The sequence below is a fragment of the Marmota flaviventris genome, chromosome 9 (genome assembly GCF_047511675.1).
Source record: "Marmota flaviventris isolate mMarFla1 chromosome 9, mMarFla1.hap1, whole genome shotgun sequence".
In the NCBI taxonomy this organism is placed as follows: Eukaryota; Metazoa; Chordata; class Mammalia; order Rodentia; family Sciuridae; genus Marmota; species Marmota flaviventris.
Genome location: NC_092506.1, coordinates 29,917,155 through 29,989,243, shown reverse-complemented (window position 1 = coordinate 29,989,243; position 72,089 = coordinate 29,917,155).

Here is a 72,089-nt window from a genome sequence, read left to right as displayed (position 1 = left end):
GGGGACAGGAGATAGATATATCTTTCTGTTCAATTTTGCTGTGAACCTAAAACTACTCTAAAAAAAAAATAAAGACCCACTATTTTGTGTGATTATTATGTACCAATAAAAAATTCAAAACCAAAAAGAGTTTACTAAACAAATTAAAAAAAAAAAAAAGCCCCATCCCCATTCAGCATGTCTGGGTGGAGCTTAATGAGTAGAGACCATTTGTTGGCTTTGTGTTATGTACCATGATGTGCAGAATAATGGTTCCTTTCAACAAATGTCCACAACTGAATCCCTAGGACCTGTAGACATGTCACTTACATGGCAAAAGGGGAACAAGTTTGCAAGTGGCACCAAGGTTACTAGGCAGCTGACCTTGAGATGGGCAGAGTATCCAGGTGGGCCCAAAGTCATCACAAGGTTCTTCTAAGTAGACGAGGGAAGCCAGAGAGAGAGGGAAGCCAGAAATACAGCAGCATGAGAAACACTCAGCTCTCTATTGCTGGCTCTAAAGATAAAGGAGCCACGAGCCAGAGAGTGTGGGAAGCTTCTAGAAGCTGGCAAAGGCAAGAACACTGATTCCTCCTTAAAGCCTCCAGAAAAGAATACATCCCTGCTGACACCCAGTGAGAACCTGGTCAGATCTCTGACCTCCAGAACTGTAAGATAGTTGAATAATCCTCTCCCAGGCCACTGTAAGATAAATTGGTCTTAAGTTAAGCCTCTGCATTTATGGCAATTTGTCACAGGAACAACATAAAACTGATGTGGTACCAGACCCTGTGCTAAGTGTTCCGTACGTTATCTTGACGTTTGCAATAAGCCTGTGAGTTGAGGTGGGAGACGGCTTCCTGTCAAAACCCACTCATCGCTCCTTCTAGGAATCTGTTCAGAGAGGCAGTATGCACCAGACACCGGCTTCCCAGCCCCCTGAGATGCCAGCAGGCGTCTTCTAGATCTGCCCTTCTTCTCTCCTTCCTGCTTTGAGGAAGGCCCTAGCTAAACACAGAATAAAGATACATCTTTCTCTCCTTAGCCAATAACCTGTTTAAAAGGCTTGAAAACCCCAAGCCCCAAATGGCTTCTAGTGCAGACGGGAGCATTCCAAGGCCTCCCAAAGGGTTTGTGCCTTTGCTTACTTTGGTTTTCTTCTAATGAACCATTAAATTTGTGGCTATTGATCAGTCACTAAATATTCAGTCCCTGCTGATTCCACCAGTCAATTCAGCTTACTGACTACCCACGGGGCTTAACTAGTCTGATATGCTAATTTTACAAGTGATAGACTGTGCCATCCAGAAGGGGAATCGTCACCCCAGACAGGCACCTCTGACAGAGAACATGTGTCTCCCACATTGGTAGCTTATCGAGAGGCTGGCTCACAGAGCTCTGCACCGGTCCAACGGCATCGTCCACAAGTGGGCTGTGTCCTCTTCCGTTATTCATTCATGGTGTCTGGGGACTATATGACTTCACCCATGAGAACCGAAATCTCAGTGGATTCTTCAGTGTTCTTAGTTTGAATAATCCTCTCCCGGGCCACCAATCTATTTTTCATGCCTCTGTGATCTCAGGTTGCATGGTTCATTCCCTTCATAGGGTTGACTTCTGGTCTGAATGCCTGTCCCACTAGACCTGGAATCAAGGACAATGTATCTACCCTGAGCCAATGCACACAACTGATCTTGGCATGCATGAGAGGTTGGTTCCAGGACCCCTGAGGATGCAAAAGTCCCTTATATAAAATGGCATGTCATTTTTGCATGACAATCTGTACACACCCTCCTGATGTTTAAATCATCTCTAAATCACTTACCATACTTAACACCATAAGAATGCCATGTAAACAGTTGCTACACTGTGTTTAGAAATGACAAGGCAAAAGGAGTCTGGCTGTTCAATACAGATGCAATTTGTTTTCCAAATAATTTTTTGTCTGCGGCTGGTTGAATCCAGATCCTTGGGTCTGGAGGGCCAGCAAGGTGCCTAATATCTTTTAAGTCAGGATTCCTTTTTTTTTTTTTTTCCTTTCTAAGCTTAATAAGCAGTAATGTTAACAATGTTAATGATAAAGCGTTTGGAATGAATTCTAAAACCTTTTCATTTACAATGGTAAATTCTAGCAAATTCTAGCAAATAACCCTGTAATTGAAAGAAACTAAAGGTGTCTGTCTACTTTCCTTCTTTGATAAATGGAGTTTAAGGACAGGATAAAACTTGAGGGCTGGGGATGTGGCTCAGCAGTGGAGCGCTTGCCTAGCACATGCAAGGCCCTGGGTTCGATCCTCAAATAAATAAATAAAATAAAGGTATTGTGTCAACTACAACTAAAAAATATATTTTAAAAAAAACTTGAATAAATAGGCAAGCTGCTTCTGTGGAGAGTCTTTTGCAGTAAATGCCACCTACAATTTGAAGAGCACTCGCCTACACTACCATTCCCCACACGACTTTCCCATGCTATCATTAAGAGTGCTTATAAACTCAAGAGTAGTCCAGGGCTGCCCATGTTGTTGCTTTTTAAATCGAATTTTAATAGCATTTAAAAGCTGGTTAATTTAGCATCAAAATCCAGATTTCACTCTTCTCTTATAAAGTACTAGAAAATATAGCTGCTCTGGAATCTACATTCCTGAGTAGCAAACATCAGCTAGAACTGAGAAGTGACTGTCCTTTAGTCAGGCATGAGTTTTCCAGCATGCTACAGTCCCCACAAGTCCCTATCATATCCTTGACACCAACACCAAGTGTCAATTATTTATCATCAAGCTTCCACTGCTCTTTATCTAAAAGAAGTGTTAAGAGGAAAGTAAACTATCCTGATTCCCTGTACACACCTGCCTGGCCTCTGTTATGTGAACAGCCCCCTCCCCACTGTACCTCATATTGTACAGATGGGAGCTTTCTCCATATGCTCAAACAAAATCCCCAACAAGGAATGCATATTTCTTCACTCAGCTACAAAGTAGGTATGGTGTGGTTTAACAGAGTGAATCATGTTGTCACCACTAAATCTGTCACATAATTTACAACTTGGAGCAGTTTCCCTGGGGACAAGTGTGAGCACAGAAGTAAATGAACTGTGATCTCACCTTCCTAAAAGCAGGCAGAGGCCGAGCAGGAAGAGAAATCAACGACTGACTCTGATTCTTACAGATTACGGGGACTGAGTAGGTTTCATCGGGGATGGAGTAGGTTTCATCCTCCTCTCTGCCTGTCTCCTTATCAATGGTCCCAAGATTAGAACCCTCTGGAATAATGACTCAATATGTGCTAAGGCATTAAGACATGACTTCAGCGTCTTCTTTACAAGTTTATAGAGTGTGCAGATGGCGGAGTTGGACTCAGCCCGTAAAGGCTGGCCAGACAGGAGCATTTTGTAGCCTCTTTTAAGACAAACAGTTTGCACACCGTAAGAAATGATTCTTAGTCATTATACAGATGAGGAAGCAGGGTTAGGTAACTTGCCCATTGTCAAGTAGCTAGGAAAGCACAGAACTGGGAATCATACTCTCTTGTGTCTGTCTTCATTTAAGCACAGTTGCTTTTTATACGACAGGGTGGCAACACGGGCCTGGGACTTTAATATGAATGACTTTCAATTGTCCCAATTAGTGTGTGTGTGTGTGTGTGTGTGTGTGTGTGTGTGTGTGTGTTGTAGAAAGGGGGACTGGTGCTTTGTATTTTTTTTATTTGTTTATTCAAGCGAACTTCTCATTCTACAGTCTTACCAACATACCCATCCTCAACCTCAAAGCTGCTAATTCTTCACAAATATCCACAAAGCTTACTTACGGAAAGCAACATATGTCAGACATGTAGGTGGCTTTAGACCAAGTCCTTTCAGACTCCAGTGGTAGCCATAGTAGCCACGAAGGCATCAAGATGAGGTCACTAGGAACTAATTAGCTGAAGTATCCAGCTCCTCTGGCCTGTAATCGCTCCTCACCATGGTTTCCGACCATCCTGACAATCCTGACCCCACGCATGCTATTTAGCTTAACTCGGTGGCTGAAGGGAATGTTCTGGAAAGGATGTTTATTTAATGTAAAAATTTTCCTCTGAATACTGCAAAGCATCATTTTTTTTTTTTTTGAGACACAACTACATTTTGTCACAAGTTAGCACCAGGATATAGCAACAATGATAAGCAAAATCCCATCAATCCCTTCAGACTTTCCCCAAAGACAATGCTGGGGAAAGGTTTATTGATGTTCTCCACCCAAATCCCTTTGAAGGGATTTTTTTAACTGGTACATAAAAACATAAAAGTTGTACGTTTTTATGGGGTTCCATGTGATATTTTGATATACATTGTTTAATGTTTAAAACAGGTTAAACATATCTATCTCCACCAACATTTATCATTTCTTTATGGCTAAAACATTTGAAATCTTTTCACCTATTTTTTTTTTTTAATATATAGTGCATTATCTTATCTATGCTCTTGGAAATGTTGCTTTCGCCCCATGAGCTTGGTTAGCAGTATCGATTCTACTATTGTTGTTTACAGAGCATCCCAGCTCTGGGGTAGGTGACTGACTGTGCTTGATCATTTTGACAACAGCTCTGTGGGCAGCTTGGGGAGGGGGTGAGTTCAGTACTGCCATTATTTTCAATTTATAAAAAAAAGCAATTAAATTGGGAGTGGTGGCACACGCCTGTAATCCAAGCAGCTCTAGAGGCTGAGACAGAAGGATAGCAAGTTCAAAGCCAGACTTAGCAAAAGCAAGACTCTAAGCAACTCAGTGAGACCCTGTCTCTAAATAAAATACAAAATAGGGCTGGGGATGTAGCTCAGTGGTAGTTGGGTGCCCCTGAGCTCAATTTTACAAAAATAAAATAAGCAACTAAGGAACCAAAGTGCCTAAAATCACTTAGTAGGTAGTTGGACTGAAAGCCAAACCTACATCCACCCAATTCCAAAGCCCTAGTTTTCAGAGACTACTCAAGTGTCTGGGAAACTAATTCAAACACTCCATCTTTTGGTCTTATGTTTAAACTTACCAACACTCGCGGCAGGGATTGTGAATCACGGCCCATCGTAAAATATTTACTATCTGGATTTTTACAGAAAAACTTGGCTAATCCTCAGCTAAGAGGGACAGTAAACCAAATCCCCAATTTCCCATTCCATCCCCACTGAGATCTCTGTAGTATTGCACCAGAAGATTTTACGGCTTTTTTTTTTTTTGACTCATGAAAACCTTTCTTTGCATTGGTTCATGTAAATGGCTCTGAGTGATGACAGTTGGAAATAAATTTGGGAAAAAGGAAAAACAAGAGCTAAGGAGTTGTGGTCCTAAAATATCCGCCACCTGGATTGTGGTGGAGCTGCTGGTTAACCAAAATCCAGGGAGGGTTCTTCCAGAGTCAAGAAGAATTTGGCGAATGGATCTACACTGAGTGCAGACTAAAATGCCCACAGATCTTTCTCTGTCCACAGTGATGGGGGATTTGAGGGGAATCCTCTCACCGGCACATGGCCAAACTCAAGTCTAGCCGGGTAGCTGCCAGCATGCTAAGCCAGCAGAGATAGTGACAAAGAGGGTAGTCATGGAGGAGTGAGGAGCGGCCCATCTTACTCATTGTCTTCAATGTAGTGGGGGGTGTTGGGTAATCTTTGTGGAACACAGACATGAGTCATCTTACCAGCAGGGGGTTCTCATGAGTCACATAACACCTGCTGGTCCCAAATCAGATCTTTCTACCAGCGCAATGACATACCAAGAATCTGACCAATACCATTATTACCCTACCCAGTTTGGATTCAAGCATGAATATTTATCTGATTATAACTATGTGCTCAAAAGTATGAGGCATACCAGATGCAGTAAGGAAGAGTCCTTCAAGGCTACATAAAGACAGGAGGACAGAGCTCTAGATTCCAAAACTGCCCCAACTTACTGTGTGAACTTGGGCCTGTGCCTCTTAGCTGAACCTATAAAAGAGCTGCCATCTCTTTTATAGGTTCACCTATAAAAGAGGGTGAGTTGGATACTTCTGCTGTGCCTTCCAGCTCAATGAGCATGTGGAGAGAAAGCTCCAACAACAGTGTGAAAACGATCCTGAAATACATTGCTGACATCTGACTCATAATTCATTAAGGCTCCTTATTCAATTAGTGTTCTTGTAATTTCCACCAATATTATCACTGTCATTACTCTTACTTATGGCAAAGATGATAATAATAATAACTGCCAACACGTGCTGAATTCTTTGTATGTGAGAGATCTTATTGGTTGAAATCTCTAGAATATATGGGAAGAAGACTCTGTTCTACATAAGCTAAACCCAGTCCAGGCCTGTTCTGGCAAAGTCTTATTAGGACACAGCCAAGTCTGTTGCTTTACCTACTCTCTGAGGTTGCTCTTTCACTCTAAGAGCAGAGCTGAAGAGTTGTAACAGAAACTCTAAAGTATTTATTTGGTCCTTTACAGAAAAACAGCTGACCCCCTCACTGAGACCCTGCATTGCAACCTGAAGCCCTCGCCTACCTAGTATCTGCTCACTGCTCCTTTGGTTCCAGTCTCCTGACTTTCCCTCTTCCACTCTGGTTCCCGTGGTTTGGGTGGAGCTGAATTGCTGCCCATCTCAGGCCTGGAGAGAATCAGAATACTCCATCCCATGACCACAATCATGACTGGGTACTTAGAACACATTGATCTAATAAGAAATTCTAAGATATTTTCTAGAAATAGATAAGAAGGAGAAGCTCTCTTTTGCTGATGTTTCTGAGCTACTAGAAGTCCAGAGCTCCCTGGAGCCTGCATGGAAATAACCTGCCTATGTTTGAAGACAAAGAGACCTGGAGAGAGAATAAGTCCTGATGATAAGACCTTAGCCTCTAGATCCAGTTACACCTACACTTTTCAGTTAATAAACTAATACATTTTTTATTTAAGCCAGATTAAGTTAGGCATCTGTCACTTGCAAGCAACTAAAACATAATAACCCTTTGAAATATACATAATTATTTTCCCTACTAAGACTTGCCTGCTCAAAGTCACATAGCTAGTGAGTGATAGAATCTGAGACCCATGGCGCTCTATGAGATGAAAGGGCCAGCATTGAGACCTGGCTAGGACCAGGAACAGAGCCAGCAGGTTATTTTTCTGCCTTTGAAGAAGAAGCCTTCCAAATCACATCACTCCTCTCCAGAGGGCAGTTCTTTGGGGATCATCCTGTTTTCTACTTGTGACTGTCCCATGACAAGGCCCAGTAGAGTACTGGCTTCTCATATGGTAATTCAGGAGGAGTTATAATAAAGAGTGGTGCCCAATACTTCCCAGCCCTTTACTCTTGCCATGTAACTGCCAAAATAAAAAAGTGCTTTGGAGAAAAGTGACTTCTTCTGTTGGGACGTTTGGTCACCCAGCGAGTAACATATATAACCAGGCAGCCTCAATGTGGGGACAAAGGCTGTGGGTTGAGATCTTTCTGTAGCAAGGACTGAGTTAGGGTGGACCTTGCTCAAGCACGATTTCTATGAAATCACTTCTAACTGGAACCACACATCTCCCAGAGCATCTTCTTATATTCTGTTTTGAAGAGAAAGACAGAATCTAAGAGGAGACCTCACAAAGAGATCTTTGATTGATATGCAGCTAACCTTAATCCATTGAAGGACTCTCTAATGAGGTCTGGGGCCAGCCAGACATCTTAGAGACACAAAGACTCTCTATCATGGGTATACTGATCTCAGCACACCAAGTCAAGACCAGAGAAAGAATTCAAGCTCAGGAGAATGAATTCAACCATGAGAGTTAAGTGTAAGTTGGTTAGATGGATGAGTGATTAGATAGATTAGAGAGAGAGAGATGGAAAATTGAGAGTAAAGATAAAAATTACACACTTGTTATATACACAAGGATTGCAAGCAATATGTCTGGAAGGACTGCAGAACAGAGTTAATGACAGTGGCCTCCAGGGAGATTGTGGACCTGGGTTTCTCAAATAACAGGGTGACTCACTAATCATTACATACTTTTTAGCATTTGTTTGAACATTTTCCCACACAAGCTCAATACTTTTCAAAGTCAGGATTAAAAATAAAAAGAAATTAGCAAAAAAATGTATCTAATGACACAACCCTGTTGGGGTTTGATCATGTCTCAATGACCCTAAAAATTCAACAACCAGAACCCCGTGTCCTCAGGCCTTCTGGTTGGGCTTTCTCCTCAGAGGCTTGGTGACAGCAGCCATTGCAGACACTCAATGTGGACATGAGCTCTCTGCTCCATGTGTCACTTCCCTAAGGACAGAGAAGACGCCAGCTTGTGCTAGGCACACATGTTACACAGGGCCTGTTGCTTTGGGGGAATGCCCTAGCTCAATGGCAGACCAGACAGGAAGAGAAGGGGGGTCATAAGGGAGTCCAAAGTTCCAGCTCCAAAGGCCCCACTATCCATCTGGGCACAGACAGGACAGGGCAGGCATCTTGGCACAGAGATCAAAGAGTTGATCACAACTGGTCTCCAGGGAGCTCGAAGTCCTTGGAATGGCCTGAGCTCCCTGTCTGCTTTGCTACAGCCAATGGATCAAGTTTAAGACTTCAAGAGAGTGGAACATAACACAGAACTGGTCAGCATGATTCTGGATTTCTCGGCACTCCACAGTCCTGGAAACACAGACACACACACACACACACACACACACACACACACACACACTATAGGAAGACTTCAGTCTTGCTTTAAAGCCAAGTTCTACCACTCCTTAGCTATACGATCCTTGGCCACTCACTTGAATCCTTGAGAGTCTCAGTTTCCTTATCTGTACTTGGGAAGAAGACCTAGAGAGGAGTAAAATAGATGCAATAACTTTTATTAAGTGTCTACTTCTTAGTAGCAGTCAGTACTACCCTCTCTTCATTCCTTCTTCCCTTTGGCCATCTCAGAATGAAGGAATGTTTTTTAAAGACTTCACTGAAGAAAAGAGATCACACAAAACTCGGTCAAAATGAACTTTCAGACTTCCTAGAAAACCCCGCCAACCCTCAAGTGACCCTGGGCATCTCTGGACTCTTACGTAACGAGTTACATAAGGGTCATCTTAGTCCCCCCACTTGCCCTCTTGGATTACGGTGTGGAGGCTAAGATCAAAGGGAAATTATGTAAGCATAATCCTAAGAAATTGGCAGACAAAGCAGGGACCCATTCAAGAAGCGAACCAGCAGTATGTTACCGTGGATTTCTCAGAGGCCAGAAGTTTATGTGAAGAAGGAGCTGAGTATGTTTTGTTGGGAGGGCACTGCAGAAATACCTTTGAAATGGTACGTCGGGATGCCAAATTATCTGAATAGAGGCTGGCCTGCTCTTGAGCAGGCCTGAAGCGCTGCATTTTAACCTCTTCCTCACTGCCTCCTCGGCAGGTGTGGGACTGAAGCCAGAGGGCAGAGCAGAGGACAGAGGGCACTGACTTGACCTTGGCAAAGACTGAGCTGGGGTACTGTACCAACAAGCATCAATCATTTGTTAACTGTCAATACCAATAAATGAAAACATTTCTACTACTAGCTGCACATCAGTCCTGGAAGAAAAGTCCTTCTGAAATAGTTTTATCAACAAAAATGTTTGAAACTATGTTAAAAACTCACACGTAGAGAACACCACTAGCAACCAACAAAAACCCGCTCAACCATCTCAGAAATCAAGGGAAATTTTTTTTTTTTTTTTTTTTTTTTTGCAGCACTGAGGATAAAACCCAAGGCCTCATGCCCGATAGATGAGTGCCCTACCCCTGAACTACATCCCCCCAACCACTGAAAACATCAATTTTTGCACATCAAATTGACAAAGTATTTTTTTAAAGTTGATAACACCTATGATGGGTAAAAATATAAAGTTTTTAAATAAGGAGTCCAAACTGGTACTGGGAGTGGGGGGAATCTGGTAGTTTCTATCAAAATGTAAAGTATATGATATGCTTTGATGCTCAAAACCAGTTTTCTTAATATTTATTCTAGAGAAATTATTACTGTTACAAACAATTCTTTAAAGAATTCTGCTTATTATGAGTAATTATACTTTTATTCAGCCACCCCTATATCATCAATAGGGGTGGTTAAATAAATCCTGACATATTTTGATGCCATGAAAGACTATGGACTTGTTTGAATGATTGAAGTTACACTGTATGAGCTGTCACAGAAAAATATCCAAGACACATCTTCAAGTGTATGGTGAAAAACGGTGTGCATGTGAACATTATACTGCAAGGAAAGAGAAGTAAAAAAATTTGTCAGGGTTACCTCTGAGACTGGAAGAAGATTTTGAAGGCAGATGTATAAAGGGAGCTTTTTATTTATTTTATAGGTGTTTTTTTATTTTGGTATGTTTTACTTTTAAAACAATGCTGTTCACATATTACAATGCCTAGTTAAAACTTCTTATGAGAAATGGTAAATCAGCCATCTAAAATGGAAGAGAATGGTATTTTGTTTTTTACTACAGGAAAATATTAATATTTTAAAATATGATTCTAAGAAGCTATCATTTACAAAGGATGTTTCCAGCAATGTGATAAGCTCTGAGTGATGAATTTACCTCCAAGCTTACCTGCTACAGATATTGACAAAAGATAACCTTTTGTCCCTAATGATTCTGAGGTTTATGCCTGACAATCAAAGCAAACAATTTGTCCAGAAGAGAAGAGGTTTCTCTGCCTTAGAGGGAATGCTCCCCTCAATGGAGTAGCTACTATTTTTTCTTTCTTCCTTTCTTTTTTTTTTTTTTAACGAAGTACAACATATTGATTTCTAGAATGGCACTTTTTATTATCTCCTTTAAAGTTAGAGAAAATCCATCTCTTACTCAATAAGAGGCAGTCACACCTCATTCACACTGGAGTTCATACATTGGAAAATTCTGGCCTCGGGCTGATTCTGGTCACTGATGTTCAATCCCTGGGATGTCCTTTCTGGAATGGAATAATCATGACTCCATAGTGAGGTTACAAATAGGACTTCCACCATTGTCCTGCTCTCATACACACAGTCCCAGACAAGGTGCGAGAGCTATGTAGTGTGTCAATAATGGTGGTATCCCATCTTCAAATGGGGACAGCCATTATTCTGCACTAGGACCCGGCCTCTGTATTTACACACACACACACACACACACACACACACAGGGTATATTTGGAGGACTGATGAAATTCACAAACATTGTGAAATCTCTCGGCAACTTCTGCCTTAAACATCTGTTGCAGTGCCCAGATGACCAGGTGATCATTTCATGGGGTATGAAATATTTAGGGGACTAAAAGCATGTAGCCGAGCCCCACTGAGAACTCAGGTCTCTTTTTCCATCAGTAAAAAAACACAATTATTATTATTATTATTTTACATCTGAAGCCCAGATATGAAGAAAGTTATTAATACGTTCATTCACTGGCCCATTAACAGATATTTTCTGAGCATCTGCTCTGGGCTTGGCTCTGTTTACATGCTGCAGGTCCCGCTGCGAACACCACAGAGGCGTCCATATCAAGGGAGGAGATCATAAACAAACAAGTGGTTACAGCCCTTTGGGAATAAGTACTGCAAAGAACCATGAATCCATGTCACAGTGAGTAGGATAGTAACAGGGTATGTTTAATGTAAGGTAGCCAGGAGGGGACGTTTAGTCAGTGACTTAGAGAAAGTGAGAGTGGGCTCATAGGGAAAATATTCAGAGAGGAAACTGAAAGAAATTTGGGCAAATTCTAGAAATAGAAAGGAGGATTTCATCACCATGAGGTACACAGGCAAAATTCTGTGAACACAGGCTAATGGGGATAAGGGACTCTCCCCAAACTCACATTCAGGCAAACTGTTCTTACAACTTCAGATCCCTGCAGACCCTCACCCACAGCTCCTGGTTAAGATCCTCTCTTGTTCTACTCTAACCACTTTTTGCATGTGACATGATCCCATGGCTCAAAAAGACCAAATCCTGCCGGGCACGGGGTCACCACACTTGTAATCCCAGCAGCTCAAGGGGCTGAGGCAGGAGGATCTCAAGTTCAAAGTCGGCCTCAGCAACTCAGGCCCTGAGCAACTCAGCAAGACCCTATCTCTAAATAAAATATAAAAAAGGGCTGGGGATATGGCTCAGTGGTTAAGCACCCCTGCATTCAATCTCTGATATGAAAAAAAAAAAAAAGGTGTAATCCTGGCTGCCATCCCTCATGGGGCAAAAGCAAGACCAAAAGAGAAATCAAACCTCTTTTTGGAATTTCTGAAAGAATGGGAGATCTTTTTTGCTACCTGGGCTTGAGAAATTAACCTGGGGTGATGAAGAGCACAGACCTCGCCCACTCACAGGGACATGGAAGAGGCATCTGGAGTCCTGAGCACCCTGAAGGATCAGAATCTACTGCACTCTGGGTTGGAAGTGACCTCGAGGCGCTTTTGGTCCCCAGAGGTACTAAGAGAACTGGGCCTTTTAGATCAGGCTTGGCAGCTCTGCTTCTCACAGGGAGTGAATAACTGACATGTATTTTTGGTTTGCCTCTAAGTTGAGCTTTGAATGTCCCAAGAGTGAAATAATCATAATAATAGTAGTTATTTTAAGCACCATGCACAGGCTGATTTAAGGAGCATACTGGGTCCAAGCAACCCACCCCCCGACCTCGGCCTGCTTCTCATGCCAGCGTCGCGCACACCACCACGGGGCTCTCAGTGTTAAGACCATCACACCTAATAACTCTTGCTAAGTACCAGCCTTCCCATTACAGCTGCCCCATAAAACACTTCATAAAACGTGTGGACCTTGCTCCTGCTTTTGCAAACCGGGCCACGCCTCCCTCCTTTCTCCCCTTGGCTCTGGGAAGCACTTCCCAGCTCTTAGCACCCTCTGTTCTAAGAGTCCTGAGAAAGCTTGGGCCCCCTGGCCTGCCCCTGTACTCTCTGCAGAGGAACCGCCAGGTGACTTCATCCCTAGTTCTACAGGCACCAACGTGACACCATCCAGGCCGGCTGGAGTCTCTGCTAACTGGCAGGGGGACCAGGATAGCGGCAGGCAGGGGCAAAGGGGAGCTGAAGGCTACCTCACCCTGTGCACCATGAAATTCCCCACACTGGGCAAGGGGCCACTGCCACCAAGGTCAATTAGACCCTCCTCACCCTCCAGATTCTGTCCTTATCTCTTAAAAGAGAGAGAGAATGAGAGATCGTTGTAGCATATGTTTTCCAGATTACATAGATAATGTGCATTTTGTTTGCAAAAAGAATAAATTTTAAAAAATGAAAAGCACCAGTCAATCTCATAGCTGGGAAAGTTGAAGTAATAGCCAGCGTTTGGACCAAGGATTGTTTTCAATGTTCATACTTATTTAAACTCATTTATTCACTTAAACCTCCCAACCATTCGATAGGGTGGACCATTATTTTAAGACCCATTTTGTAGCTGAGAATACACAGAGAAAGTAAGTACTTTGCAATTATTAAGGTCTCACAATTGTTACGCAAAGGAGCTAGAACTCAGACAGCCCTGTGTTCTTGACGTGTCTTCACCATAATCACTTTCCACTCAACACATCCACTTCCATCCCTGTCCAGCCGCTCGAGCACACAGCAATGACGTCTCCATTCTTTGGTTCCTTGGGTTTTTCCTTCTCCTGACAGCTTTCCAGGAGAAGGGGGCTTCCCTGAGCGCCATACACTCATAGGTTGACCGCTCACCTGGCAGAGAAGAACACCAATTTTCACACAACTCGGGCTGTGATGAGCATCTAGCATGTGCACAGGGCTGAGGGGACACAATGATTGACAGCAAGGGGTTTAATCTAGAGGCAGAGATGTGACATATAAACAATGGCAGGAGACAGGACCAGACCAGACTCTAGGCCCCTTGAGGGAAGGGTCTCACTGCATTCCCTGGATTCATAGGAGACATGCAGTGAATGTTGAGTGAATGAAAGTGTGAGATCAGCCATGGCCCCTCTTCTCTGTCATAAAGAAGTGAGGAATAACTTTCTTGGTGAAGTAACAGCAAAGCTGAGACTCTGGGCTGGCTGTGACTGGACACAGCAGAGAAGAGGGGTGATGTTCAAGCCAAGACACGGGACAGGTCTCCCCACTGCCAGTGACCCAGGATGGAGGGAGACTGTGTGGTCACAGAAGAATCTCTGAAGGCAGGGGCCAGGCTGGAAAGATACTTAGTGTCAGATGGAAGAACTGCCCGTGCACCAAAGGAAGGAGTTGAAACTTGGAAAAAGATATAGACTTAGGAGTTAGCTACTTCAAGGCTTTAGTAAAGGCTGAGAAGAGAGATTAGCTCTCCAACTGAGAGTACAGACAAGAGGGATGAAGTCTAAATCTTACAGAAACAGCCACTTCTAAGGGAAAGAAGAATCCACAAAGTCAGACAGGAAGGAGCCACGAGACAGAGCAGCCGCATGAAGGCGTCTTACAGAACAATTTTCCAGGGCTTTTGAACACACCAGTAAGTGACTCTCCTGGTCTGCCCTAGCCAGACTTACTGACAAGTACACTGATGGCTATTTTGAGCCCCCTTTCCTCTATCTCCAGGCCTTTAGACCACTTTAAAGACAAAAAGGGATTACAAGCAGATTTCTTTTCATGTACAAAGTCCAATTCACTATTAGTGGCTGCTTGGAGCAATGTGTTGAGAAGGATTCTGAGGCTTAATCCAAATTCAAAGAGAATGAAGCTCAACATGAGACCCTAAGCAACTTAAAAATGAGAGGCAGGGTATGTAGCTCAGTGGTAAAGCACCCCAGGTTCAATCCCCATCACCCTTCCCCCCTCAAAATAGAGAATGAGATCTGTGATTGATTAGCAATATCTGCCTCGAACACAAAATAGAGACATGGTCACATAGGTGCCCCTCTTTGCCATGCTTGCTTTAGATCACTTGCATTCCCTTTAGTTCTTAGCTAGGGGCTCATTTAGAGCAGAGATAGTCATGTTTACCTTTGTGCCAGGCCCTGTGCCAGGTAAGCACTGTGCAAACTGCTCAGCCAATGTTTGTTAAGTGAATGATCAAACTCATTTGTCCCTAAGAAAAACAAAGGCAAAGAAGCTGGTTGCTGCGAGCTTTCGGAATGCACAGGTGGCAGGAAAGACCTCTTGCTTTGAAGTCGCCTTTCATGCTGACCTTGCCTAGGGTCAAATCCCTGTGAAGGTCCGTGCTCCACCTTGGATGAACTCAGGCAGCTCTTTTTCTGTGGACTGAACCCAAACAGATCCCACCAAGCCTTGGCCCTGCAGGAGTTGTTACTAACACAGCTAACGAATCCTGGAACTGATGGGCAGAGCCTCCCTCGGATCAAGCCTGGCAACTGGAGATATCCCCAAAGTGTTTTTTGAGCGTCTGGTTTTTATATAAGAGAGATGAGGTACAAAGGCATATGGAGTGCATTTGGCCTCTCCTGTTGATGGTGAGAGAACTGTCTAGAATTGGGCTGGGTTGACGGACACACATTTCTGGAGGTCTCCCCTCAAGGATGTATTGATGAGCAAACCCTGTATTTCCTCTTTCTTGTCTCTCAAGCCTCCATAGGCACTTACATGTAGAAGATGTCCAATGAACAAGTCAGGAATGTTAAATTTAAGTAATTCCCAGCATAGGTAGAAAAGAAGACAAACAGGTGAGAAATTCTGCTCTAAGAAGCAAGTGAATCTCAAAGAGGGTCAGGAGGAAGCACATGATCAAGTACCAAACGGACCAACAGAGACACATGTCAGTGCTTCTGGAATTAAGAAGACACAGACTGCCAGGTGCAGTGGCACACGCCTGTAATTCCAGTGGCTCAAGAGGCTGAGGCAGGAGGATCATCGTGAGTTCAAAGCCAGCCTCAACAATTTAGAGAGGCCCTGAGCAATTTAGCAAGACCCTGTCTCTAAATAAATAATTTTCTTTTTAAAAAAGGGCTGGGGATGTGGCTCATTGGTTAAGCGTCCCTGGGTGAAATCCCTGGGAAGGAAGGAAGGAAGGAAGGAAGGAAGGAAGGAAGGAAGGAAGGAAGGAAGGAAGGAAGGAAGGAAGGAAGGAAAGGGGAGGGGAGGGGAGGGGAGGGGAGGGGAAGAAGAGGGAGAGAGAGAGGGAGAGAGAGAGGGAGGGAGGGAGGGAGGAAAAAGGCAGAGACTGAAGGAATCAATTGAAACATTCACAAAGAGAAGGATTTGAAGGCCATGGACAGACTTTGGGTAGGGAGGCAGAAAGGGAGAGACAGATCAGGCAGGGGAAACCCGGAGCAAACACTCCAAGGCAGGAAAAGCAAGATGGGACACAGGCAGGACCCAGGGGTGAAGCTGGAGCAGCCATGGCAAGGCCAGAAGCAGGGACACCAATCTATGAATGGAGAGGCAGGTACTGCAGGAATGTAGGCAGTGAGGTTTGCATTCCAAATTAAGGTATGCACTCTACAGATTGAAATAAAGATAAAAACTAGGGCCAAATCCAAAGGGAGGATCGGGCAGGAGGGCAGGACTCAAAGTTGCAAAAAAAAAAAAATCAAAGGCCAACAGATTTCGGGGAACAAAAAATAAAAGGAGATTACAGATGGGTGGCAATTCTCTACGAATCCAACAGACCTGGATTCTTGATGTAGTCTACAGACCCCCCCAAGCCTCATCCAGCAAACATTCAGGGCCTGGAAACCAGTAATTCAGATGCCCTCTCTCATGAAACCCGAGGAGCTGTCTTGCTCTTCTCAGCTCCCCTTCCTGGGTCATTTACTCCCTTCACTTGGAGATGCGATAACCAGAGAGAAGGGCCTTCCCCTCCAGGTTCTCTTCACTCTGGGCAGCCATCCAGGATCTGAGAAATCCTGGTCTCCCCCCAAGCAATGCTAAGCATCTGCTGAACTCAGGATATAGGAAATCAGGTGCTTGCCCCTCTGGGGACATCTGGCCCAGATCTTCTATTTCCAGCATGTGCCTCCATGGTTCCTTAGTGGCTGCAAGCCTGGGAGAGGATAGAGAAGGTAGCTCACAGTTCTGGGCTCAGGGGGCTTAAGATAAACCAGCTGAAAGGTCATCTTAGTCTGCATTGCACTTACTTTTCCAGCAGGGGGCAGAAGACTTACATAGTGTGAGATCCATGCATTCAGAGTAGTTGTGAACCTGAGCTCTAGAGAGACCTAGGTACAAATTCTAGCTTCACCTTTCAACGGTTAAAAAAATTGGGGATGAGTTTCTTAATGTCCCTGAGTCTCAGTTTTTCCCATCTGGGAAAGAAGAGCACTGAAGGGGGAGATCACCCATCCAAAGGGCTCGGTACAGCGCCAGGCACCTCAATGACTATCATCTGAGATGTACCAGGAGGGAGTGGGGGGCCCACTACTGTTTTTTAGGTAAAGTGCACTGATGATCAAATCACAAGACATCGTCTCCCTGACCCTGGAGGTCGTATGAGCCTCTGCCTTTAGTTCTTCTTGTTCCAGTTCCTTATTTATAGAGGAAGAAACAAAGAGACTCTCATATTCTCCTTTGTTTTCTCTTACAGGATGTGGGAAGCTGAAGATGGTATCGACACTTAGTGAAAAAGTGTGGTGCATTTTATTGCTGTGACCAAAATCCCTCATATCAACAACTTAAAGAAAGACTTATTTTGGCTCATGGTTTCCGAGGTTTCCGACCATGGTCAGCAGCCTCCACGGCTCTGGGCCTGAGGCAAGGCAGACCACCATGGTCAAAGGGCATGGTAGAGGAAAGGTACTCATTTCATGTCAGCCTGGGAACAGAGACAGGAAGGGGCCAGGGACAGAAATAGTCCCCGAGGCCACGTCCCTGGTGACTTGCTTCCTCTAGCCATGCCCCACCTGCCTAATTTTTACCAGTAGCTCATTGAAATTATTAATCCACCAAATGGATGAATCCACTATTAGGTCAGAGCCCTTATGAGCCAATCATGTCACCTCTGAACATGGCAGCACTGCCTCACAAATGAGCTCTTGGGGGAGAGTCCAGACCCAAATCCTAGCAGCATGTCATAGACCGTGTCTCCTCTAATCCCCCTGACAACCCAAGAGGTACAAATGTTTGCCTCACATTAACTGAGAAAATAATAGAAGCTGAGGTATAAAACGTCCCCAAAGTCACACAGCAGCTGATAAACAGCAAAGATGAGATCCAAACCCAGGTTTCTCCAACCACCTCATGCTCCTTCTTGGCTCCTGACTGGAGCCAGGCCTGAACCCCAGACCCTGGGGATCCTTCCAGAACACTCACTGAGATAAGATTTTATCTGAGCTTTTCAATTTAGGCCTCAAGAAAGCCTGGATGAGGTAATGAATCCTTTGATGAGTTACTCAAGCTTGATGGAGACAGGCAGATGCCTAGGCTGAGACTTGGCTTCTTCTCCAGGCACCGACGCCCCCTGGACTCACGGCCAGCATGTCAGGGAGGGAGTCTGAAGATTCCATTCTTTTGAGCACCCTAAACCTTAAACCCACCACCTCTCCAAGAGAATACACTAGAGCCTGCCAATATTTTCACTTCTTTAGAGAGAATAACTTAAAGATGGAACCCACCTATACACTATCCTTGTCCCATGAAATCAGTTGATCAGGTCTTCAACTAAGAGACAGTAATAACAGTAATAAATAATGATGGTTGACAGGTATTGAGTGCTGGGTTACTATCCTTCAGTAACCCAGAGAAACGGATGATCATTAGTTTCACTTCATAGACAAGAAAACAGAGGTTTGGTGAGGGGGAGGTGGTTAGCTGGTTAATCAAGATCCAGTAACCAGGAAGTAGTGGAGGCAGAATCCCAAACTGGAAGGCTTTCCTGGGAGCCTATGCTCTGTCCTCTGAGTGAGACTCTCTCCAGGGAGGTTGGGAGCTCGCATTCCTGCTCACCTCCCGAATGACTGACCACACACCTCTGCTCTCCCAGAAGGCACCTGGATTTCTCCTGCAACTATGGACTCTGCCTGAAGATCACTCGAGAGCAGAGGGTTCTCCTACCAACATGAGTTCACCCAGCCTGTCCACAACTCAATGGGCAGCCTACGGAGGTCTGAAGCTAAAAACAGTCTGATTTCCAAGTAATATTTAATGACCCAAGATACAAAATATCATTGGGAGTATGTTAAGGTCTATTCAAAGACAAGACAGAAAAATCATAATCTAAACATTTTTAAAAACCATATATTGCACTGAGGGAAAAAAAAAAAGACATAAAAGATCCCAGAGGCTATTTGTGAAGGTTGGGAAGGTATTGCTTTGTTTTTCCTTATTGAGTCTCGCCTTTATGTTCAAACTTTCTACAATAAATATGAATTCAGCTCTATAAACAAAAACAAAAACAAAAAAAACCCCCCAAAGTTTCTACAATAAGTTGACTGAGCACACGCACACACAGAGTCTAGGTGACCTGGAGTAACGACAAAGAACAACCTAATCTGGAAGTGACCTCACTGTCACATGTTCCCCTCTCACAGTGCACACGTGGAGCCCTGGCCGTGAACGTCCACCTCCACCTGCACTTGTGGGTTTTCAAGCCAACTTCTGAGAGTAGCAGGAGGCTGTCAGAGTTGGGAATGAGGCCCCTCCACACACCCACGGCCCTTTCCAGCCCAGGCCACAGCCTTCCACAGAGGGAAGGCTTCATTAGCGAAAGCTCTGGGAGCAGCCCACACTATTCCTGGCTGGCAGGCAGGGCCGGTCAACTCTTCTGCCTTGGCCAAGCCTCAAAGGTCATGGAGATCACGGAGAGAAGGCATTTTCATCCTGTCATAGAGCCAAGCCAAGCTTTCTAAAAGCCATTCCAAAGCTGTGTCCCCAGGAGCCAGCCCAGGCACAGCTCCCTTCTCCAGAGGACACACAATTCCCCTCCTAACATTCTCACCCCCTCTGGGATTGCAGCTGTCTCAGGTGCTGCCTGCAAGCAGAGAGGGCTGCACTTATCCTGTAACTCACCTTGTGGGCACGTTTCACTACGTGGTGTAGACTGAGATGGCTGCAACTGAGATCCTGCATGGCTAAACTACCCTGCATGAGAAATAAATGAGAACTTGGGGCCTGGGATGAGTGACATGGGGAGGAGAGAGGAGGGAAATGACCAGGGAGCAAGAGGTCCTGTCAACATTGTGGGGAGGTAGGTGGCTTCCTGATGGCAAAGATGCCCAGTGGAAACTATCCCAGCTGGTGGCATGACCAAGGGATGTCAATAATAATAATAACAACAAACAACAATAACCATTTTGAGACTGACCCTAAATTTATTTATTTATTTGTAGTGCTGGGGATTGAACCCAGGGCCTTGTGCTTGCAAGGCAAGCACTCTACCAACTGAGCTATATCCCCAGCCCCTGTTCTTTAAATTTTAATATCTTATCTCCTTGATTTCAAGGCAGTTTGTTTTTTGTTTGGGGGTTTCTTTTCTTGTTTTTTGTTTTTTTGGGGTTTTTTGCTTTTAACATTGCTGAGATTGTGATGTATATTATGTTCAATATACATCCAATAAACTGTTTCTTTTTTTAATTCCAAAAAACTATTATTGAAATTCAAGCACAACTTACAATCAAGGGTGATTTAGTATGGAGCAAATGCATTGAAGAATCTCCTGAGAGAAACAGATGAGGCTGCCCTGATTTCCTCCTTCCTGTGTCTCCCAGATGGTAAAGCTGCCACTGTCCCAGCTGTTCATGGAAATGCACAGAAGCAATGTGCCCACCTGCACATCCTCCAGGGTGACCAAACACTGCCTCTCCCAGGAAGGCTTTCTGGCTTACCTGAACTTAACTTAACTCCCCTGTTACTCTGTGTGATATCATCTCTGCCCCCCAGTAGACTGTACCCACCATGAGGCCAGAATGGGACCATTTTTCCCTCACTGCTACATTACTGTCTAAGAACACAATAGAAACTTCAATAAATTCTTGCTACATGAATAAATGTAAGTCTCTAATAGACAGAAGATAAATGTTTGATTTCCACTCCAATGATCATAAGTTTTTCAATCATCCTTAACAAACATAGCCAAGTGCAATGGTGGGCATGAACTAGACCTTCAGAAAAGGAGAAAGTCTTGTCATCTGCCTACCATCACTGAGCCATGTTGACACTTAACTGCATGTTAAATAATATTTAGGCATTTACTATTATTTGTGCTTTTTGCCCTGTGAGCTCCTGATGACTCTTTCTTGCTCCTTTTTGAATTACAAACCAAAGCCTCATGTAAAAGGATATTAAGTAGATAAAGAACATGACCACAGCATTTAGGGCAAAACTAAAATACCTTTTAAACTTTAGGGAAGGAAGAGTTCGACAGGGGTATTAGCAGAATGCTACTTATTATTAGTGTTCTCTAAAACCCCATGATCCTATCAACCACTGAGAACAACTTCACAACTAGAAACCCTTGGAAATAACTGGAGGCATTTTTAGTTGTTACAACTGGGGGAAGAAATTATACTGGTGGGTATTAACCAGGATGCTGCTAATCATTCCCCACAACAAATGTCAACAGTGCCAACAGAGAGAAATCCTGCCCTAACAGATGTCAGAGGAGGCAGAAAGACCATGAACAGACCCTGGGCAATTCCTCCCACCTCTCCCCTGACTACCTCACACTTGCCACTCAGCCTCACATCTGAGACTGTGTGCCACCTACCGAGGTGTTTGTCCAATCCCACCTGTAAACAAATACCTGCCAGAAGACAGGCCTCACCAGAAACACCACACATCTTCTGAGGACTATTTTAGCCTAAGATATATATTCTTCTCATATTTTAACATTTCTGAAATTGTAGGATGTCTTATAATTAATGTAGTTTCCTAAAAAAAAGTGGGGGGAAGAATGCTGTCCTGAAGTCAATGGAACCTCTTAGAGGTGATTACATGTTATATAGTATGAAACATAATGGTTACCTAGGAATAAACACACAAAGATGATGGAGAATGATACAAAATCTGTTTGATTCCCAAGGATAACACAGGCCTTCAAAGAATTCCTCCCTTTCGCAGGCTCCTTCAGCCAATTGAGTTCTTATTTTTCGGCCTTGTTGATAGAAAGGCTTTAAGCATAGACTTTACCCTCAGGATAAGACTTTACCCTCGGAATGAAGCCATGGGGGCTTACTTTTAAAACCTCAGCATCATGGGCCCTGGTCTCCTTCCTCTGACCCTTCTCCCCACATTTACACTCCCTATCCCTTTTTTTGCTTTAACTGACACCAATTCAGGTGGGCAGCACTTGGGGCAGACTGAGGCTCACCGGGGAAGATGCACCATGGATCCTGCTTGCACACGGGCTTTGGAGGCAAGCCGGTCACAGGTCCAGGCTAACACCCTCTCTAATTGTCTGCTTGGACAAATTAGGCCACTGTGGGCCTGGGTTCTCTGTATGAAAGGTGGTGACGCTTTCCACCAAGTGCTGTTTTTTATCTTTAAATATAAACAAAATAATCATGCAGCATACACAGTGCATGGTCCACTGCCCTTAACCGTTGGCTTGGTCTCCAGAGCAGACTCTGTAAGATACCCGGCCACCATGATTCCAAAGACCCTGTAGCACTGTCCTCAGCCACGCTGCAGGAGTTCCTGAGCAGATGAAATGCCACTGAATACACCTGGATGGGGACCTCCATGATTTTTTTTTCTCCAACTTTATCCTCATGAGCCTATCATCAATGCACATAATATCACTAAAAATTGACTTTTAACAGAAATATTGTGGAAATGTGCTGCTTTGGTCTATCAGATTTCAGGCGATAAGGTTATTCTTAAACCACTGGTGTCCCTGGATTACAGAAAGGCTTAACTGGAGAAAATTCACTCACGTTTCTGTGCTTTTCTGGCCAAGCACTGTGGCCGTGCAGTACCTAAGACTGCTGAGACTCAGGGCACCCCAGGGCTCACCTAGAGCCCTGCCCGAATGCCTTTGGTGGGGATGGGAGGGGTGCATTCAAAGACAGTACTTTGGGTTAGGAACATAATGTGTCTTTTCTCTCTGGAGAAGAAAATCCAAGGACCCTTCTCAATCACTTCAGGAACTATGATGTCACTTTATTCTTATGGCTTAGGCTGGTCTTAAAACATGTAGGGTAAGTAACTAGCACTGAGAAGATGCAAGTTTTCTGACAATTTGGAGAGGAGATGAAAACTGAGGAGAAATGAGGATAAAACAGCTTTTGTTCTTTCAAAACTTTCCCCAGGAAAACCACTGTTCACTTTATTACATAAAAATGTAGAAATTATTCTTCAAATATATATATATATATATATATATATATATATATATATATATATATATATATATATATAGTATTGTTTACTCAGGCAAAATTAACTTTTTATTCATTCAATTGCACATTTTATTGTAATATTATCTTTTTATAAAAAAGGTATGAGTTTTAAAAACTAAATTCAACCTATATTTAAGTTAATTTTATATCCCTACTAAAGCAGAAAATCTAAATTATTTAAACCCGAAAGAAGTGTTTTTTGTACAAAAAAGTGCATTTGGCCATCAGGGTAGCAGTATTAACCAGATTTTGTCTTTGGGGAAATGGATAGGAAGTATTATAAATCTGTTTGCGCACCCAGGCCTGATGACCCCATTTTGGGAATATGGTACGTGGAACAATCTCCAAGAAAAATAAATGCAATAGAGACAAAGATAGTCATTGCAGCCCTATCTCATAAAAATGAGAAAACTCAAAGCAGTCCAGTTCAACCACTGCCAAAAAGTTAAATAAATGACAGCAATTGTGCAGGAGATAGATCCATTAAAAGATGTCATTTGTCATCCATATTCTCATGTCATATTCCTGTGTGGCAACTGAGTGTCCACAGAGCTGAGCACAGAGCAGATTCTAGACCTGGTCCACACACAATTTATCTACAGACAGAAAAACAATACTCAGATTAGAAGGATTTTAGAACAGGATTGCACAGTAAACAGTTAAAGTTCTTTTTCTTAAAAAAAAAAAAAAAAAGAGAGAGAGAGAGAGAGAGAGACGTAGCCTAAAAAACAGATATGGGACTAAAGCCACATAAGATGATCCTAAATACCTGTTGTATAATATAATGAGAAAGCGATGCATCTATATTTTGACCATGTTTATCTCTGGTTGAAGAAGTTGCAAATGATTTTCCCCCTGATTTACACTTCTGCATATGTTAACAATTCACTGAAATGAACATATAGAATTTTTATAATCATGGTATCAGTATCTTTTTTTAAATGAAACTGAACAAATCAACATTAAGGAATCTGTTTTAAATAGACAAAATAGAAGCTAAACAAGTCATTTATATTGTTATAAAAAATATTAGATTTCTCACAATTTTGCATCACCCAGGGCCAAGCTACTACAGAAAGCCCTCTTTCGGAGTCCAGCTTTTCCATACTCTCTGTGCTTTTTGGTTTCCTGAGTCATTGCTATCAGCAGATTCTTCCTCACTGATGACATTTTTGTGTGTCATCTTATTGGACTTCTGAAAATGGAAGCCAATGTGTAAAAGGATAGAACACTTGAACATTGCTCCAATTCTGGTGAATCCTCAGAGTGTGCCTAGAACCTCGCATACATTCAATAGATTTTGTTGAGGGACTAAATGATCAAGGCCATTTTTTTTTTCTAACCATGGAGGAGAAGGAATAGGAATCTGAAGAGTAACTTAAAGTCAAGAGGGAGCTGGTGGACTTTTTATACCCACACTCTGAGAAATATTTTATAGGGTCCTGAGGATATCATTTGACCTCATGGATGTAGTAATACTAGAAACTACTTTTTCCACCATCAAAACCAAACCTGCTGGTTTTCCCACCACACCAACTACAGGAAGAGTATGATATCACTCACACTTTTGCTTTGAATTTTTGGCCTGCAGAGCTTTGCAACAGGATAACCAGTTGACAAAATATTAAGTCATTCACTTCACCTTGTCTTTATAAATGGAAACAACAGGCAGATCTGGAAATCATGGATTTTTATCTAGACCCATTTCCTCAGCAGCAATTGATGAAGATGCTAACCTTTCAATCTCTAGAAAGAACTTGTAACTCAGTGCAGAAAATGTTCTCATTAAGGATGATGTCACGTACCTCTGGGTGCTTAAGTTTTATGAGATATGACCCTGGGTGATGGTTTTGTAACATATACAACTTTTTTCTAATCCACCATTAGATGTATTATTAATGCATCATTTAAGCAGTCACTTAAAGAGGAAAAATCCCAGGTGGGAAGACATAAACATCACTGATCCTTTCAACATACATTCACTCCAAAGGTACCATGTGCCTGGCTCATGGTCAGGCACCGGGGTCCAGGGACCTATGCATTTTGTACACCATCCTGAGATCAGAGGCCTATTGTCTACAGAAGCATAAACAGATGGTGCTTCCAAACCTCCATGCCTTCTTTCTCTGATTCTCTATGTTCCTAAGGAAGATCTTCTATGTTGATGGAAGCTCAAGTCACTCAGCCCCTGGGCAAACCAAGTGATTTGCCACATGCCACAGGCACTTTCATGGTTGCCTTATAGTAACCTCAGCTGGTCCTTCCTCCCTGGTCATGTCTCCTCTTTCTCCTGAATGTAAAGTGCTTCCTCCCTTCTCCTCACCCCTCACAGCCCATCCCTGCCCACCCAAGACTCCTGACCTCATTCTTGCAGCTCCAGGGATGTGGGGACCGTGGAGTGCTGGAATGAATGCCATCTTCCATCATGGCCCCCTGTACCCCGGGGGAAACGTGTCAGGTGCTCTAAGTTTACCCAATCAGTGTTTTGATGTCAAAGAAGTCACAAACTGTCCTATTGATGGTTGATATTTGGCTTCAGATCCCAAGGTTGCCCAGCGTTTGTTTGGACATTGTGAAATTATGGGAGAAAAAGACCTCATCAGGATTATTTCTGGGCTTTGATGTCCCTCTCCTCTCCTTGAGCAAGAAACAGGGCTGTTTCCTTCCCAGGTTTTGTGAATTTCCACTTGCTATCCAAACAGCTCAGTGCTAAGCCCCGGATTCAGCTGCTCTGTTCCCAGAAGATCTTCCATGGCACCTGCTACCATTTCTCTAACCCTGTCCCTCCAACCACCATGATCATTAACCATGCAATCCGGAGAAGCCTTGCTCTTGACATTCAGCCCTACTGTAGGGAGTCTTTCATTTATAATCCCCAGTGTAAATAAAAGAAACTGACTCCTGTTAAGACCCAGAAATGATCCAGCTTCTGATCTTCTGTGCTAAAATTCTAGCTTTAATTTATCCATGGATTTGGTTGAAGGACCCCTGTTTAAATGTAAAATTTAAGGACCTCTAATTAAATGTAAAATGCAAATCCCACTTGTTCAAGACAGGTCTGGACACCAGGCCTTCCTGTGTCACCTTCAAAGTCTTCCCTGTGGAAGCACATATCATCTCTCAGAAATGTGTCCCTCAGATTATTAATCCCACAAAGGGCTCCTGGACCCCAAACTGAAGGGTGTCAAATAAGATTGGAAAGCACCCCTCACCCTTGGAGTAATGTGCATTAATGCATGAAAGGTTCTAAGAAGCCCCACCGTGAAGAAACTCACCAACTTCATTTAACCAAGCCAGACCCAAGGTTATTGGGACCCACAACCTGTTTCCTTTTGTTTTATTTTCATACATAAGCACTGTGTGCATGTTATGGGTTCAATGATCCAGGGTCACACTCTGAAGCAGTATCTGCCATATAAAGACCGAGCTCCTTAACGTGGCAAGGGTCCGGCCTCCTCAGCGTCTGCCTTGTCATTATCTCCTGGTCCCTGTTTCCCCCATCCCTTGCCAGCCATCAGAAACCCCATAATTGGACAACCTTTCAGGTTGAGAGAAGGGTAAGTGGGGTGAAGGACCTAGTTGGATCTACATCTAACTAAAGGCTTTTGTCAAAAATTGCTAAGATTCAGATTGCCCTGTAGAATGATTAATCCGACCAAAGTTAGCACAGAGAATGGAGCTCAGTGCTCAACCAGGACGGGTGTTGATAAGAAAGAGGCCAGGAAATATGGGAACCATCATCCACCCTAGACGGCAGGTGTCGGAGATATTTTGCAGGTGACCTGAAGGGGAACCCTCAAAGTGGAGGCTTTGCCTGATCCTCCAACCCAGAGGATCTGATCCACTAGAGTTCTTGCCATTTGGGTGGCTCTTTGTACAAGTTGTCTCAGGCCCCATGGGTGGCCCATTTCAGTCCCAATCAGAAATTTTCATAGGAGAACCTGCCCTGAGAAAGGATCGTATAGAAGTTGGTTCCTAGTTGCAGCTTTAAGTAAATATACCAGAATGAGGAGTACTGGAGCCTGCAGTGGACATCTTTAGGACTCCACCTGAGATTTCCATCCTACTTCCACCACTGCTGAGCTGCGTGACCTTGGGCCTGACAACTATGAACTTAAATACCTCATTATAAAAGGGATGCTTATAATAGTAGTAACAATGATAATAATAGCAGTGCATGGGACTGTTGTGAAAATTACATCAGTCAATATGTATAAAAGTGCCTGGAACAAATGTAACACAGGCTAATTTTTATTCTCATCATCAGGATTTATTCATTACATTAATATTTCTTAGGCAAAAATAACCATTGCCTCATGAATCCTTAAATTCTTACGAGCAATTTTGCTATTGAAATTGCCGTTGGAATTATAGCAGATCCACAGGAAACTAGATTTTCTGGTCTCATATCTCCTTGGCAGCTTTGACTGCGTTTGAATTCTAATTATGATATCTACTTCCTGTTTTGCTGACATGGGTCACTTCAGGATATTGATACTAGCTAATCTTCACAGGAGGCCTTCTATGTGCCACGCATATTCTAAGTGCTTTACATGTTTTTGGCTTGTTGAAATCTTTCAGTAATGTTATAAGGCAGGCATACTGTTATCCCTATTTGTAGACAAGGAGAAGGCACAGAGAAGTCAAGTAACTTGCCCAAGTTCACACAGTAGACCCTTCAAGTCTGATTCCTGACCCTGTGCACGAAACCATTACACACTCTGCCTCTCTCTCACTGGAGGTGTTTGCCGTCTCTCCAGTAGGAATGCATAAGAAAAAATAGGATGTTGGAGACACAGGCAAGGCACAGAAAGTCAGACCATCTTTGGGTGTTGTGTAGAGAAAACAGTCCGTTAATCAATTAGTCAGGCTCAGCAGAGCCCAGGCTGACATTCAGCCCCAGCAGACAGTGCCGGGTTGCTCCAGACCTTGGACATCTGAATAGGAGGCCACAGCAAGCTGCTGTCTGGCAGCAACGAAGGATGGGGGCCAGGGGACAGCCTGAAGCCTAGGACACAGCAAAGGAGTGAAGCCGCTACACATGCCTCTTCTGGGTTGCCAGAGGATTCTGTATCTGTGAAACAGGGAGCTCATCAGAGGGCCACAAATGCATTTGGGATTCAGAACCAGAGGTGCCTAAGAGCCCATCAGGCTGTGGACTTGCAGGAGGCAGGTTCTCCGGGGACATCTCCAACTCATCTGACTCTATCTGGAAATGACAAAGAGAAGAACTAAGGCCAGGGCACTTCCTGTCTGGCAGGTGCTTCCCTGAGTCCTTCCTGCAACCCTCTGCCCAAAATAAGGTAGAGAGAGAAAGCCACTTGCCTCAGAGACATGTGACTGACAAGAATTGTGAAAAAGAATGAGACAAAGAAGGGAAAGAATTGCCCCCCCCCACGGTCCGCCCCCTACACGGCAGGTGCAGTTCGAGCAGGAGTGGGCGTTTCCACCTGTCATCCACTGACTCCTTCTCTCTGGAGGCCCAGCCAGGGGCAGGGTCGCCCAGCTGCACCAGAGAGACCAGGACCGTGGCGCGCTCAGCTGTACTTTCTGTTCCTAGCTAGGCGAGGTTGTCCAAGGTGAGAGCTTAGCAAGTATCAGAGGACAGACAAGAATAGGTGTCCCCGCACAGGCAGGAAAATGGGCAGGACGAGGTGCCCCTTGGCCAGAGGGCCCTGCTCGGCTTTTTATTGCTGCCACTCTGAGTACAGAGGCAACATTTAAGGCAGCTCTTGGAACAGAATCTGTCCCCTGTAGCCCAAAAAACACCATATGGGTCCCTGCCACAAAGGCAGAGAAGACAAACTCCCCACTGTTCCGGAGGTGGTGTCCAGACACTGGCGAACAATCTCTCCAGTTTTATTTCAATAGCGGGGTGCAGGGTGGGGGTGGGGGTGGGGGTGCAGGGAGAGGTAAGCCACTCGAGGTTTCCCTTTGTGTTGCTCTCACAGACATTTCTGGAAAGGGTCAGTTTTGGGCCAGCTCAGATACTGTAGTTAATAATATATCCCTGCTCATTAATATTCTGTGAATGTATTAAGGGCCTTCAGTCCATGACAAGGAAACCTCATTTACCCAGAAGTGGCCACAGTGGCTTTAGGACTCTCTAAGCCCTTGATTGTTTTCCCCCAGAGTTTTGGGGAAACACTGGGTACTACACAATCCAGCAAAGTGATGACTCACTGGGACAGTCAGCTGGAGTCTGAGTACCACCCACTAGCCGTGCACAGCAGGCAGGCAATCAGACGCCTCCGCGCCTCAGTTTCTTCATCTGTAAAATGCAGAGAACTATAATGACTCCGGCAGACATAGATTGATACAGGCAGAGCCTCATGACCGTGCCCAGAATACCATACGCACTCAAGAGAACTCAGCTACCACTGTGCTCACAACCTATGTTGTCATGGTAACAATACACAGGCATCTATTCCTCTGTGTGTGTGTTGGTGCAGGGCTCAGAGCTCAACGACTTCTCATGACTCCGTCTATAAGATAGCCTCATGAGACAAGCACCACACCCATTTTATAGATGAGAACGTGGGGAATCAGAAGTCCACACCTGACCGATGGCAGAACTGTCCTGGGACCAAGACCACCTGAGTGTGCAGTTAATGCTTATGCTCTCATTGTGTGGTTAGAACAAGACTACGAAGCTGGAGGGAGAGAGAGAGAGAGAGAGAGAGAGAGAGAGAGAGAGAGAGAGAGAGCCCTCTGGTCCCTCCCTCACAGGTAAAGTAACTCAAGCAAGAGATGATAAATGATGAAACTGTATCCAGTATTCTTTGTGCAACATCATGTCACAAACATCAAAGCAGATCGATCAGGAAATGGTTCTGAGAAGCCCACGGAATTACCTGGCCTTCTCCCTGAACTAAACATCATAGAGCAAGGGCATTCCTGGTTTCTCTGAGGCTGGGCTGCATCCATACTGTTAGGGCAACTCATCTGACCGTCCCCCACAGCCCTTGACATTGCTCTGCACACAATGTTGATCATTTGGTAAAGCTGGTTCAAGTATAGCCGCACAACTGGCCTTTCTTGGTATAAGAAGACTCCGAGGTCAGCATATCCAAGTTCAATTAGTATAGCATTCCCGAGCTATGGTCGGAATTCCCAGAGATTACACTTAAATTCCACATGTGGTATTGCTCATCTGGAAAACCCCTCTTCATCCTTCAAAACTTGCTCAGCTATCTCACATCTGTAAAGCCTTCTTTGACCACTTCCAACCCTTAACAGAACTAATGTTTCCCACTCCTGAACAATTTCTTCTTCATATTTGAAACTATTTCAAATTGTTGTAACACAGGGTGACTTGACATTGTAGGCTATGTGTCCGTTAGTCTCTCCCATTAGGCTGTTACCTCCTCCATCCAGCCACCTACTCTTTATTGCAATTCCTTGAGAATTAGCCATGCATGTATGGTGTACCTCACTGGTTTTTGGGGTGAAAGGGTGATTTTGCCCCCACAGAACATTTGGCAATGTCTGAGGACATTTTTGGTTATTAACACATGGGAGACAGAGAGGAGGGAAGCTGCAGGAATCTGGTAGGTGAGAGGCCAAGGACACCGCTAAATATCCTAGAGTGCACAGGACAGCCCTCTACGGTGCAGAGCTATCCAGCCCAAATGCCAGCAGTGCCAAGATCAAGGTGCATGGTCAACTCTGCCGACTTCATACATCAGGGCTCAGGACATGTTGCAAAATGTTTTTGTTCTCAAATATCTGGGAATTTGGAAGCTCAATGGGAGGATGACACTCCCCATCCCTGAAGATTTGTTTTGCCATGTGATTCTTTGGCCAATGAAGTCCCTTCACCTCATCACTCCTAGGCCAACTTCCAGCTGCTTATGCCTATCTTGTGTTTGAGGCCTTTCTAGAAGCTAGATGACTGTTCTGCCTGTGTCCACACAGGCCATCAGTGCTGGGGAATCAAAGCCCCTAGAAGTAACTCTCAACCAATGACTGACAGGTTTGGATGTGTAAATATCCAGCTCCCTTGATCCCTGAGAGGATAACTCTGATTTACCTGTTTTCCAGAATTTGCCCATGGGAAATGGGATTTAACTCAAGTTTGCTGTGGAGTATAGGTAAATTTTTAACCCACGTTCTCCTGGCTGGCTTCCCTTCCTGTCTCACTTCCCCTCTGGTGTTTCTAATCCTCCTAAATGAGCTACATATGCCTGAACCCTTGTCCTAGAAGCATCTCCTAGGAACCCAAACCAATACAGAATCCAAGTCACCCTTGTCACTTCCAAGCAGAAGTATTAAGAACCTTCCATGGTTCTGACATTACTCTTTTTCCCCTCTGCTATAAGAGAGGCACCAACCAGGTAGGGGGCTGTTTCTTCCACCTGGGTCCCATCAGAAGGAGGCATGGGGAACATCTATAGTTGACCTGTAACCAATAAGTAACAGACATAATAAGCAAAATTTTATTGTTGGAAACTACTAAAATTTAGGGATGGTTGTTATTGCAGCATAACCTGATAAAAGCTGACTAATAGCTTCTCAATTCTTGGGAACCTTCTTAACTAACTCATTTACAGTAATCCTGTGCTACTTAGGTCCCCAATGACATTCTTCTTAGAGCAAAATCAGATAGCAGAACCCTGTCAGCTCCTAGAGTTTGGAGACAATTATTTACTTCCTTCCCTTTGTGAGTCTCTATAACTCACTGTGCCTTGTGCAGTGCTGGAGAGTTGATGAGCACCTATGGACTGCTGGGTCTGACCCTGAGCTGTGTGGGCTTCAGTGAGTCAGCTCAGGCCTGGTTGCTGTTGTGGGGAGAGTACAGATGGTGGAGCTTGGCCAGAAAAGAATGAAAGTCATAGTCACGCTGCAGTTCCTCGCAGCAGGGGCGACCTTGGGGAAGTCCTTTTCCCATCTGAAGCTTCCCAAGAGAGGATCTGACCCTGAGATGGAGCTCCATCCCAGCACTCAGCTTCTATGTCAACAGAGACCAAAACGAACTTGTTAGGAGAAAGGCTGCCTCATTCATTTTACAAATAGCTTGTTTCTTTTCTCCTCCAACAGATCAGAAGTGAAAGCCACGCCTTTCCTTTCCTCTGCCCTTGACCTCTACTGATTGGGAACCATGTGCTGTGCATCAGCTGGTAACTACTCCCAGAGGCTTCTCACCAAGTCTTGCACACTCACAATCAGCCTTGGCTATCTTTTCTATGTCTGAGTTTTGCCTCCCATCATTCCTTTCCTGATAAAGTTTGACACTGGCTTTGACATTGACTGATGCTTTAAACTTCTACCCATGTATTCCAAGAGGAAATTTCACATTACCACCGCCAATGGAAAAACCAGTATCACTCGCCATTAACATAAGGTGGGCTTGAAAATGACTGACAGCAAGGACTTTCTACTGAAGAAGGTCCTTCTACTGAAGACCAGCTGAATATGGCTGTTTCTGCCTCCTGCTAGCTCTTTGTTAAAAAGGGAAGTTTAAAGCTATTAGGACAGTTTCAGAGACACAACAGAACCTAACCAAGGTTTTGTCTCTGTCATAATGAGAAAGACTGACAGAGAACTGAAAAAGAAATCATTTTCTCACCATGCTATACAATGGCACTTAATTTCTCGTCACAGTACCCAGTCACCTCGTGTGCTCCTAACGTCATCTTTCACTTTACCAGGGCATCCCTTTTGCACTTTGAGTAAAGCTATATTATTTCCCTGGATCCTTACACCTGTATGGTTGAATTATCGATAACACAGATTTTACAGCCTATCAGATGCAAGTTTGGTTCCTGCTCTACCAACTCTTAGCTGTGTAACTTTGGCAGTCACTACACCCCTCTGAGCACTTTTCTCATTTACAAAATGGGGAAAATCATAGTCCCAATCTCATCATGTGAAGGCCTTCAGAAAATGCTCAGCCAATAGTCATGCTCAACCTGTTATGGGTATCATTATTATTTATTGTCACCAAATATGTGTGATAGGTATTTTTGATACCTATTCTACAGATGAAGGAAGTAAGACCCAGTTAAGCAACCCCTCAAGGTCCCACAGCCTTGCTTCTCCTCTGTATCTTGAGTCAGGTATTTTTATCCCTGCCCTGTTTTATCTTTCCTAACTCCTCACCCTCAAATACAGAGCGCATTGGTCCAGGACATAGGCAATCAGGGGGAGCAGACTCAGGCCCAGTTCTGATGCTCCTGCCAGGTCTTTGGCCCCCAAAATGTGCTGACTTGTCCTGAGGTTCACCTTTGTGGAGGAAGGCACATGAAGGCCAGGGTCTCACCTAACATCTCTTGGAGAAGCATCAGTGATACAGAGACCTGTCGTTTACCTTGTGATAGAGAGGAGTGTGGAAATTGTCAGTCCTGTTCATTTTTAAGATTCCATTTATACACTTCCCCCCTGATGTTAGTTATGCATTCCTTTGCACGACCACCTGCAGAGAATACTCTAAAATTGCATAAAAGCACACATCTGGGGGACAACACACCACCTGTGTCATGGGCTTTCCTTCCCACATTCCTCTTTGGACCTCAGACACCAAGTTCTGCTCTGGAGTGGGCCGTGAGTGAACAGCAGAAAAGTGACAGGTCAAGTGTGTCACAGTCTTTGCCCCACAACCTTCTCAGAGACTGCAGGGGTTTGGTGATCAAGTATAGAGGGGTTCATTTCTCATGGAACTCAAAGGATGAAGAGGGGAGGATTTGACACCATTTTAGCAGAAATTTTGCAAGCTAGCCATCATCGTGACCCACAAGGTCTGAGTGTGTTTCGGGTTTTCTGTCCTTAGTCTAGGATTAGCTACAAGGTTCAAGGTCTCCTATCAGAGGCCTCTGACTCTCCCTGACCCCAAGTTGAAGCAAAACAATGTACAGAGAATGAATGGAACCCGCTTCTGGGGCTGGGAATGGAAAGAACAGGGGCTTTGGGGATAAGGGAGCTAAATCGTCTAAGGGACCCTGGGACAGAGGACTGAGGGGAGCTCTCCACCCACCACAGGGTCTCCCAGAGCACACCCAAGAGTCTCCAGCAGAGGCCCAAGCCCATGTTGGGAGGCCTGGGATAGGTGGAACAGACCAGAACAACTGCTCCACCTCCCCAGCATCTGCTGGACTCTGAATGGCTTGGATTTGGCCCCTCTGTTCTGCAGTAAAGGACTGGCTGAGTGTTCTCAGGAGGCTCGTGACAGACATGGCATAAAGAGCTCAGAGCCGTGGCCACAGACACCTGAGGTTGCAAAGTGGCATCTGCAAGAAGGAAAACATGGGGTAGAAACATGTTCTCCTATTTGTGAAAACGGCTTTGATGATACTTGTGACAGTATTATTCCAAACACAAGATCCCCAGAGCCACCAGAGTGTGACAGAGCCACACACAGGTGCCAGAAAAGAGTTCATCTGCACTTCAAGATTCCATTAATTCTGACTTTTCATTGACTGCCTTTTGTGCTCCACCCTACAGGCCACACAAGGCTGGCCTTGCCCAACAGATACTCATGGTGGATACCAGGGCATATGTACTGAGGGAGGTAGGACAGCCTGGTGGTGACCCAAATACATCACTAATGCCAACAAAACTCAGAACATGATACGAAGCTCCAGCCAGCAAAGCAAGAAATGGTCCATATGGAAATACAGTATCTGGAAGACTCATGGGAGACTCCTGAGAATGCCCATCCAGGCCTTTAATGCAGAATCTGATTGTTGAAAATAAGAATTAGAGATAAGTAAGGTAATTTTTTTTTCATTTTTTGGACTAGGGATTGAACTCAGAAGCACTCAAACACTAAGCCACATCTCCAGGCCTATTTTGTATTTTATTTTCAGACAGTATCTCATTGAGTTGCTTAGCACCTTGCTTTTAGTGAGTCTGGATTCAAACTCACGATCCTCCTTGCCTCAGCCTCCCAAGCCGCTGGGGATTCCAGGTGTGCACCACCATGCCCAGCTAAGTAAGGTAGTATTTCAACAGACTCATAGCAAGTGAGGGTGAGAGGAGAGGACACTGAGGGGAGGCAGAAGGAGCAGCTTGGGCGAAGGCTGGGAAGAGAAAGTACATGCTACCTATAATTAGGCCGCAGGTCAGATGTCAGCCTCACTCATCACTAATGCTTACGATGTGCTTAAGCCACCGGCTGGGCAAAGGCTAGTTCAGAGCACCCACTTTCTTTTGCACAGCACCTCAATAAGAAGATAAGAATACGGCATTACTAGCCTCATTTTTCAGATGCAGGAAAATGAGCTTGACCTTGATGAAGGTCAAACGAATGATCGCTCCAGGAACCTAGCCAGGCCCTCAGAGAAAGTGATGGGGATGAGGCTGACCACAGGACATTCCTCCGCCCTTTCCTACTGACCTTTAGTGGCCTGCAGGATGCATCTAGGTGGGCAAGGACCGTGCTGAGTTGCGGTAAACCACCTTCCTCACCAGCTGAGGAAGAAGCAGGCCCAAGTCATGGCAAACTCTGCAGCCTGACAGGTGGAATTGATGGATTAGGAGAGAATTCCAACAAGCAGAGTCTGCCTTCTAAGCTCTCCAACCCAGACCCGTGAGAGGAGGGAAGGGCTCACAGGAGTGGCGATGTGAGAGGTGAGGTCTGTCTGCACGTACCCAGTGGAGGCCAAGCAGGGGCACACGTTAAAACTCCCTGAGCGAGACGGTAACTCTTCTACTTCTTCTAGCATCTCCCAGCACACACGTCCTGCAATTTATTTGAGATATTTAGACTCAAATCCTCAAGTGCTTATTGCAAACCTATTCTCAATAACCAGGAAGGATCTAAGCCAGGACCAGACCCAAAAACAAGAACAACGCTTTAAGTGGCCTCCAGAAATTGCCAGTTATAGTAATTATTTTGGTCTATAACCCTTCTGGAGTGCTTACCAGATGCCAGTGCTATCTTAAGCCTTTTACTTATGTTAATTTATTTAATCCTTAATTTTGTGCAGTTGGGTGTATCTCCATTTTACAGATGGAGAAACTGAGGCACAGCGGGATTTCAGAAACTTGCCAGAGCTTGTTTAGCACATCTGCCTGGCATCGGGGCTCTGCCCACTATATGATCATGGTCAGAGGCTTGGGCCTGTGTGCAGCTCAGGGCTCCAAATTCAGAAGCTCTGAGGCCACAAAGCAGGGCTGAGCTACGTCTTTTCAGGGAGGGTGACGTGACAGCCCAGAGAGCACAAAGGGTCTCCAGTCACCGAGTGAGGAAAGGGGCATCCTGGGACCAGGGAGTGAAGTGTCACATCTGAAATGCAGGCCACCTCCTGCCTCCTGTCCCTCCTGCAGCTTCCTCTCACAGTCCCTCCTACTTTGAAGACCTTCCTTCAGACTTCCAGGCCCAGGGCCAAATGCAGCTCTTTCCTTAGTAGGGTTGGGCCCCTCATGAGTTGGGCAAGCCCAGCAGGATCACCACCCATGAGGATCTGCCCAAGACTGTGCCCATGGCCGGCCACAGAGACCAAGCAAGGAGCAAGGAAGCAGCTGACCCGGGCAGGAGGTGAGGCCAGGCTGTGGGTGAGGGAGGAAAAACAGAATAATTGGTCAGAGAAGCAGAACCAAGGTCAAGGTACAAAGTGAAACTAAATAGAAGTGGGGTGAAGACACGAGAAATTGAGTTGGTCTAAAACAGGTGGAGGACTGCAGGCTGAGCTGTATCAAGGTGAACCGAACAGCCATCAGTGATCCCATCTCCTGGGTGGGGGCTTGCAGAGCTACTGCAGCACAGGCAGGGGGCACACTTGTGTGGGAAATGGGCACAGATCAGGGACTAGCAAACACTAGAAACAGCATCCCAGAGTCAGATTCCCCTAGGAGCCAGAGGCCACCAAAATCAGATCATGGGATTAATAAAAGCTAAAATTTAAAGCATTAACTCTGAGCCAGGCACTTTGCTAAATGCTCCGGGTAGATGATCTTAGTTATCCCTCATAGACAGTGGGTGAGAACGTGGGCTCCCAAATCAGGTCGGGTTTGAGTCCTGCTTCCTCCATGTCTTAGCTGTGTGATCTTGGACAAGTTACCTAAACGTTGTTTTGCAATTTCTTCCTGGGATTGACTTAGTATTTATGTCATTAGTATTTATAGTCATGATGAAGATTCATTAAAATAACAGTGGTACCATTTAGAGAAGAAACCTCAGTAACTTTAACAGTGATTGCTTTCACCAGCCACTGCTGGATACCACGAAGGGGAAGAACAGAGACTTCAGCGCTTCTTAAGAAGCAGGGCTAGAAGCAAACCCAGCCAGCCACCACGCCCACCCTTCCCCTCCACCCAGAGCAGCAAGGTGAAGAGAGGGCCCAGGTAGGAAGCCCAAGAGACACACAAGGGGGTCAGGAAAGGAGGGCAGGAAAGGGGAGCCTGGAGCTGTTTCCAAGCAGATCTCAGGGCTGCTGGGCAGTGCTGGAGAGAGGGCAGCTAGTGGGCCTGGATACTGAGCCCCAACAAGGTGCCAGACCCAGGGCGCGGGCTCTCTGGTTGAAGCAGCTACTCCAGCTAGGACACGAGAGCCGTGCTTGGACGCCCCAGGGCTTGCTGCAAAGCCATCAGTGCCAGCACAACCCGCAGAGCTGAGGTATGACATCAGTGTATCACTGCACCTGCACAGGAGGGGGCGATGGGGGAGGGTGCTGCCATGGCAACAGGGAAGACCTAGTGCAGATGGCTACCCGTGAGCCACTCTTCTCTGTGCTTTGTCAGCTATATTGTCATTCCCGTTCTGCAGATGACATCAAGGCACAGAAAAGTCAAGTAATATTCACAGGATCACACAGCAGATAAGTCACAGAGCCATGAACAGAACCCAAGTTGTCTGGCTCCAGAATCCATACTCCTACCCTCCAGGATCTATAATGCTCAGTCAGACTAGTCTCAGAAATAGCTAGATAACTAGGACTAATAACTTCCACTTGTCACTGGATCCTTGAGCAGTAAAATGTGTGGAGTGCAGGCAATTAAAAAGCTGAAAATTGGGAAAGTAATCGGACAATCCCAAATTGAGGAAATGTTTCTACAAAATAACTGATCAGTCCTCTTTGAAAGTGTCAAGGTCATGAAGATATGGAGACACCGAGGAACCTCCATGGAGGCAGTGTGGAGGGACGATGGAGACAGGGCAGCTAAGTACAAGTGGGGGAGCAGACAAAGGCCCTTCGTGGGAACACGGGTGGCATCCACATAAGCTCTAAGCAGCAGTATCAGCAGCAGGCTAATTTCTTAGCTTTGATCAAGGTTCTGTGGTTAGGTAAGATGGCATTACAGGCAGTTGGGCGGAGAGAATATGGGAATTCTATATATTATTTTTGCAGTTCTTCCACAAGTATAAAACTATCTTAAAATAAAAATAATTGTTACATTCAAATGACAAAAAAGTCCTAAAGCCACTGTCCTTCCCAGTGTATAAACTAACATGCTTGTTTTGCAATTATAATCAGATTACCTTGTTTCTACATATGCATGCAAATGTGTGCTCATCTTGATTTAACATTAAATGTGTTTTAAATTGTGAATAATAGTTTCTTTTTTTTTTTTTACGCTGGCGATGCTTACATTGAGCAAGCTGGACCTGATTCAGCAGAACAGCACACTCCCACAGGCTTTGCTGTGCAAATCCACCATCTCCCTTTGGCTCATGTTCCCAGCCAATCTACTCCATCCAAACACACTGATGGCCGCTGCTAGGAAGGGCTACATCCTCCCGAGGTAAAAGGTCACACGTGGGCAGGCGTGAAGCTCCAGAAATGCAACAGGACTCTACACACTGAGGAATGAGAAAGCTAGGGAGACCCAAGTGTCCTCACAAGGGTCAGGATGACTGAGAGCCAGAAGGATAAAGGAGAAATGGAGTTAGCAGTCTCCCTCCTACACAAGGTAAAACCCTCTCCTGCATTCACTTCTTTAAAACTCATCGCTGCTTTAGGAGGGAGGAGGCATTATTATCATACCCATTTCACAGATTAGGAGACTGATGAGAGGGTTTAGGCCACACAGCAAGTCAGCAGTGAGCTGGGGTTAGAACCTGGAAACCATGTGTCTCCAGAGACTGTAGGCATCTCTTTCTTCCAATCAATATTGGACTTGCAATCTTTGCCAAATCATCCCCTGGTTTGTCTTCAACTCCAAGAGTGGGACATGGAGGGAACCAGATAAAAGCCACAGAGCACAACCAGGGAACAGGTGCTCCCCATTCATCATTCCCTTCGGTCCTTTGAATGGGGAGCCAGGAACTCCAAAAGCTTGAGTAACTTGTCCATCAACCAGACAGCTTAGTGGCTTAAACCCACACATTCCCCAGAGCAAAAGCCTGTGCTCCCTCCACTGTGTGAAGGCTTTCAAGGTGCCAAAATCATTAAGCAGATACCAGGAAGTGAACCCCAGCGGACCCTGAGAAGTAGCCCTAGAAAGCCTAGCAGAATCATGCTGACTTGGCCATCATCCAATTAATGTCACCTTTCAGGCTTATCAACTCCAGGTAACTCAGACCCTAAGCAAATAGAAAGAGCTTCCGTTGGTTTGTTTTGCTTTAGGGGCCTAAGTCACCTATTTTAGATACCTATGTTCTAATTTACCTAGAAAATTGCAAACACCCCTGTCCTTCCTTCCAACATGAGTTTTTCTATAAGACTCGAAACCCATATCAGTAAATTGCCACAGCTAAATGAAAACACTTGGACCTTGTAAAGGGAACCAGCATAGTAAAGGAATTTGGAAGTCCCTTTAGTCCTTTAGATCAGAATAAAGCCAGACTGAACCAGAGGAGCTTCACAAAGCCAGGCCCAGTCCACTGGTTTTACACTTGAAAATGTGAACAAAACCCCTTCAGCCCATCCCCAAAGCCCAATCACAGCTCAGGGTTCCAAATTCTGAAAAAGGAAGTCAATATGCAAATTTGGAAACAGCAGAACCCCCAGATCCAATCGTCAGGCTCAAGTGGGAACAGCTGGATGGATGCCTTTACAAAACAATGCCTTAGGGACTCCCTGGATGGTTGTTTGGGTGATGACACCAGAGAGCCTGGGCTCTGCCTCCTGGGAAGACACTAGAGCCACTCCCTGCAGCATAGGGTACATCTTTCACCAAAGGCAAAAAAAGAACCAACATTAGGCCTGGCTGATCTGAAGCCATTTAAAGCTGTCACAAGCCTAGACTGACTTGTTAAAATCTTTATCTCCCAAAGAGTTTCCCTTTTCAGTCACATCAGCAATCGGTGTTCTCTGAGCAACTCTGAACATCCACTGTACCTCCTTTTAATGAAAACTAAGAACCACCAGCATGAAATTAAGAACATTTCTAATGTGTGGAGTAAAAAGGGGCAGGGGAACTGGGTCCTTGTAACTGAATCTCTCCACTGGAACCATGAGTCCTGTGCTTTGAATTTACTGGCCATGAGATCAACAAGAGTGTGAAAGACAAGGAATTTGTAAACAAGTACATAACCCATAGCTGTCTTCAATTAGATTCTACTCAAAGGCAAGGCTGCAAAGATGCAGTAAAGTTGGTTTAGAAAGGGTGCATAGCCAAACGGGCTAATCTTAGCTCTGAGAAAGGGAAGGAGAAGGTAGAGGAATAAATCCAAAATCCGTTGTCTCTGGATTAATTGCACTGCATTTTGCAACACATAGAATAGCAGCTGGCCCACACAGAAGCGCTGTGCTAGATCTTACAGAGTTGTGTCTGCTGTTACTACTAATATTATTAATAGGCTGCCCTGACTCATAAACTATTCTAAATCCTTTGCTACACTTAGGTGATGCAATTTATACAGGCAACGCAGATTTTTTTTTTCCTCTTAAAGGTAGACATGAAAAACTAGAGTAGCAAACTCCCACCCACAAAGAGCAAAGCACCCCTGCCTCTGACACGTTCCCTGGGAGTGACCACCTAGCAATCTGGGAGCTCAGAAGCCTTTATTTGAAGCTTGAGAAGATGCCAAGGACTTTCCATGAGAACCGGTCTAGAGAGACAGAGACATTTGATCGCATTTTCCAATGAGAAGCATATGTCCAGGGAACATGAGCTTCCTCCACTCACGTATGGATGGAAACAATGCTAAGCACATTCTGTCCCAAGAACTTACTCATGCTTATCCTTTAAAGTTTAACTTTTTAATTTAAATCCCAGGATTCTGCTTAAACCGGCCAACTGAAAGGTTGCTCTGAGAACAACTTCTGGGCAATCTATTAATCGCGTGGCAATTCCCAATGGCTGACACAGATGTTCCATGAGGTCCAGACATCCACAGAGTTGGTAAGACATTATGGCCTCTTTTTCTCTTTTCCATGATCATCTCTAGCAACATCTAATAGATACTATTTGACCACCACCAGCAAAAGGCATTGCTCTGCATGCTTATACTAGGTCAGGTTCATTATCCAAATAAGCAGACATCCGAGGCTTCCAGGCAGTATATAAAAGGTCAGATCTGTTATGACTCACATATTTCCATAACTTGTCTCTTATTATCATTTAATCCCTTGGGCAGCTTTTGTAAAACCCTGTTGCTCACTAGTTTGATAACACAACCAACACTGAGCTGGTTCTGAAACTGCAGATGCACAGTCTAGGCTGCCAATACCCTCAGCCCCTCAGGTCCATAAAACAAAACGTGACCTAGAATTAAGAAGTCCCTGGTCCCTGGTATGTATCAACACCACCTAAAGATTCCCCAGAAAGGGGCTTGATCTTTGTTTTATCTTTGAAAAATAAGCCAGGCTGTAGCCCTGTTCTCCGCGAGCACTAACCTGTGGTCCTTGGGTCTCTTCATGGATACATACGGGAGAGTTATTCTAGGTGATCTCTTGATAAAGAGTTTTATTTTAAATCCCAGCTAATCTGTGCTGCTCCCTGGACTGGTCTGATCTCTTGATACATCTTTTCAGTTTTATAGAGAGATGGAAAAAGAGAGGGCATGAGTTTCCCTCTTTTTCTCTCTTCTAGTCAATGCTGTTCCATCCCTCAACCCCTTCCTCTTTAGTGTCAACAGAGGTATAGGGGAACCAAAAATAAAGAAATAGAGAGCCGAGCGAGCGGAGGACTCTCTCCACAGAGACAGTGCTAAGGAACTAGAGGCCGAGTCTGCATAGCACACACAGGGCTCCCTGCTTGTTCTGAAGTCCTCTGGGTATTTTTAGAATCTGTGGGGAGAGGTTAAGTAGCACAGGGTGGCTGTTATGCTGTTAATGACACGCTAAGCTTAAAGAAACAGGATTCACGCGACTGCTAAAGCTTCAGGTGAGAAGAAACAACGCTTAACTTAAAACTTGCACATACATGGAAGTGGGGGAAAGGGAGAAAATCTTGACAACTAAGCTGCAAAGAAGTTCTGGGCTGAGGTTTAAGTTACCTAATTATGAGATTTTTAGGAATCTGTAGTGGCCACACGTATTTCCCTCCCTTCCTTCCATCCTTCTTTTCTTTTAGTCTTTCCAAAACCTCTCTGGGGTACCACCCTTCTCCATCTGTTCCACAGACTGGGAACACAAAGATCCAGACCCGGCCAATCACAGCAGCCCTTTCCTCAGTGGTCAGACCAGGAGTGGGCGGGGCTGAAATCCAGCCAATGAGACTCCTCCCTGGCCCTCTTCCCGGAAGTCTCAGAAAAGAGGCGCCTTTCTTTGCTGGGGTCATTAAGCTTGAGGATGCTGTAAATCTTGAGCTGCTAGAAGCTGTCATTGCCTAAAACAAAGACAGCCCAGAAGAAGACCAGCCAGACGGGACAAGAAGAGTCGAGAGAACAGCCCTGGATCCTTAGACACCCCAATTATTTTAAGGATTTAACCACTTGTACAAAATTAGAACAGAACTAAGAAGTGAAGTCAGGCTTCAAATTCAACCACTGTACCTATAAAGTCTGTGTTCAACCACTAGGCAATACCCTCTTGCTACTCAATCACCCACTGCTTGGAGGATCCTTACTTGCCATTATTTCACACTGAGTTTTTCTTCCTGTCCTTGTCACCCTTTCATCATTTCACCTAGAGAGTTCCTGTCAAACTATTCCATGTCTTCTTGACCTCTCATGTTTGATTCTCCATCATTCCATAGGGTGATTTTTCAAGGAGATTAAGAAAGAGCAACCAGACCAGTTAAATTTTGTTTATGGGACATGATGAAGTAAAAAGCACAAATCTAAAGTTTTAACATTCCTCCTGAAATGCAGAAGGTGAGTGATTTGGCTCATGCTTCAGACACTCAAGGTATTATTGTTTCTAGATCTTCAGGAGGGAAAGGAACATAAATGGTTGTTTTGAATCTGATTCTGCATTCTCCAACTGGACACTACAAAACATAAAATCTATAACCAACCTAAGGAAGTTGTCAGATATTGAGGGGAAAAAAAAACACATACACAAAGATATTCACGACAATGTTGTTTATGACAATGAAATGTTAGAAGTAATCTAAGTGTCCAAGAATGAGGGATTTGTTTTCAGTTGTCTGAGGTAACTGTGATTTTAAAACATGCATGTTGATCGAGTCATTAGAAGTTACATCAAGGAAGAATAGAGTGGGGAAAATATCTGACATAATCCTAAATGGAAAAACAGGCTTCACAACATTATGTCTAGTTTTACACAAACAACAAGGACATAGATTTCCAACATAAACTCGACTGACAACAGTAGAGGGAGTCTGGGTGAATTTCTTGTTGTTGTCTTGTCATCCTTTTTGGTTGAACATTTTTGCTGTTATTGTTTGTTTTGATTTGAGCAGCATTATTTGCACAATGGTTGTTATGAAAGAAACAAGCCTAAGACAATGCTACCAGGCTTAAGGAGCTTAAGGAGATGATGTTACTGTGACATAAGAGAAAAGGAAAGTACAAGCCAGGGGAGGAGCCCAAACCCTGGAGTCAGCTGCTATGGTTTGGATACTGGTTCTGCTATTAGCTAGCTATGTAACTGGGCAAATTATCCAGCATCTCTGTGCCTCAGTTTCCCTGTGTATAAAATAAGAATGATAATTCAGTTGTCCCTCTCCCACAGTCATAGTTTTACCTTCCATAGTTTCGATTACCTGTAGTTAACTGAGACCCAAAATATTAAATTGTAAGTTCTAAAAGCAATTATAAGTTTTGAATTGGATACCATTCTGAATATCAGGACAGAGTCTTGCGCCATCTAGTTCTATCCCACCTGGATATGAATCATCCTTTTGTCCAGTGTATACATGCTGTAGATACTACCCTCCCTGTAGTCACTTTAGTAGCCATTTTGGTTATTAGTTTTACATGGTATCCCAATGATGCTGGATTATTTTATTATAGTGCATTGCTATAATTGTTCTATTATTTTATTAGTTATTAATCTCTTACTTGCCTAATTTATAAATTTGTACATGAATACCTAATTTATACATGCATGCCTTCATCATAGGTATGCATGTATAAGAAAAAAGCATACTCCGCGGGGTTTGGTACTAACCACAGTTTAGGAATGCACTGTGGATCTTGGAACATATTCCCCACAGATAAAGGGAGATGAGTGCAACAGTATTTATCCCATGGAGTGTTCTTAAGATCACAAGAGCTAACACCTGTGATTAACCTGAATTTCATGCTAATCACATGAGCATTTTTAAATGCCTGGCACAGACTTAAGTTGTTGCTATGATTATGATATAAACCACTCTAGGCCAACCACCTTATCTTACTCATTGCCATATTTCCACACCTTCCAAAGGACCCAACTTGCAGTAGGTGCCTGATAAATGTCTATTGCCTGGTTCCCAGTGGATTCTGGGGGCAACACTGATGTCTTGAGCAGTGGCCACCAGGCTGCCATGTGGTTGCTACGGACATTGCATGACTTCTCCCTCCAGACACTTTCCATGAGCTTCTTAGTACTGAAGGGCCAGTGCTTGTCCTACTGCCTGCTGGGAGCCCTGGTAGTTAATAAGATAAAGGGGACAGTTGAGAATTTGCATTGCTATAGCACAACAAAGTTAAGCACTGGCCTGCCTTATCAGCCTCTGTCTTAGTGAGGACTTTCTTTCATTGTTTGAGAGAGGAAAATACACTCATGCAACTAAAAGAGGAGCATTTTCTATAACTAAGTATGAATATCTTATGAAATCCAACAACAAGAAACAAGATCATAATAGGGCTTTCTTGTCAAATGCAGTTTGAACCTATGGTTGGGTGGTGGATTGACAAAAGCAGTTAGACCTGGAGAGGATTTTGTAGAAATGATATCATAATATTACAACTATTTTAAATGTGCAAAAAAAATATGCCTTGGCTGAACTCTGGATGAGCTCAGATTCCACATGGAACACAGAAGGTGACTGCGGTCATCATGTAGGCTGCTTCTTGATGGTCTGAGTTCTGATCTCATCCTTTGAATTCCACGAGGCTTAGAAAAGTAATGTACAGATACTCAATATGACCCTCCTCCTTCTTCACCGAGGAAAACCAACTCAGAGGCCACCTGCAGAGCACATGGCCACAATTCAAAATGACCAGTACACACTAGATCCAAGAATTCAAAATGAGTCCCAGACAGCTTCAGCTCTAAGCCCAAGGGATGGGAGGAGACTGAGTCACCCGAGAAGCCCACCTGCTAGTGGAGGTGACCACCCATCTGCCATGGTGGACTACTCATCAATGCCCCCATTTCCAAACTTTCAGGAGGCTCACCAGCTCTAGAGGAAAGAACGTCATCCTAGAAGTTAGGTCACTTCTGTGCTTGTCCTATTATGCAGAGACTTTAAGCACAGACCTCGGGAGTTTTAAAAGGATCCTAGAAACCCAACCTTCACCTGACTGGAACCTAAAGAGGGAGGGCGCTGGCAAGTCCACGATGCCTGTGGTCTCACAGTCTTAGTAGATGGTCTTCCCCATGCAGCGGTGAACCCAATAGGGAATCACCTGCCTAAATATGGCACCACTTGTACAGAGGCACTTGGGCAAATTTCCTGGAAATATATACAAAGGATTGTATAGAAGGAAAAACAAAGTGTAGTGATGAAAATTTACCCACTTGCTGAATGTCAAGTTCAGACTCCATCTGGAGAATACAATTCCTAGAGGCCCCAGAGTGAACGGGTGATAAAGTAGAAATGTGCAAAAATAAAAGCCCTCCCTTTGTTCTTTTCTAGATTGTGACTTAGAAAGGCCAGTAAGTCTCCCAGCTCAAACCACCTCTGCCCTTCCTTCCTCTATGAATTAGGGAAACAGGTTTTCAGCACAAAGAGGAGAGCTAAGAGGTGTTAAGACTCTCCAACATGACAAGCACATCTTGCTTTATCCTCATGTTGGCCCTGTAAGGAAACAGTATAATTTACCTTTCTTTTAATAAGTGGACTGGGACTCAAAGAAGCTACACAATTTCCTAAAGGCCACAGGGCATGCCTGTCTGGGTTCTAAAGCCTACAGGTTTTGCAGTGCTTTGCCTTCTATGCTCCCCAGGCAGAAGACCCTGAGGAGGGTTATGGGTGGGATTAAAGTGTTCTTTTAAGAAAATCTTAAAGATGCACTGTTCAGGGCCTGTGAGTTATTTCAGAACGCCAGCTCCACAGTGAGCCAAGCCAGTCATCTCTTCCTACTTCATGGTTCAATAAGGTGTGTTTCTTCAAAGACACAGAACTTTACTTTTATTTCTCTCTGGTTTCTTAGATTCTCCTCAGTATCTCTAATCAATCTTATATAATGATTTAGTGATTAAAAAAAAAAAACTCTTGAGCCCAACAAGTCTCTGGAGTTTTGAGTGGAATTTGTCTCATCACAGAACAATTTAGCCAGAGGAGCTATAAGCAAGGAGCAAAATTAGTCTTTAAAAATAATGACATTTTTATTTTCTCTGGATCTCAGCCATGTTCCCTGCTATATAACTTTTACAACACCAAGTTTGTCTCCTCAATGGAATTTCTAAATACTTAGGCCCATTTTGTCTCTGCTCATCCCTCATTCTTTCTGTGTATAACACACACACTCACACTCTCACTCTCACTCACTCACTCACATTAACAGATACCTTCAGACATATGGCAGTGACATTCAGGGATGTCAATGTAAATCAAAACTGAACACTGAAGAGAAATGTTGAAGAAAAGACATTAATATGTCACTACTTGAAAAGCAATTTCTTTTTTCTTTCTTTTTTTTTTTTTTTTTTTTTGGTACTAAGGATTGAATTCAGGGCTGCTTAACCACTGAGCTGTATTCCCAGTCCCTTTTATTTTTTATTTTGGAAACAACATCTCACTAAGTTGCTTAGGGCCTCTCAGTAAGTTTCTGAGGCTGATCTTGAACTTGCAATCCTCCTGCATCAGCCTCCCGAGTTGCTGGGATAATAGGTGTGCTCTACTGTACCCAGCTTGGATGGCAATTTCAAGCATGTTCCTTTGGAAAAAAGCAAAGGAAATCAAGTTTTATTTTTGAAGATAGAAAAAAATGTCAGCTTTAAAAGACAGTATTTTGAATATCACAACAGATTTCAGGAGATTCAATGTTGAGAAATATTGACATAGAGTCTAGGGATAAATCATTTTGACAGCAACCATTAACATATAAGGAATTTGCCACATGGTGGGAATTTCGCCATACACACGTGTCTGCCTTCACAATTTCATGCTATTGTTAAACCCATATTGCATATGTCATCACTGAGGCTCAGAGAGGTTGAGTAAATTGCCTTAAAATGGCCTTGTCTGAGAAGCTTGTCCACGACTCACCTGCAGTGCTTTTTATTAAATTTAAATGAAGGGCAGGAATCTGTATTTCAGTAAGTTACAGAAATACATCCAACGGTCTTGACTTCCATTGGCCTCCTCCACCCTCTTTCAGAACTGGTGTGTGACTCCATCTGGTCAACCCATCACTGGAAACGACAGCCTCAATTTGTGCAAGAGGATTATCCAAACAGGAATGGGTCAAATCTTTCTGACAGGAAGAGAAGGCCAGCCTTAGCATCCTGTCTCTGGAAGAGTGACTCAGAGAGAGGCCCAGCCTCTTGCACAATCCCAAAATGCCAGGGAAATCGGGTCTTTGGCCAGCAAAGAGGACCCATGTGAATGTCTGGCTTGGTCGGGTCTTTCCCACACTGGACGAAGCAGCAAGAACACATCCAGCACTGTGACCTCCTTGCTGTGAAAGACACATTACCTTCCCCTGGAGAACAATGGGTGTGTTGATGGACAAAGCTCATTAATAATTCACTTCTGAATAATTCACAAGAGAGGGTTTTGCTGCCATGGTAACCACTGAAGGGCCTATTTGTTTGTTTGTTTTTTAAATGTGTCTGGGCCATTTTTTTTTTCCGTGAATATTGAATTCCTGACAGATACTGTATATGTGTAGGAGTGAGACGTGAATGGGCGAAGGAAAAATATCTTAAAAATGCAGTCTGTGAATCTTAAAAATCAGGACATTGAAATCAGGGAAGCCAAGTGCCTTTCTCGTCCTCACACTGCACCCTTCTGGAAGGAAGAGGAAATGAAGAATACTCATCCCATGTCTAGACTCTGTAGCCTGTTATTATGAAAACTTACTCATATTGATAACTCATATAATAAAGCAATCTGCACATTAAACACTCTTAACACATGTTCTCCAATTTAATCTTGACTGCACCCTTCTGAAGTCAACATTATCATCCCATTTTGTAGTCGAGGAAGCTGATCTCAGAACATGTTGGAGGCAGGATTTAGACCCAGCCGTCCCCTGTGTTCTGGGACCCATCTGAGTGTAGACTGCCTTCTGTACCCACAGCACAGGACACCCAGGGCCCACAGTACATGTCTTTCCAGCACAGAGACTCTCAGATACTCAGAAATATCTGTAGAAGAATCCATAAGAGAATGAATGATTTAAAGCAATACCTCTTTAACTTTGGTCTCACGCATTCATATATTCCAAGCAACACTGACTCATGACAACTAAACCACTGACCCAGTTTCCCATTCACATGTACAGGTAGAGAGTGCCAGCCAATGGCTTTCCCCAAGGTGCACGCACACAGTTCCTCATCCTTCTCCCAATGCTCCTTCCCAGATCTCCAGGTCTTCATAAAGCCTTTCACCTCTCCAGGTTTCAGTTTGCTCTCTGTAAAATGAGGGTTCCCCCAGACCCCATATAGAGAGAATGAAGTTTAAAGTTTGCAATTTCAATTTGTATTGCTCAGGTGTCACCATGATTCAGTAACTGGTTTGGCTGGTTTTAGACAGTCAGTTGGTCAATAGATAACTCTGGCACAGCATCAGCACAGCCTGTGCAAGAAAGAAGTAAAGCACCTCAGCCTGATTTAAAACACAAAAACCAAAGAAAAGAAATTCCTTGACTTGAGAGCACAAGCCGTGAATTTCAAATATATTTGACCATCCCCTGCAGGAAGAAAGATTTGTCTTCTGTTTCTTGTCAAGACCCAGCGTGCACACACACACATATACACACACACATGCACACTCAGATGCACACACTAGCATGTACACACAAAAAGAACCACAGGAAACAAATCTATATCCTTTCTGCACACAGTGTGCAATGGTTTCCCTGATCTAAGGGGCACATCTCCAAGATCCCTGATGGATACAGGTGGCACTGTATATACTGAATACATTCAGCGTCCTATATGTACTGTATTTTCTCTCATATATGTACCTGTGTTAAAGTCTAATTTATAGACTTTGCACAGTAAGATTAGCAATAGAAACTAATAATAAAACAGAACTGTAATAATATACTATAATAACAGTTATGCGAATCTAACCATTTTTTTTCTCTCTCTCAAAAGATGATACTACAGTCACCCTCCTTCTGGTTGACCACAGGTAACAAAGCACAGAGAGCAAAACCCAAATAAGGGGGGAATTCTTGTATTCTGAATTTCTACTTGTCTCCATTCCATTTTTAAAATTTTTTTTAGTTGTAGATGGACACAATATCTTTATTTATTTATTTTTATGTGGTGCTGAGGATTGAACCCAGTGCCTCACACGTGCAAGGCAGGTGCTCTACCACTGAGCTACAGCCCCAGCCCTCCTTTCCATTTTAAAAATCAGCCCTTTTTCTCATAAATGGATGTCCCAGCCAACTGAATAGCTAGGTCCTGCACTTTGAGAAGCACTAACTAGAGCTCTGTATCCCACGCTGTTATTGAGCCTGAACTGCAATGTGCCCTAAGTATAAACTATACAGCAAATTTTGAAAATAATGCCAAAAATAACATTAAATGCCTCAGTAAAGATTTTTCATATCAATTACATGTTGGAGCAATAATAGTTTGAATACACTGAAATAAACAAACTATACCCTGTTTCTCCTTCCTTCTTTAGTGTGACTGTGAGAAATTGGATTGTTATGATGTGATTCCCAGTATGTCTCTCTTGGGCAATGCAGACTGAGAGCAGTGTGGACCTGCTGCAGCCACAGGTAAAATCCAGCACACCCTCTGTTTCTGTATGTAGAGTTTTACTGAAATGTATCCACGTAGAATCATTCACATATTGTCCGTGGCTGCCTTCATGCTGCAGGGGCAGAGCTGAATAGTTGCAACAGACAATACTACCTGAGAACTTTAAAATATTCACCATCTAACTCTTGGGGGAAAAAAAAAAAGAGGCAGCCCATAATAGAGCATGAGTACTTTTTATTGTCAGTCACTGTGCCAGGTCATCCAGTCATCTCTCTGTGACTTCAAGACCCTGGTTCTAAGAGTCCCATGGATGCCAAGATCAGTGGATGCACAAGTTCCTTATATCAAATGGGTTAGCACTTGGCATAACCAACACACATACTCCAGTGTACTTGAAATCATCTCTACGTTACTTGCAATGCCTAAAACAATGTAAATGCCATGTGAATAGGTGCTGTGCTATATTATTGTGGGAATAAAGATAAGAAACAGTCTATACATGCTCATTACAGACCCAACTTTTTTCTTGAATATTTTAGATCTGCAATTGACTGAATCCATGGATGTGAAGCCCCCAGATTAAGAGGGCTGATTGCATGTGCTAGAGACTTCCTACTGATGACAATCCTGCCAGAGGAGTTTTATTACCACATCTTACAAATGATGCTCAAAGTAATTTGTCTGAGGTCACCCTGCTGAGTAGCAAGTAACAGAGCTGAAATTTGAAGCCTCATCAGTCTTGTAACAAAACACACACCACCATTTCTACTTTGCATGTCCCCTCCCCTTCCCACAAACACCTAGTACCTAGAGAGAGTTCCAAGTTCCACCTGAGTAGCTGGGAGAACCCACCCCCACATGACTGCCAACCAGGCCAGAAGGAAATAGGAAGTGTGCCCTAAGTATAAAGTACACAGCAGGATTGGGGAAGAAGGCATCCTGGGGATATGGACCGGTGTTAACATCTCTTCTCATCTTAAGGAAAATGACCTGCCTTCTACCCACCAGGCAAAAAAACTACTGTTCAGATGTTGTTCCTGGAGTGGCCCAAATGAGAACAATTTGCACCTTTCCCACTTCCATTAGGACTTTCCATGGAGATGTCTTGTTTTTCATTTTCAACCCTCAAACCTTAGGGCTTCCAATCCAGAATTTGAAAATCTCAGATATCCAAAGTCACTTTGGGAAAAAAATATGTGGAAAAAAGCTCACTGGGGCTAGTTTTTAAGTGAAAGAGCACTTAACAAAGTAGTTTGTCGAGTGACACATTACCTTGGAAAATAAATAAATATCACAACAGTTCTACTCCGTGCATGTGGCTCATGCTCACACACGTGTATACAGGATGTATATAGCCCTGAGCCCCTCAGGGCTCATCCAGCCTTGGCATCCTCAGGACCTCCTTTTCTTGGAAGGCAACAGTAGCGAGGTGCGTGTGCATGTTGGGAGGGAGAGAGGTGCATAAATGGAACATTTTGAAATTATTCTACTTCTATGACGGCCCAGTGGAGGGTGTATGGGGGTCTTTTTGCTTATACTGATTTTTAAAGTTTTGTATAAGTGACAAATGCATTACTTGAGTCATTTTCTGTTCCTGGTTGAAGAAGACAGGCACATTGTTTTGTTTCCTTAAGTCACTGTCAACCTTCCACTGATTTCCACATGGGAAGACACACAGAATGTGACCTCATGCGAGTACAATAGAAAAAGGTGATCTTTTAGGGTTGGGTCAGACGGGGAGGGCATCCTACTGTCTTTCCAGCAAAAGTGGAGCTGCAGCGCCTCCCTGTGTCCAGGACAATGGAAATCACAGGAACAGGGAGAAGAAGTTGACTTCTTTGCTCCTCAGGGGCAGGGGCCTTGCTGGGCAATTCCTTACAGACTATTAGGAATTCCCAGGGCCAAACAGCAATTAAATGCTTATTGACTTTGTTATTCATACTCCTTCTTGCCAGAACAGAAATTTGAGAGAGCTGGGGCTCCCAAGGCCCACCCTTGGCGGCCTAGAGAAAGGGCCCCAGGTTCCCACACTCTTGTTCCCAAGGGAGCAGAGGGTCCTGAGAAAGCCCACCGGGGGGAGCCCTGAGCCCCCCAGGGCTCATCCAGCCTTGGCATCCTCAGGACCTCCTTTTCTTGGAAGGCAACAGCAGTGAGGTGCGTGTGCATGTTGGGAGGGAGAGAGGTGCATAAATGGAACATTTTGAAATTATTCTACTTCTAGAAGGCCCAATTTTAGATGCTCCAGGGAGCCAGAAGCACAACTGAGCTCAAATGGTAAAAGGTTTTAAATTAGTCAACTTTTGTGGAGCACCAAATGTCCCAGTCTCCATCAAATGATAGATGACCACGATCACAACCCTCCAAGGTAGATGTTCTTATCCTCCATTTACAGCAGGAATAGTAAGGGACCTAAGCTCCCAGAGGCCAAGGCATTTGTCCAGTAAGTAGCTGGTTCTAGATTCAAGCATCTCTGGGTTCCTTATTAGTGCCACAAGTCCTGTACCAAGGTTTTAGTCAGTGTGTGATGCCATCAGGTAGCAGAGGCCCAGGGCACTAGGCTGCTGGGCTCTGGGTGGCTGCCAGAAGGTGGCTGTGTCTGTCTCCCAGAGGGCTGTCCTAATGCCCAACAGAGAGCCAGCCATTCTGTAAGCATCTGCTAAATGAATGACTGGCACCATGTTTTATTGCCAATTGGCAATAAAATGAGCTGCCACATGACATTCCAGGAGACTCCTCTGAATTCTAGAACTGCCACGTTGAAGACAAAGGCCAGCCCAGTCACCGATCTCTACCCTCTCCCCACCCCAGTTAATATAGGAGTCCCTTCCCTGGTCATTTCAAGGACAGATGGCTGCAAATGAATCACAGCAGCCACATCCCCCATGAGTTGATACCCACCCTTCAGTTCTTTCTGCTGTCTTGCTGTCCTGGGCAGAGATGGCAAAATAATTCCCAAACTGGTATCCATTACCGAGCCTTGACTCAAACTAGGATTTGGCAACTAGCAAGAGACGTTCAGATCAACGTGCAAGGACATTTCACAAATGTGGAAAATAAACTCGCCAACCAATTTGCCTCTGAGCTTTGAAAATTTCCTTCTGTGGTTTTGTGTCTCCTTTAGGGAAATAACCAAATAAAAACATTAAAAATATGAAGAAAGTAAGCATCATTAACTAACACGTGGACATCAAAGGGACATTTCGGATGATCTTCAACTTACAATGGAATTACCCCCTAACAAACCCCTAGTAAATTGAAAACGCTGTAATTTGAAAAAAAAATATTTAATACACCTAACCTATGAAAGAGCCTAGCTTAGTTTAGCTTACCTTAAACATGCTCAGAACTCATCGAACACAAAGCCAATTGTATAATAAGTAGTTGGAAACCTCATGCAATTTACTGAATATTATACTGAAAGCGAGTAGCAGGCTGGTTGTACAGGTGCCCACACCATCAGAAAGTCAAAAAGTCGTAAGTCAAAAATCATTGTGTTGGGGACAATGTTTACCCCAAATGCCCAGGTTTTAAAGGACAGAAGAGAACAGCTTTCACACATTTCCTCTTCCTGGCTTTCTTCTCTTGGAAATGGCTGGAAGAGCTCCCATGGGCTCTTGTAGCCGTGATGGATTATCCTCCAGTCCAATCGGAAAGGAAGCCAGACTGCCAGCCCCACCCCCTCACACACCTCAGCTCCTTCCAGTTCACTCTCTACCACCTTCTCCTGCCCCTGGAACAAACATTACCCCATCCCAGGGTCGAACATTTCTAAAAGGTAAACTCCCACCCATCTCTGCTACAAGAGGCCTCCCATCTTAGTTTTCTCAAGAAGCTGCAGCCTACATCTGAGATCCACACCCTGTCCCCCAATGTGTCTTTGGCCAGGTGTGGAGGGACCAGAGACACGTCCATCTGGGTCTCCAAAGCCTCAACCTTCTGCTCAGGTCAAGAAACTGCTCCACTCTCTGGGCATTTGTGCCATTGATGCCCAAGGGTGGTGGACCTTCAGCCTGCCCTGAACAAGCTGGAGTAAAAGGTCACTTTTCCAATATATGGAAGAGCAAATAGCTAATTTAACTCTCCTGATAGAAAAAGAAAATTCCCTAACTTCACAACAAGGAACGAACATGAACTTTGGCCTTCAGAAAATTTCTAGGTGACACAGCAGAAAGAGCCAGGACAAGCCAGGGGCCCACGCCCTTCTGCTTTTCTATGGAGCGTTCACTGTATGGCCTTACCTTCAGCTCCTCTTTCACAGCTGCAAGACCCCCATTCTACCAGCCAAAGAGGATGCCAACCAAGGTCAACTGAAGGCTGTAGATCTCATCTAGCTAGTAGGACTGAGTAGCAATGTATGGCCCTGGATCTAGAGGAGGCAGAGGACTGAATCCCATTCCAGTTTCATGGCTGAGCCACTAGACGTTCCATGGAAACTGGAAGACGAGGAGAAGGCTGTGCACAATCAAGTCCAGGGTTCTCCCTGTGACCGATGGAGGATACAGATGGCAATCATACTGTTTTTGAGAAAATTTTTTCTCTCCTTGGTAGGTATGGAGGTCTTCTCCAATGGAAAGGGAGAGAGAGCTGCCTCGGCCAACTGTCCTCAGAGCCTGGGCACTCCCTGTGCTGAGTGACAGTCATGGGCTACAGTTACCCAAAGGATCCCAGAGACCAGGAGGAAGGGGGCTCTCACAGCGGTCGAGACAGCATTGTTCCGGGGGTGCCCCTGACCGTGCTGTCCACAGTGACGAGTTCTGACTTCAAGAACACATCACGGTGAGCGACTACAGGCTACCCTTGTGCAGGGAGGGGCTCCAGGGGTCATGCCACTTCCCTATGGGCAGCATGTGATTTGCCCAGTGAAGGACTGAAAAGAAGTGCTTCCTCTGAGGAAGACAGCCTACGTAGAGCCAGGCACCTGGACCGAGTTTCCTCTCATGAGATCTCTTGTCAAACCCTGAGCGTAGCCATTTTATGGTTAATTTTCAATTTTAATTTTTTTTTAGCCTTTGATCAAGTCCGAACAGTGACCTCCTCCTTTTATGTGCGAGGCTCTGGAAAACTCGAGGACAGGGCAGCAAAGGGAATTTTGCCTTTCCCCGCCTCTCCCCACCACCAAGAGCCACTAGACATTCCATGGAAGGAGCAGAGGGAGCAGCAGCAAGCCATGGTGAACCCCAGAGGCTCCAGCCCAGCCAGAATCTGGGAAGGGGTTGTCCAAGGTGAAGTCCAGGTCCCAGGTCAAGTAGGTGTTATGTCTTGTAAAGCACATGTCATGGGCAGAAAGAGGGAAAGCTTGGGATATGCCTGAGCCACAGTCTTGGGACTTAGGCTGGATGGCCAGGGTCATCAGACTTGTGTCCTTCTACAGTTCTCATGTTGAAATCCTAACCCCCGAGGTGATGGTGTCGGGAGGTGGGTCTTTGAGAAATGATTCTTACCTCTGGCTAGAGCCTTTGGGAGTGGGATCAGTGTCCTCATCAAAGAGGCCAAGGCAGCTCTCTCTCCCTTTCCACTGGAGATGACACCCGCCCTCCCCAGACACTGAATCTGCCACTACTTGGATCATGAACTTCCCAGCCTCCAGAACTGAGAAAAATAAGTTTCTATTATTATAAGCCACCCAGTGTATAGACCTCTGTTATAGGAGCACAAATGGCCTAAGACAAGGTGAACCTCTTTTCTGTCTTTCTTCCAGTCTTTCAAACTCCCAGAGCATAGTTTGAGATACAGTAGAAGGAATTCTGGTCCAGCGACCACTGACCAGAGCTAGAATTAAAACCCAGACTCTCTACTCATTTCAATCTTGGACCTCAGGAATAATGGGGGGACTGGGCCAAATGTCCTGGAACATTCTGCATCCACGGTGACAAGCAGAAACACCATATTATCCCTAAAACAATACTGCATGCCAGTTTGGCATTCTTTTCCAACTTTCATCCCCTGATCACTCTTTTTTGAAGGGTAAAAAAAACAGAAAGATGGTCTGAGCTTGTCCAAGGAAACAAAGCCCGAATTTGAAGCCCTACCCACATCGTATAGTCCATTTAAAGATATTAAGCCTACAGCTGCACCATCCTGCTTTACCTTAAGGCTGCTCACACAGATATTTGGGGTCCCCAGTTTACCTGGAAATAGAAAGTAAGCCACGGCCTGACTGGGTCAGAAAGATGATATGAGTTACTTAATCTTAGGAGTGCTAAATACAGGCAAAATCTTACCCTAAGCTGCAGAAGGCTTAGCCTCCTCTTTACATACCAACTGTCTGCACTGTGGAACAGGAAGGGGGCGTTTCAGAGGAGCCCATAAGCAGCCTCCTGTTTGGGAAGGCACTGCATCACCTGCCCACAGCCAGGCCACCAGTCCATGCTGGGACATAGTTCATTTGAGTTTATTTGCATCAGCCCACAAGTTACTTCCAGAATAAAAATGTTTGGCTTGCAATCTGTTCCTATCCATACTTTTAGCATGTCCTGAGTGCTCTTCTTCCTCCTCCCCTTGCCCCACCCCCATCTTGCCATCTGCCCAGTTTAGCTCTCCTTTCTCCCCAGGATAGTCAAGTGTGACTTTAAACAGAGACTTGACTCCCTGTAATCACCTCCTAACTCATACGAGAAATTAAAGCAGGTACCTTTAATCACTTGTTCCAAACACCTTCCCTTTGAACTACACAGACAATTAAGCCAGACTGGATGATTTTCCCTGTTCAGTTTATCCAGAAGAGCCCTCAATTCTCCGTCTCCCTTCATGGTGTAGATGGCACCACCGGAGACCTCAGATATACACTCTGGATGACCACCACAGCAGGTAGTGAGGTGCCCTGGGGCAGGGCAGGACTAGATCTTGACACAAGATGGTTATGAACAAGAGAAGCAAACCCAGCAGCCAAGATACCTTTTCCAGTTGCATGTAGCCTGTTAGATAACCCATTCCTACTCCAAATAAAGAGGATGCTCAGTTCTTTCCATCTGTAGCAAAAAGATAGGGTCAAAAGGAAGGACCCAGCCCTGAATAAGTCAGGAGCTGCTCTGCTCTGGTTTGGGTGAGGTTTGTCCCCCAAAAGTTCCTATAGGGTTGGAATAGTGTCTCAGCGGTAGAGCACTTGCCTAGCATGTGTGAGGCATTGGGTTCGATTCTCAGCACCGCATATAAATAAATAAAATACAGGCCCATTGACAACTAAATACTATTTAAAAAAAAAAAAAAAGGTTCGTGTACCAGAGGTTTGGTTCTCAGTGTGGTGGTGTGGAGATGGTAGAAACTTCAAGAGGCAGGGCCTGAAGGTTATTAGGTCATGCGGGGGTTCCACCCTCACCAATGGATTAATACTGGCTTCAGAGTGGGGTTGGCCCTGGAGAGACAGGTCTCTCAAGAACAGATTGCTATAAAACAAACCCACCCTCCATGCCTGGTCTCTGCGGCATGCCATCATTTTCCTTCCCAATTCAACATGGAATAAGGCAGCCAATGGAGCACTTGTCAAAGCATTGGTGCTAGGCTCTTTGGAACCTCCAACTAACAGACTCATGAGCCAAACAAACTACTTTGTTAGTTACCCATCTTTACATATTTTATTAACAGCAACACAAAATGGACTAATACACTTCTTTTTTTTTTTCACAGCAAGCACTCAATAGAAGAGAGCAAACCCTTAGAATACAGTGTAATCTCTACATAATTACAGATAAATACTTCAGAGAATGTCCCACAATTTGTACAAAATCCCCATTCAGAAGGATGTGACCATCAGTTTCAATTGAAACTGATACGGGATATCAGAGAGGATATGTAAAATATGAGGTCAGCATAGGAAAAAACCCAAACTTACCAAGTTTAGGGAAACACATTACTTAGCCTAAACCTGGCTCAGGTTTTTGCCACATGATGAAGAATTCAAAGTTAACCCCCACAGCCATTCCATTTTGCAATTCACTGCAGTGAGTGGACCCAAAAAGCAATTGCATCTGGGAACCTCCAGACCCTCAGGCTCTGCATAATTGGACAATATGTGTCAAAATGAGAAATGTGTGCAATGATTTCACTTCTAGCAATAAGCCCTAGGGAGATAATGAGACGGGCTACCATAGGTATATAAGATGTTTATAATAGAGAAAGATTAGAAACAAGCTAAATATCCAACAATAGGAAAACAAAATGAATAGCCTGTGTGGCCATTAAGCAAGCATATAGATTAATTTATTAACCTGTGTTCACAACACATTCATGTCAAGTGAAAAAAATGAGGTTATAAGACAATTTGTAAGCTATACTCCTATTTTTATATAAAAAAGTATCAATATTTAAATATGCATCACTATTGAAATATTCCAATATTAAAAATATTTATTTGCTGGTTAGCAAGATAGTTAGTGTTAAGGCTTTTAAAATCTTGGTTATATCTACTTAATATGTCTACCTTAAAACTGAATATGGATAAACTCTCCACCTTTATAAAATATTCCTTAATATGACTTATCCCTGTGATATATAGGTACAACCCTAAAAAAAATCAGAGTATCATAAAATTTAGCTGAGAGATAACATTGAAAATGAGAATAATAACAGCAAAAGCAGATGTCTTTCTAACTACTTGATTTCTCTGAAAAATAGTGGTCTAGAAATCTTTCAGTGCCTACCTGCTTGCTACTTTTTATGCTTTAAGAAAGACAAGCATTCTTTTTCTAAAGACACACAGGTTCCACCGATCCCCATGCCCTAATTACTTGGTAACTGTAACACTTTGGTTTCTCAGTTAAACTCAGTTATCTCACTGGAATTACTAAGCAAATATCCCTTGAGGTACATTAAGGTGTTGGAAATCTTGAACCTATCGAGATAGGTGGCGGTAACTTCACAGAAAGGAAGCCGTAGCCCTTCAGTGTTAAAAACAAGAGTCATTCAAGCCATCTCCTCCCAAGGCTTGGGTCCCTCTATGGTGCCCCTGCCTCATGGCCACCTGACCAAAGCCTGAATGTAACTCTTCTGTTCCTTGTCCCTCTACCCAACCTCTCCCTATTACAATCAGTTGTATTTTTAGTCTAGGAATGAATGAACGAGTGGGGCAGAGGGAACTCCTTGCTTGGGGAAACCTGATATTACAGGCTTACAATCTAATCAAGACTAAATATTTGGTTTTAGTCCCACGTTCCTGGCACCGCACGCAGCTCCTAAAGTCCTTGGAATCCCACTGAACTGGTAAGAGTGTCACCCATTTGGATACTGATAGCTGGTTTGTATGCTAATGAGATGACCAGTGGCTGGAGGTCTGCAGAAAGTTTCAGAATGGGGACTGGTCACCACAAAAAAATCAAGGGTTGAAACTTTCAGCCCCACCCCAAATTCTCCAGGGAGGAAAGAAGGGCTAGATATGGGGTTAGTCAGTCACCAATGGCCAATGATTTAATCCGTCATGCCTGCGTGTTGTAACCTCCCAAAAATCTCTAAATGATGAGGTTTGAGGGGTTTCTAAGTAAGACCTGCTCCCTTCCCCCATTCTTCGCTCTGTGCATCTCTCCTAGACTGTTCCTGAGTTTGTATCCCTTAGAATCAACTATCAAACACAGGTAAAGCATTTCAGTCCATTCTGTGAGCTGTTCTCCTGACTTATGGAACACGAGGAGAGGAGTCCTGGGAACCCCTGATTTAGAGCGTGACAGTCAGAAGAACCAGAGATGTCCTGTGACTTTGGACTAGCATCTGAAGTGGGAACAGACTTGTGGGACTGAGCCCTGAATTTGTGAGAGCAGATGCTAATTCCAGGTATCTAATGCCTGAAGGAAATTTGAGATGTAGGATACCTTTCTGGTGTTGGGGGGGTGGGGCGGGGAATCCCATTCATTTGAAGTCAGAAGTATGGCAATTCAAAAACAGTTGAGTGGTTAAAAGCACATAAGAGAAGAATCTTGGAACAGCCCTTCACTAATGCAAAGACATCACTCATATGACCAAAGGCAGCTAGGAGCTCCTTTCTAATCTTATCGCCTGCGGCTCTATGAGAGAGACTGAGCAAACATACCTCTCGGTATGCACCAAGCAACCTAATTTGCACAGTCATGAGGCTCATGAAAAACCAACCCCAGTTCAGCCAACTAAAAGGAACACAGCAGTGCAATTCCAAGAATGATAGTCACCATCACAGGGAACCTTCCCTGTCCAGGAACTATGCTGAGAGCTTCACACCTGTCTTGCTTAATTCCTTCCAAAATCCTGTCAGGTAGATGATTAGTGTTCATGTTTAACAAGGAAACTGAGTCTCAGGGAGGCCATTTAACTTCTCTGAAGTCATACAGCTAGTGAATGACAGAACAGGAAGTGTGTGTTTGGGTCTTCTGAATATACAACACATCCTTTTAACGTCTGTGCAACACTGGTTTTCAGAAGCTGTTTTGTGCTAAGCAGCTCACTACTGGAACATTCTAGTGCACATATTCTCAAGGTCATCTCATCTTTATCAAGTTCATAGTCACCAGACTATTTCATTCATGTGTGGCTTTGCAATAGAAGCAGCCACATAATTTTTGTGGTCATGTGCAAAATGAAAACTCAAAGCCTCTTGTTACGAAAAATTCCAACAGGACAACAGCCAAACATTAAACCACAGACTGCCTAAGTCACATGCCCATGAAGACATCACTGTGTTCCACGTGTTCCTCTGTTTATGCCCAAATAATCTAAGACTGTCTTGAAGGAGAAACCAGAAACTCTTCTGGTAAAGAACTCATCCAGTGAGCTCTTGAACAAATAATAACCTGTGATCCAGTGACGCTGAGAACCTCCAAGGTTAATTTTAAAATGCCTCCTGGTGAAGAACCGAAACCACAGTTGGACAGAATCACGATTTCTCTGCTCCCTGAAAACGCACATGCCATAGCAGGTTAGCTCAAGGCGAAGAGAAAAGACCTCCTTAGACAAACATACGGACACATAACTCAACCCCGAAATCCTGAGGACCAGTGTCCTTTAACAAACACGTGGCATTTTCCTGCCTATTTTAATTTTGTTGCCAATTGGATTGAAACACAAGCTGGACTTCTAGGGTGGCTGGTTGGTCCTTTTGAAAAGAATATCTGTTTTCCTGCTTCCATTCTTGTGTGTTTATTCTGGGGCTCTTCCAGCCCTTTCGTAATATTCTCTTTAATCCCTCAAGTACCTTTCCCTCCTGCTTTTAAAGTCCCCCCACCTATCCCGTGGTTGTCCCTTCACCTTAAAAAGTTTGTCAATAATCCAGATGAAACCAGTTTGGACCTACCTGAGCTCCAGAACCAGCAAATCTTGCTCCAACCTTGCTGCTGACTCCCAGGGAAATGCCAGGAGGAAGAGGAGGACAAGGCTGAGGAAGAGGTTCCAGGGATAAGGTGGTAACTGCTGTCTACCCGCACGTCCAGCCTCACTTGGCCCAGGTGTCCCAGTGTGGCCTTGGCCTCCAGAGAGCTCTGGGCCTCTGGTTGATGTAACAACTCCAGGTCACTTGGTATGTAAATAATCAAAGTGGTAGGGCTTCCCTTCTTAAAATTCCAGGCAACAGCTGGTGCTGGTCTGGGAAAGAACGATTCACCCACTGGCTCTTGCTTCAGAGCTGCACGGAAAAAAAATCCCCATTGCCCAGCTGCTGGTAGACTGTGGCTCCACTGCGCCCCCTGCTGGAGAAATTGGTTAGGCCTTCCCCATTGCTGAACAATCACATATGCATTGTGTTGAGATCTGGAGCCCCTGGAGAAGCCCACGGAGAGTCTTCAGAGGGAGGGAGAAAGCAAAGGAAGTACCAACAAAATCGTGTAAGCCATCACTCTTGAAGGACATCACTGCCAATGACATTGATAACGGAGTAGACTAGACAATGCAGATTCTCGGCTTTGAGTCTACTTTTTCCTTCAAATATGGCAGTGTGAGTGCCTGGATTCTCAATCCAAGAGGACTGGCTATAAGCTCAGGAAGGGGGTGCCATACACTGACCTTTCTTCCCTGCATAGGACCCACACAGTAAGGGCCTCAGAGTCCAAAAGGAGAATATCTGACATTGTTTTATTCTCTCATCCCAACAGAACCCAACAAGTACCTCCCCAGTCATGTCCAGTCACCAGAAAACTATGGGGGGCAGGGGGAGGGGACTTCCCTTCTTCAAAAAATAGAAGTATCTATCATTTTTTATTTTGGTTACCAGAAAACACACACACCAACTTCCAGACATTACTCCTAGACCTATAGAAAGCCACAGTAAGGGGACTCTATTGGGAATGATTCAATGCACTAAAAATCCTCTTTAATCGTTAAAAGCAAAGATTTAAAAACAATGTTGTCAGCTCCTGGCAACTTTTCTTTTTCTAAATCAGTTTTTATAAGTTGTTAAACTGTCAAGTCCTGGGTTTTATTCACTGATGCAATGTGAAAATCATCTTTGACTTAGATTGCTTCTTTTGTAATTGAATGTCAAATCCATTCTAGCATCTCCTCACTTATTTATTTATTTTTTTAACAAAGAACAAGGAAAAAAATAGAGAGAGGTGATTCTGGGAGGAGGCAAGTGGTCTTGGGAAAGCTGGGGGGCTCAGAGATGCACATCTGATTGATTATGCTTCTTTGCATTTTAAAAGAGCCACAGGTATAGGAGTTGGAAATCTTTCTCAGGCAGCAGGACGGGGACATGATGGATTATGACAACTGCATGTTTGGCTTCACAAGAGGAGTTGTCACCCAACTGATTGCTCTTATAACTTCCTTGAATCCTGTTAACACTTAGCAATCAAAAAGCTGGTTGATAGGGCTGAGATTGTAGCACAGTGGTAGAGCGCTTGCCTAGCACATGTGAGGCACTGGGTTCAATCCTCAGCACCACATAAAAATAAATAAATAAACAAAGGTATTGTGTCCATCTACAACCAAAAAAAAAAAATTTTATTTTAACAAAAAGTTGGATACTGACTATGGGCAGAAATGTTCCACTGGCCACCAGAACCTTATAAAGATGACCATGTCCCCAAAAGCATCAGAATATGTTTTCTCAATTTTGGCCATACTGCCTACTTAAACCTGTTCCCTCTGTCCTCTCTGTGCCCTTCTTTGTCTCTTCCCAAAGTAGACAATCCAATTACACTCACATTCATTGTAACAATGATAATAAAAGTTGAGGCACAAATAAATTACTGTAGTTCTGATCCTCAGAGAGATACCAGAACAGGGCACAGACACAATAACACTTAGCACCCTCTATTCTAATGAAGTACTGAAAGAGAGGTCTGAACAAAGCGCAATGAGGACAGACTCCCTGGAAGAGGTCCAGCTCAAATGTCACCTCTTTTGAGACTCCATCCCTCCTTCCCTAGGCTGATGGGCTGAGAATTCAATTGGCAAATGTTTACTGAGTATAGCCTGTTGGATGGGAGGCAGGGGTTTCTGCCATGGTGAACTGGCCCTCGAAGTGCTCAGATTCCAGCGAGGGAGGAGATGAATAAAAGGATAAACAAGAAAAATATTTAAAAGCTGCCATTGGTGCAAATAAGGGGAACGAGGTAGGATTAAGAAAGGGAGACCTATTTAGATGGAGTGGGGAGAGACGGCCTCTCTGAGAAGTGACATGTAAGCTGAGAAGGGAAGGACGCTGTGACAAGAGGACACTAGCCATCTGAAGAATGGTGAGAGATGGAGAACAGGAAAGATTCAGGAGAGACAACAGGCCCTGAGCTGGGCAAGACCCCCACATTTGAAGAACTGAAAGCTGTGTGGCTTCCAGGAGAGCATTAACAGTTGCCTGGGCTACCATGGTGGCTATGGCAATAGAAAGGGCCAGACATGAGGAATCCTATGGAGAGAGGACTGAAAAGACTTGTAGGTGGGGCAAATGGGAGGGCAAAAAAGCCAGGGCCAATATTTATATTTCTGACTTTGAATATCTAGATAGATGGCAGCGCCACTTACTAAGATAGGGAAAACTTGGGAGGAAGTAAGGATGACCCGTTCTATACAGAGATCCAATGATGAAGTATTGCAAAGTGATAATGGATTAGTCAATTTTAAGGTCACCACTGGAACAAATGGAGACATTGATTAGGCCATAGGATTTATTGATCTTGAGGTATAAAAAGAGATCTGAGCTAGAGATGCACGTTTGAGAGTTATCAGGACACATGTGGGGTGTAAATGCCCAGGAAAGGATCCAAAGAGAAAGTAGAGGCCAAAAGGAGATTGAGAGAAAGACAGTCCAGGGAAGTTTCACAAGCTACAGAGCAACACAAAAGGGTTAAAGGGGGAGAGGGAAGAATTTCAGCCAGGGAGACACAGGAAGCCAGAGGAAGGTGAATCTTAAAGAAAATAGCAGCCACCATGGAACTATACCCAACTCTCGCTTGCCAACTAATGAGGCTAGAGATGTAAGAAGAGCAGACTGCCCTGTCTGTCACTCTATGGATCAGCAGCATTGACAGTGTGGATCTGGCAACTGGGCAGGTTACCTTTCCCTTCCTCTGCATTCTGAGATGTCTTTCCCAACACTGTGGGATCAAAGAGGAAGACTGCAAGATGCTTTGGACAAGTGTTGCCTGCTTCCCCGCCCTCCCCTTCAGGAACCATCAAAGCAAACAATGAGTTACCTCTGGTTCCAATTATTTCCTTCATCGGCATCTTCCACAGAGTATTCAAGACCTCAGTTTTATTAATCCAGCCTTCCCTCAGCATATGAATGTGCTTAGATCACACACACACACACACACACACACACATCCTAAAACTAAGAAAAATAAACCAAAATGTAATCCTGGTGTCTCCTGTATCTAATTTCCTATCCCCATCCTGCCCTTGACTACTTGAGTCCTAGGAAATGTACAGGAAAGACAACAGCCCTGAGCTGGGCAAGGCCACCACATTTGAAGAATTGTACATGTACATGCACATGTACAAATATGACATAATGCATCCCACTATTATGTACAATTATAATGCAACAATAAAATAAATTTAAAAAAAAAAAAACTATTTTCATTTTCTCTCTACCCACTTCTGAATCTATACCAACATGGTGACAGAAGCCATCGTTTTTGCTGACCCTGTTCTGAGAAAGGCCAATAATGGCCTTAAAATTGATGAATCCAATGATCATTTTACAACACGGACATTTTTTACTCTCTCTATATCATGTGGCACCGGCAGCCACTCCAGGACACCTGCTCTGTTCTGACTCTCCTCCTTATGTCTCCGTATGCTACACATCCTGACTCACCTCCTTCTGCTCATCTTCATGGCCACAGAGCTCCCCTGGAGCCTTCCCTCAGCCCAGTTCTTTCTTCCAGCCTTCATGATTTGTCTGAGTGAGCTCATTTTCTTCTACAGTTATAACTGCCATTCTACAAACACTCCAGCCTCTCACATGAACATCTCCACCTCCTATCCCACATACACAAAAATCCCAACCCAGCCTACTGGGCCAAATCCATTATCTCTTTCTTCTTCAAAGATGCCATTTTGCTCCAGAATTATTTTTCTGCACTCACCTCACCCCCTATTTACTTGAGCCAGCAACCTGTGAGATGATGCTACTCCCTTCCTCCTGCTCACCCCACATGCTCTTGGGCTCTGAGTCCTTCTAATACCCCTGATATCTGGTAATGCATGTTGGTCACTGTGCTCTAGTTCATACCACTAACTTGCAGTTAAATTATTGCTGCTATCTTTGGAACATCTGCACCCCACCCCCTCTCCATCCATATTCTACCCAACATCATTATAATAATGAAGACTCGGTGATAACTTAAATCAAGGACTAATTAAGTCAATCACGAACTCTTTGAATCAATTATAATATACCCATACATATATGTTTTAGGTGTTACAAGTTCTATATAAAATATATATGTTTAAATATTTATGTACATATTTATGCCACATGCTTATATACATAAAAGTATTAAGTGAAAGGCAAATAGGGTAGTCTATTGGAAGGTGCAATTTGCATATTGAGATTACAATGTTTACATGTGCATAGAAAAATGTTTCAAAGTGCAGACAAAACAAGAACAGGATTTCTGAAGAGGTCCTAGTGGGAGACTGTGTGTGTGTATGGTACCTGTGGTACTGGGGATGGAACTCAGGCACATTCTACCACTGATCTACACTTCCAGCCCATTTTTTAATTTTTTATTTTGAGACAGGGTCTTGCTTAGTTGCCAGAACTAAGCAATCCTCCCACCTCCACTTCCACAGTCACTGGAATTACAAGTGTGCACTATTGTGTATGGCAGGAGATAGTCTTTTACTTCTTTGTGCCATTCCATAATGTAATAGGTTTATATTTTTATTTTAAACAATGCTATGTTTTGTGTTATGGAAAGAGCCACTGGTCTAAAAGACATAAGGTTAAAACTTTTGTTAACAATTTTTTTTACAGTGAATAACAAATCCTTTAGAGTTTTTTAGTTGGCTGACAGTTATATTCTACGTGCAAAATGTATTTTCTAAATACAATTGAAAATAATCAGTAATATTGTTATACAAATACTGGAAATAAGCACAATATTCATCTGCCAAAACAATAACATATTTCAATTATTAAAACTAGTAAAGAAAGGAAAGAAAAGAAATTTTAATGAAACTTTGGTTCGCTTGCTTTGTCTTCTATTTCTCTACCTGAGCCTCTTGAATTATATTGTGCTAATAAAAACACAAACAACGGTAATTAGTGACCTGGCCTCAGAAAGCAGACTAAAGTGACAAGAGAAAATGAGGTGAAAGAACATAAAGAATTATGATCTACAAGGCCTTGGATTAGGTACAAAAGTGTTCTTTCATCTCTGAACATACCTTAATATTCACCAATGAAATAGAGCATAGAAATGTCAACATGCGAGAGCACCATTGGCCAGAGGTTGACAGAATGCCTGACTTCTCGGATCATAGAACAATAAAATAGATATTCCAGAAAAGGCCATCCAGTCATTGCCCACTTTCCTCCCAGGTAAGGATTCCATGGGAAATAATACTGGAATATAAATACAGCTGGAATATAAAAACAGGTGCTTTGGACACTGGAAATATCAATAATACCTATGGTCTGATTCCCTCGTATTTATCTCCTGGACTTTCTGACCCCTCCCATTAATTTCACCACACCAGATAGAAATCAGGAGTTGACTTTACTCCCTAAGGTTAAAACCATCTTCTCTTTTAGACCAGGCATCCTCAGAAGGACTGAAGCGGAAAGAAGGGCTTCTGTCACCTGTCCTTATTGGCTCTGTGAGTCACAACTAAACTGGAGGAAGATGGTAATCCCTAATTCTTCCCCTCTTGCCCACAAGAATCTTACTTCCCTTTTCATTTTTTTCATACAACACCATTATTTTAAGGTATAGCCTTATTTATTATTAATGTATAATAGATAGTTCTATGTATTTTTGATATACAACACAATGTCTCAATATATGTATACAGTGTGGAACAGCCAAATCAAGATAATTAATATATCTATTACCTTGAATACTGTGTGTGTGTGTGTGTGTGTGTGTGTGTGTAAACAACACTTAAAATGTACTCTCTAGCATGTTCAAGTATATAACATGTTATTATTAACTATAATCCCTGGTTGTACAATAGGCCATCTAACTGAAATTTTGTATCCTCTAAATCATAAGGCATAGTACTTGTTACAGATGGTAACTTTGTGGCGGCCTCCTATTCAGATGGAAGGCAACTGTATTCCTTATTTTGTTGTCTTGCAAACATTGAATTTGGAGTCTGTGGATGGTGTGGTAGATAGGCTGCCTAGAATCCCAAACCTCCACACTTATGACAGAAAGAATCACTGGCTTCATGGCTGGGAGTGTTAGTAAGTGACAGCTCTCAAGAACACTCCTCTCCAAATCCTTGCCCTATACTCACTCAGGCCACAGCCCCTGCCTGAGCAGAGCTGCATCCAATGGCTGGTAAAAACAAGGGTAGAAAGGCCACACACTTTTCCTCTACAGGCACCATCTGAAGAACCATCCTTGCTCCAGGTCTTACAGTGGGTGGGTTGTGGCCCTTGCTGTGACTGTCCACCACTGCTTCCTTCCCTCCTTCGCAGCACTTTATGCCGAGTGCAAAAACTGTCAAGACACTTCATACACACAAGTCTTCATTTCAGAATCAAGTTTCCTGAAACCAACCAGCCATAATGCCCCAAGCCCAATGTATTAATGTCTACAAAAAAGAATCCAAATCTGAATGTTCTCAGATGGATAAACTCCTACAAACGATTAGCTCTTCATTTGAAATGTTAGCAATTAATCGTGATCTAAAACTCAATGATTCTTTCAGTGCTATAATTCCATAATGATTTTACAAATGTGTGCTGATTGATGACTCTGAATTCCAGAAAGACACTGGGGAAATAGATTCCGTCTATGATTGCATTGCTCTCTAATCCATTCTTAGAAATTAGACCAATATTTATTTTTGACACTTTTTCTAGGCCATATGGGTTGCATATAAGTATAAAAAAATAACAGCTAAACCAATCCCCTGGGGTTGGTTGCATATAAGTATAAAAAAATAACAGCTAAACCAGTCCCTTTGGGGTGTGAAGGTGAGTGCTGTCAGTCAATGCCCATCCATTTCACAGGTATATCCAGCTGTGCAAGTTCATGTTGAGTTCCATCCACTCTCTCAATGAAGCTGGCTGTCAGATCCCAACTGTCCTTTTAAGTCAAGACCAAGGTGAAAACAAAAAACCAGGTTGGTCTGTAACAGTGGGTTTTCCCTGACACTAATAGAGAAGAATGCATCTCTTGTTTTATCTGTCCTCCTTTTCCTTGTTCTCCTTCATGCACAGCTGATCCTTCCATCTGAAGTTCTCTGATTTGAAGTCAACAAACTGAGCGATGACAATCCCTCTCAGTTGCCTAAACTTACTCCACCTTTTTTTCTTTTTCTTTTTCTTTCTTTTTTCTTTATTTTTTTATTTATTTTTATTTTTTTTGGTGGCATTTTCTTTTCAATGGCCCATCTCTGTTCAAAGATTAACTTCCTTCTGTAGCCATTGCTTTCCATCTTATATGCCACCTCTTCAATTCCTCATACCCTTTTCTCACCAAGGACAGGCTACCTTGCCTTCTCTGATCAAAATGATTGGAGGCACTCACTGGAGCAAAGACAACAAAAATAAAAGAAAGGTCTGTGAGAGTTTCAGGAAATGAGGATAAATTGCAAAACGTACACAATAAGAATGAAGGACCATAGGATTAGATGGCACAGAAAAGTAAAGAACCCAGTGATGGCACAAAATCAAAACAAAGACTCTATGTTTCAGTCTCTCCATCTATAAAATGAGCATAATATCCCATAGGAGTTTTCCAAGAATTGAGTGATGTCACATATGTATTGTCACATATCCTTGGCATAAGTTCAAATAAATGGTCCTATTTATATCTGTGCATGGTGATAGTAATGAACACTGTTGATGTACTGCAATTATCTTTCTATTTCCAAATTACATATTTGGTGAGAAAAAAAACAAAAAAAAATTATTTAAAAAAAAAGCTGTGGAAACTGGGATTCCCTAAAAATGTCAGACCACCGGTGCCCACCTTTACTGCCCCCTGTTGGGTGGTCAGCAAACTGTGCTACTCTTCAATAGACAAATATGGCCTCTGAAAGATTTCTTCCCCCATTCAAAAGGTATCCTTAGGTCATCACTGTTTGCATCTGTTATAAAACAAACAATATCAGCCCAACTCCCAGAAGGACAGGGTCAGTAGCTGTTTCAGAAGGATGGGTAAGTTAAATCACAACCCTAAAGAGCTGCACTTGAAGACTGCAAAAGCATAAGTTCCAGGGGCGGCTGTATTCCCAGCCACATTTGCCACCAAGAATACATACCCACAAGTCAATATTCCAAAGACTGGCCCATGTGGTCAGGCCCTGGCCTGTTTAAAAACACTACATCAAGATGAGACAATGCTATTAGCTTCCTGGCAATCAATAATTATGAAAGAACTCTCTATTAAGAACAACCCACAGCAAAGATAAAGGAAATAACAAGAAATGGTTACAAGGATACAAATAAAAAGTTGCACGAATTAACCTTTCATTACATAGAAATGGGGTTTTGAATAAGTCTTCAATCTAAAACCACCAGGCAGTGGCATACCCTAAGCATGGAATCCAAGCTCTCAGAATATCTGCCTTGGAGAAACACAGCTGGAATGGTCCCAATGACGGTGCCCAACCTGGAAAGTTGTGCCCTGCCTCCGGACACACCTACTCCTTAGCCTCAGCTACACGCTGCTCCATGGAACTAAAAGGCACAGCCAGTGGTTAGAAGCATAATCCCAGCAGTCAGCATCCAGAGTTAAAGGCCAGACTTTGCCACTCACTGGCTGTGAAATCTTGAGTAAGCTACTTAATCAGTCTGTGCCTTGGTTTCTATTCCTGTAAATGGGACTAATAATAGCACTTGCTGTTTCGCACTGTTGCTGGGACTAAATAAATTAATGCATGCATTGTACTTTTAAAGATCCTGGGCTGTGTAATTACTCAATAAATGGTACTAAGACAAAAAAGCAGGTTCTTGGTCCTCAATTGTCCCAATTTTTAAGAAAATCCAGAATCAGAATTTCTTTTTAGGTGAAATATTTTTAAGTTAGTAAATAATTTGAACATTTTCAAAATCTTCTGAAAGCCAAAAAAATAAAAATTAAATTAAAATTTAAAAAAAAGAATGTTCCTGTGGGCCACATAAAGTCCACAGGAGCTCAACACCAATGCTGTTCACAGAGCAAAGCTTGGGGTGACAGACAGGTCTCAGCCCCCCACCCCCCCTTCCAAATTTGTCGCCAGCAACGGGATCCCAAGAGCACAGTGGCTGAGAATTAGGAGTAGCAGGAGCACCTGATGGAAATGCCAAATTGCAAACAGCCAGTGACAGATGGCCCTCCTGGCCAAATGTAACAGAAGAGAGCACTCTCCACAATTTAAATGAAGTCCGCAATATCCAGTGGAGTATGGGGACAATGTCTCCATCTCTGTCCCCATGGACTTCATTCAAGGTCTTTAACATTTGCCATCATCCATCCTAGACAGGAACCATATTGACACAGATCAAGTCTATCAGCCAAAATGGCATTCATTTCCTTCCTTCCATTTTCGAAGGACAGTTCTTGCTCAACAAGTCTGTAATCCACAGCAGCTGGCAAGGTTACCGAGACACCAGACAGTGGATCAGCAGGCAGCAGTCACAGCTGCCCATCTAAGTGAGACATTAAGTAAATAAATGAAAGAAAAAATGAGTAAATATCAACATTGTTGAAAAACACCTTGAAAACACACCCCCCCACACACACACAGAGAGCATTAAGAAAACGAGTTCTTCTCTTTAAAAGACTAAATGTCTACCCTTCGTTCTCCATTAATACTGTTGATCCATTGTCTTTTCTGCCATTACTTAAAGTCAAACAGACAGGTTTATAATGCATTGCCAGTTCTTTTCTATTCTACTAGTGAATATGCAGCCATCTGCCTCCAATCAATGATGGGGCACATGGAGATGGAGCAATGAGATATTTTTAAATTATGAATTAATTAATATTTTTAAATTAATTAATTCATCCC